Source organism: Triturus cristatus, chromosome 5_1 (assembly GCF_964204655.1).
Source record: "Triturus cristatus chromosome 5_1, aTriCri1.1, whole genome shotgun sequence".
Lineage (NCBI taxonomy): Eukaryota > Metazoa > Chordata > Amphibia > Caudata > Salamandridae > Triturus > Triturus cristatus.
Window position 1 is genome coordinate 191,909,967 of NC_140587.1, and position 72,089 is coordinate 191,982,055.

Below are 72,089 nucleotides of genomic sequence, written 5' to 3' on the forward strand. Positions count from 1 at the left end.
GACTGCACAAACAAGTCAACAACAACCAATACTGTGCAAAGTAAGTAGTAAACAAAGTGTGGCTTTAGCACAAAGATCTATATACTCAAAAACAATATAACTCTTACCAACGATAGCTACACTCACCAGCAACTACTCTACAGAGACACAGCAAAAAGCAACGATATCCCACTAGAAAGAAAAAACAAAAACAATTACTCATAAGACAACAAAGTACACATCAAGCACTAATGCAAAAAGATTTTGACACTCAAAACACAGAAGCCAAACATACTGCTATTACTACACCATTTGCAAAAAAAAACATTCATGTAGGGAAATTAAATTAATTTAGAGTAAATAGTACAAAATAAATTCGCTTACCAAGCACATGCAACTATACAAGCTGCAAAACCAGTAGTAAGAAAACCGCAACCTGGAACAGTCTAAACTGCAAAAGCCTTGAACCAGAATAAAATAGAGAAATAAAAAAATTACTATCACGTTTCACAAACAATATGACAATTAAAATTATAACACACAATGTCGCTACCCAAATGGTCATTCGGCCAGATGGGCCTTCAAATAGGGCTGAGGAAAATGGGGATTAGGTGAGGTTTTCCACCAAGCCACTCTATCTCCCAGGTGGGACAGAAGACAGACAGATATTTGTCGCCCCTTGGTAAAAAAAAATAGATCCCTGGTGCCTAGTAGGATTTTCTGCTTTACCCTCCCACCTAGGGCAGAAAAACCTAAACAATGGGGCAGATCTGTCGGGGGCAGAAAATACACAAACATATTTTAACCCCCTTGGAAGCGACCCTTGGCCAAGGGATCACTTCCATCCAAATTTAAATGCCCCCAAATGGAAACCCTGGTGGCTAGTGGCGTTTTCTGCCCCCCTGGGGGCAAAACAGCTGAAAAAACAGACAGATTTGCCCCTAGGGGGGTAGGAAAACATTAGAAAACACATGCCCCCTTTAGGAAGCGACCCTTGCCCAAGGGGTCGCTTCCATCAAAAATAATGGCCCCCAAATTAATCCCTGGTGCCTAGTGGCATTTTCTGCCACCCCTGGGGGCAAAACAGCCGAAACAATGGGGCGATTGGCCCCCAGGGGCGGCAGAAAACCATTCCTAATAAAATGCCCCCTCTAGGAAGCAATCCTTGCCCAAGGGTTCACTTCCATACAAAATAATTTCCCCCAATGTAGTCCCTGGTGCCTAGTGGCATTTTCTGCCCCCCGTGGGCAAAACGGCTGAAAAAATGGGCCGATTTGCTCCCGGGGGGGGGCCGAAAAACATTGGAATATTGATGGGCCTCTAGGAAGTGACCCTTGCCCAAGGGATCGCTTCCATAAAAAACATTTGCCCCCAAAGTAGGCCCTGGTGCCTAGTGGCATTTTCTACCCCCCCCCCCCGGGGGCAAAACGGACGAAAAAACAGGCCGATTTGCCCCCAGGAGGGGCAGAAAAACATTCCAATAAGTTTTTGTTCTTTTTTACATTTCAACAAGACCTTTATTGTCTGTTTTCCAAGTTGACACAGCAAAGTGCCTCCATCCCAGCGGGCCAGCACTGCATCTCGTATGAAGTCATATCAGAGGGGGTAGGGGAAGAATCACAGCAAGCTGCCTACATCCCATCGGGCTGGCCGCGTAAGGAGGTCATGCAAGACAGTCAGTCAACTCTTCAGGTCTCTAGTAAAAATCAATAATACAATACTAAAGGAAAACCCCAAGGGAGAAAAAAAGAAAAAACCCTGTGAAAAAGGCCACAGATCCCATACCACTGATCATCATCTGAATCAGCTATCCCTGCCACAGTTCTTTCCATGTACTCCCGTCTCCTCCCCTCGCCGCTCTCATGCTCACAGTTGGCACAGCACCCGCCTAACCGTCCCCTCCAAACAATCAGAAGTCTACCGCTTCTCAGTGTCCCTCCCTTCCCGGTCTCCCACCCTCTCTGGCAGCTGGGCTAGGTTGGGGTCTTCAATGTCAGTACAGTTCAGGAGATAAGTTTGCAGAGGGGTCCAGATGTCCCGTGGGCGAGTTGTAGGTGGCATAAATTCAGCATAAGTATGAAGTTGATATTGGAAAAGTATGAGATCATTCATCCACTCCTTAAATTTTGGAGCCCGCCCTCGCCCCCAACGGCATGCAATCCGTCTTTTTGCTAATAGAAGGCCAATGAAGTGTTTTTTCGAATCTTAACCGGCAATTTCTCAGTGCACCCCAAGAGTGCCACCAGGGGGGTATCCGGCACGTGCGCCCCAGTCATCTCATCCAATGCGCTAAGTACCACCCCCCAGTAGCGCCAGATCAATGGGCAATCCCAAGCCAAGTGTCCAAACCCTGCACCCTTTGCTCCACATCGGTCACAGCGGTCATTATCACGCAGTCGGAGACGATGCAATCGGGCAGGTGAATAGTTGGTGTAAATATCTATAATGTATAAGTCGCAGTCTGCTGTTAGCCGAAATGTCGCCAGTCCGCCGACTAGTGGAACTGCAGCTTGATTCAATGCTTTTGCATTTGACTCGTGAGGGCCACCTAGTAACGACGGGTTGAACTGTAGCTCTTTGTAGAATTATTTTGATATTGGATACTATAATATTCACTGCCCACTGCTAATTTCATCCCATAATGCTTTGCAGGGCCTTTGGTTGGGATTGTATTTTTGTCCATAATAACTGTGCTTGGGGTGGTCCTAAGAGGATGGGACCACCACTGAATCGTTCAGCATGATATGCTCTTTGCGTTCAAGGCATCTGCTTGCTTGCGCAGAGTAGGGTCTTGATCCTTACCGGACAGGAGGTGATGCGTAGGTTCTCGTGCTGCAGCCCAGTTGCGATGTGGCAAGATGGCGCCTCGATGCCATACGACAATCCGGTGTGATGCGATAAGATGGCGCCCTTGATGCGATGACGTTGAGACGATGCGACAAGCCCCGGCAGCCTTGTGGCGACTCTGTACTCTGGAGCCGCAACAGGCCCCTCACGGTGGCGACGCGCTTCTCCGGTGATGCGACAGCAGACAGCTGCGACGAAGGCGCGCTTCTGGGAGATGCAGCGGCAGCACGCTTCTCCAGCGATGCGGTGACTACAGCTGCGGTGGCGACACGCTTCTTCTCGTTGCGTCGCGCTTCCAGCTCCCAGCGACACGCAGGCTTCTGCAGATAGAATACCCAGCAAGGAAATTCAGAGGGGAGCTGGGGGTGAAATCTGTTGTCCCTGAGACTTCAACAGGAGGCAAGCACAAGTTCAAGCCCTTGGAGAAATATTCTGCAAGATGATGAAGTACACACAAAGTTCCTTCTCCTCTCCTTGGCACTGAAGACACCACTGTAGGCCAACCCACCAACACAGAACACTGGCAGGGGGGCAGTCCACTCCTACAGCTTCCTTTGGTTCTTCTCCTTGGCAGAGGTTTCTTGTTGTTGTTCCAGAAGTGATCTAAAGTCTTGGGGTTTGGGTCCCCATATTTATACTACTTTTCTCTTTGTTCTCTGAAGGCAGAGAGGCCTTTGCCTAGTCCAAACCAGTTCTGGTCAGTCTTGGAGCACTTGGTTTACCTGACTCCTTCTTTCCTTTCAGAGTGCAGGGCAGAGACATCAGACACACCTCAGGAGGTGGAGCCAGCATTGTGGAGGGAAGGCACAGCCCTATTTAGGTCCCAGGTGCAACTCCTCCCACCCATCTACATGCAGATCTTCCTATTCAGCCCTGTACTGATTCACCCTCTCCCTTGGAATCCCCAGCCCCTGTCACTCACAGAACCAGACACACAATACACAACCTAGCAGAGGCAGGCTTGGACAGTTAAGCAAGAAAATACCTACTTCCTAAAAGTGGTATTTTCAAACACAGAATGTTAAAACCAACTTTACTAAAAGATGTATTTTATCATTCTGAGTTCAGGCATACTAAATTCAAATTTCCACCATGTTCCCTGAGTCAGTTAGGATTATAAAATGTAATAATCAAACAGCCCATTCTGGCCTATGGAGAACAGGTAGCCTTGCAATAGTGAAAACCGAAAATGGCTGTAGTTCGTTATGAGGGCATGCCACACTCAGCAGGGCATGTCCTACCCTATTCTTACAATGCAACCTGCCCTTGGGCCTACCATGGGGTGACTTATATGAAGATAAGGGAAGGTTTAGGGACTGGCAAGTGGGTATACTTGGCCAGTCAGCATAGCAGTACCAGACTGCAGATAGGCTCTGCAATGGCAGACCTAAGCCACACTTTACAAGCTGCTTCTGTGGGTGGCACAACCAGTGCTGCAAGCCCACCAACAGCATTTGATTTAAAAGCCCTGGGCACACATGGTGCACTGTACTAGGGTCTGACAGGTAAATCAAATAACCCAATCATGGAGTCACTAATCAATAGGGGTGGGCGGAATTTGCGTAATCGCGTTATGCAAGTCTCCACGAAACGGTAAAAAATCTCTGCGAACGCGCAGAAATTCCGCGAACACGCGGAATTGCTTGTTCACGATGCTTTTTTCCTGTTCACAATCGCTGTTTGCGTGCTCGGGGAGAAATATCTCGCGAAAACGCATTTTGAGAACACGAACAAGCAAAAAATTTCGCCAAGTCGCAGAAAGCAGAATTTTGGACAATTTCGCGTTCTCCGCGGAACGCGAAATTACCCAAATTCCGCGAATTCCGCGAGCGGAACGGAATTTACTGCCCACGCCTACTAATCAATACATCAATTTAACATAGGGAGCACTTGCACTGTGCACTGAATAGCGGTGACACAGTGCCCAAAGCATCTAAACCAGCAAAACATATCAAAAACAGAGGTGGCAATCAGAAAAAATGAAAGGGAGACTCACGCTGATGGTACCAGGTCTAACAGTCACCAAGACTGATTCTCATTCCATCACCTGGGCTGATGAGCTGATTGATTGGTTATGAGCTGTCCAGTTCCTGAGTACCATTGATCTTACTTCTGGGTACTGGCAAATTGCACTAACTGAAGGAGCCAAGGAGAAGGGCAGCCTTTGCCACTCCAGAGGACCACTACCAATTCCAGGGTGATGCCCTTTGGATTAAAGAATGCCCCTGGCACCTTCCAGAGGCTGGTGAACCAGGTTTTGGCTGGTGTGGGGGGCTTCAGGGCTGGTTACTTGGATGACATAGCTGTCTCCAGTAGCATCTGGAAGGACCATCCTTTTAACCTGAAGGAAGTGCTTCAGTCCCTGCAGAGGCATGCCTGACTATATAGGCCAGTAAGTGCCAGATAGGGCAAGGGTCTGTGCTGTACTTAGGACACCTGGTGGGCAGGGGGAAGGTGCAGCCCCTCAAGGCCAAGATAGAGACTATAATGGCCTGGCAGCCTCCCAAAACCGAAACCGAGCCTTCTTAGGCCTCACCGGGTGCTACAGGTGGTTTGTCAAGTGATATGGCACCATTGTTGACAGAGCTGACTTTTAAAAAGCAGCCAGAAATGTGATGTGGACAGATGCATGCCAAACAACATTTGACTCCCTAAAGCAGGCCATGTGCACAGAGCCAGTGCTCAAGGCCCCTGACTTTTCCTGGGAATTTATTTTACAAACAGATGCCTCAAAACATGGCATAGGGGCAGCTGTATCACAGCTAAACAATAAGGGCCTAGACCAACTTGTAGCTTTTATATCTAGGAGGTTACTTTCCAGAGAACAGAAGTGGAGTGCTATTCAAAGAGAAGCCTTTGCTGTGGTCTAAACACTGAAGAAGTTGAGACCATACCTGTTTGGGACTCGCTGCCGGATTCAGACAGACCACATGCCCCTCAGGTGGGTAATGCAAATGAGAGATCGGAACCATCACATCTCCCTTGGCGCTGATGCAATGCCGCTGCTTCACAGACTGCGGACCTCGCATAGCCAACTGTGTGGTGCATCGGCCCCAGTTTCTGACACATCTCTGACTTTGCCCAGCCTGAAGCCTTTAATCCATTGGTTTGACAACGAAGCATCACTTCATTGCTTCTCGCATCGTAACTCCATAGATAACATATCTGAGGTACTTTGCAGCAGGCCAAGGCTGGCACCGTATTCGACCCGGGCCCCATCATGGTCAGCCTGAATTTTTGTATTTACCCAGGTCTAGCGTGTCCAGATAGCCCCGGTTGGAGCTTTACATTTTTAAGCACTACGTTTCCATTTATTCTTTCAATATTCATAACTCTGGTTATACTTATTGGATTTCTGTCATTTTGGTCTTATTTTGTTCATAAAAATAGAGCATATGTGTGTATCTTGGTATGGAGTCTTTTAGTGGTGTTTTCACTGTGTTACTATGTAGAAAAGTAGGATCTGCTTCTTATGGTTACCCTCACTTTTTGCTGGATGTAATGTTGTTTTTGACTAGTTTGACTGGTATCCTGCTAATCAGGACCCCAGTCTATCTGCTTTCTCACTAAACAGTTATGCTATGTACTTAGGTACATTCCAGATTGGATTCTGGGGTACCCTTGGCAGTCCCTTATAAATGGTACACATGTACCCAGGGCATAGGTACCCCAGAGGGGAAACATCGTTTAGAACGCATGCGATACATCGCATGCCATTACAACACAAGTTGTTGCAACAACGCGTTGTTACATCGCATGTCATTACAACACAAGTTGTTACAACGACTTGCTGTAGGGGGCAGAAGGTGTTGGATTTGTTGGATTTTCCATCTAACACCTTCCCTACTGTTGCACACACTGGAGTTGAAATAGTAAATTATAATATTCCAAACTCAAGCTCCCCTACAGCAAATCGTTGTAACAAGTGCTATTCGCCCCAGCGGTCTCAGCATCTATTATGCAACCCTGAGAGACCATTTAAAATGGACCTACAGTCCTGCCATTGCAGCCTGTGTAAGTCGGTGCATGCACCACTTACTTAAGATATTGGTTTCCTATCTCTAAGGGTCACTGCACTTAAAACCTATAAGTCACCCCTATAGCAGGTCTTTAGAATCCTGAGGGCAGGGTTCTTTGTTCTAAGTGAGAGGGTGCCCCTGCATGAGCTGGTTACCCCTGCAGCCTACGGATTCCATTCTTCCGGTTGTAAGTTAAGCAGCCATATACTATATATAGAGGGGCATTAAGAGACCGCGCGAGGACCATCTTGAAAACATCTGCAACCAACCCTATCGTGTTTGGCATCAAACATGTTGGAATCCAGGAACCGATGTAGGAGGTATGATTCCACCCACCAGGAAGGCGCTTTGTGGTACCCTCGGTATTCCCGGTACCAGCCTTCTAGCTCCGGACAGACACATTTCTGCCCTCTTGCTGCTGAGCCAAGCTCAAGCAGGGAAAGAACAATAGGCATACTGTCACAGGGAAGTGTGACCACCTCCCAGACAGGATTTAGTCTATTAGGGTTGGGTGGATGCCCTTGCCAGCGCCTGAAAACCCAAAGGAGGGGCACATTTGGTGTCCCTGTGCATTGTCCAGGTCAAACCAGTCATGGGAGCCATTGCCTCCCGCTCTGGCGAGAAACTGGACAAAGGACATGGGAGTAACCTCCCCCCTGTCCAGACCCTCCAGGGGAGGGACTCCTGAATCGTTTCAACCCTCTCCCGTGGGTACTTAAGGTCTTACCTGGCTGTAGGACCTTAGATTCATTGTGTACAAGATTCAGAACTGAAACCGCTGCACTTCGACTGTCTGGGCACTTTGGACTTCGCTGGACTTCATTTGGGCCTGACTTCATCTCCCTCTCAGTCTGCTGCATCGTCTGTGCCTGTGCACAATACAGGATCTTTGTGGGACCTGTGGAGCATCCAAGACACCTGAAGATAATCTCCCCTGGAGGGAAGGAGACACTCCCCTGCATTCGCAGGCACTGCAAAACTGCTGACCGGTCTGTTGATCCTGAGCTCCTCCGGACTCCGAAAGGCTCAGCAACACAGTGGGTGGGTTTCTATGTCCCTCGAAGACGAGCTGCCCTCTCACCGATTTTGAGGTCAGATTCCCATGTGGGGGCTGCAATACCCGAACCCCTGTGCACCGCATACTTTTGCAAGAGTGCATGTGCTTGGTGGCAATCCTGTGACAAGTGCATGGGGCTCCAAGTAGCTCCAACCTCTGAGAACTTTTCCTACAAAGATCTTCAACCACCTTCCACCATGTGCTCCGTGGCCGGTTGTTTTGTGAAACTACCCGAGGTCCTCTCGCGACTCCTGGCCTCCGGCCTGTGGGTCCTATTGAGGGTCATCTTTAATTTCCTTGGACTACCCTGATTGCCCTGACTCCCCTGTTTGTGGTGAGTCTCCTGGACCTTGCTGGACCAAACCGTACACTTGCTTGACTTCCTGCGTGGGTTGCTTTTGCCAAGGATTGTTGGTGCTACCGCCGGACAGCGACACCTCAGCACTCGACATCCTTCATGGGACAGCTCGCATCCGGCTCCTGCTCATCCTCAGCATCGCCTGGTCCCCGCTGCTCCAGAGTCATGATCATCGTCAACTATCCTGAAGCACCTAACATCGGTGGTCATTCATCTACCGAACCCCTGGTCACTCTCTAGTGACCCAGACTCTGTCCCCTCTGCTTTCAGGTACTCCTCGAGAAGAATCCACATTTGGATTCCAACGTACACTTTATCGTCTTTCAGCAGCGACTCTTCTTCAAAGTCCTCCATTTGGTTTGACAGCTGTTTCCGACGCCACTTCACACCTATGCACCCGGCAACTCTGGGTTAGGTAACTTGGGTACTTTGGTATCCACGGGTAGGGTGGCTCTCCAATCCTCTGTCTCCCATGGGGTTTCCTTTAAGTCCACTGGGAAGGCTTCCTAATCTTTAAAAATCCAACTGCGACTTGCACATAGACTTGTATGGAGCATGCAGTCGTGTACTCACACTGCACAAGCTCTCCGTGGGATCCCTATCTACTCACCTTGGGTGGTTTCTTGGGGTCCCAGCAATTCTACGCCCTCTCTACATTTATATTGACTCAATTCGTGGTTCTTATACCACTTTTTTAGTATATGGTTTGGCCCCCCTGCACCCACCCGGGGCCCACTGTGCATTACTGCTATGTATTGTGAATTCTTTGCTATAGTATTGTGCACTTTGTGTATTTCTCCATATGGGAGATATTGGAATGTACTAGAGAGTATTATATGTTAAATACATATTTTTATAAATACCTTGTGGTGTTCTCTTTCATTTAATCTATACTATAAGATTGCATTCTGGTAAAACAAGCTGCTTTACACTCCTTCAAGACTAAGCCTGAAGGCTGCTCTCCACAGCTACCACTTGGATAGCTTTCTAAGGTTGTCTGAGACCTCTTAAATCACCATAAGGGTTGTCTGGACTGGTGCAAGGTACCCACTTACATTAGTGCTACGCAAACAAATGATGGATGGAATGCTGAATAAATCATACATTTACCCCCAGTCACGAGATCTGGGTTAGCTTGGCAGTTGGGTGTGGACTGTTGCACAGGGTCAAGACTGATTTGCATATGGCTGGGTTTAAACTGGGGTGGCATGGTAAGCAAAAGAAAGATGGATTTAACCCAGATCTCTTGACTGGGGTGAATGTATTATTTGTTCAGCAATCCGTCCATCATTTGTTTTCCGTAGCACTTTTCACCCTAAGTGGGATGGGTATGCCCAGACATGGGTCCCTTGCTCACTGTGCCACTGGATTCAAGCTAGCCTGGCTGATGAAGGGTAATACACAGAAACCGGTCCCAGGATGCTTGTTTGCGGTCCAGGGAGGACCTGGCTTGGCAGTTTGGTCTAGACTGTTCCCATGAGGCACAGGGTCAAGATTGATTTGCATATGGCTGGGTCTAAACTGGGGTGGCATGGTGAGCAAAAGAACAATGGATTTAACCTAGATCTCTTGACTGGGGGTGAATGTATGATTTATTCAGCATTCCGTCCATCATTTGTTTGCGTAGAACTTTTCACCCTAAATGGGAATAAATCATACATTTACCCCTAGTCAAGAGATCTGGGTTAAATCCATCGTTCTTTGCTCACCATGCCACCCCAGTTTAGACCCAGCCATATGCAAATCAGTCTTGACCCTGTGCCTCATGGGAACAGTCCAGACCGAACTGCCAATCCAGATCCTCCCTGGACCGGAAATAAGCATCCTAGGACCAGTTTCTGGGTATTACCCTTCATCAGGCAAGCTAGCTTGAATCCAGTGGCACAGTGAGCAAGGGATCCACGTCTGGGCATACCCATCCCACTTAGGGTAAAAGGTGCTATGCAAACAAATGATGGACAGAATGCTGTCCATCATTTGGGCATACCCATCAAATGGGTATGCCCAGACATGGGTCCCTTGCTCACTGTGCAACTGGATTCAATCTAGCCTGGCTGATGAAGGGTAATACCCAGAATCCGGTCCCAGGATGCTTTTTGCCGGTCTAGGGAGGACCTGGCTTGGCAGTTCGATCTGGACAGATTTGCACAGGGTCAATACTGATTTGCATATGGCTGGGTCTAAACTGGGGTGGCATGGTGAGCAAAAGAACGATGGATTTAGCCCAGATCTCTTGACTGGGGGTGAATGTATGATTTTTACAGCATTCTGTCCATCATTTGTTTGCATAGCACCTTTTACCCTAAGTGGGATGGGTATGCCCAGACGTGGATCCCTTGCTCACTGTGCCACTGGATTCAAGCTAGCTTGCCTGATGAAGGGTAATACCCAGAAACTGGTCCTAGGATGCTTATTTCCGGTCCAGGGAGGATCTGGATTGGCAGTTCGGTCTGGACTGTTCCCATGAGGCACAGGGTCAAGACTGATTGCATATGGCTGGGTCTAAACTGGGGTGGCATGGTGAGCAAAGAACGATGGATTTAACCCAGATCTCTTGACTAGGGGTAAATGTATGATTTATTCAGCATTCCGTCCATCATTTGTTTGCGTAGCACTTACATTAGTGGACATCATATAGCAGGCCAGCCTCTCACATACTATTTGCAGTACTTCACAAATACTTTACACATTTGCCTCTTATGGTAAGACTGCCTGCTCCGTGCCAAACTACAAAAAGGGTGAGCACAGGTTAATTTACGGTGTGTATCTGACTCACCCTGACTAGGATTGTGGTTTCTGCTTGGACAGGGTGCATACCTCTGCGAATTTCTAACACTTGGTATAGCTTAATGTCAGTTCCCCAATGTCAACTTTCCCTGACTATGTCATCCCTGAGAATTCTAGATTTGTCAGTCACTGACGTCTCTATCTTTCCTTGCGCTGACTCCCATGCTGCCATATTTACAAATTGTTTTCCATTTGTGGGTACAAATTGCAGTAGAATCGGGTCTCTGTATCAGGATGTGGAAAATTAAGCCTGCAGATTGGCCGATTGTTTTTGCCATACCTACATTGACCCAATATGTAAGGAATTTGGTTAGAAGTTCTGGTACAAAAACTGCGCACATTTGGGCCATCTGATACACCGGCTCCAACAGGTATAGATATACTTTTGTGGGGGAAGACTGGAGGGTGCATAAGACAGTGAAATGAAAACAACCAAACATAGCAGAATCAAGACCACTTAGCGTCAATTTGTGAAAATCAACCATAAACTTCCAGGGTACTTTAGGTACCTACAGCACAAAAGGTCATCACACCATGTGCTCCTTGCTTGGCTATGTGGTGCAAGTTGCATTGGTGTTCCTCTCTTGTTACATTTCGTACCTGGTCTCCTCTGTAACTTGCATCTTTGTTTTGTCCTCCCTACTCGCCTCCTTTGTACTAGTTCCTAGTCCACCACACTTTTACTATTGTTTGAGGGCATGGCTCCTTTCTGCATTGCATTAATTTTGCAGTTGCTGTCGGCCTTTCATGGTTTTGTGGATACTGGAAAGGCTCCTGGTATTTTTGGTGTTCGTCAGCTGACTGCATTCCAACTGTCTTATTAATGTTACTTCAAAATTATGGTACTTTATTAATCTGTTGTACCTCATTCAGTAGGGAGACTTGCATTCCCCTGAAATGAAGTTCTACACTGCATGAGAGAGACACCTGTGATTATAGCAGTTCCAAAGATCATTGATTTCCTCTCTCCTCAAAATCCCATTTTCCCAAAGTTCCTTCCCCAGTAACAATTCGGGGGCATATTTATTAATATTTCATGCAACGCGGATCAGCGATGGAGCTTGCTGCTCTGCGTTGTGTGAAAGGGAGAGAGCAGAAATACTCCACATTTCAAAAGATATGGAGCATTTCTGCTCTTATAGTTCGTTGGAACACTTTGTGCTGCCTAGCGGCAATGGCGGCACCCGTGCACCATAGTGCGAGCGTGCCTGTGTTACGGACGTGATTGTTTTTGTGCCAGAAGGAGCACCTTTTGTTGTAAATTGCAACTTCGATGTGATTAAGCATTTACTAAAGACATGAATTCTCCTGGCTTACACATGTCTCTTTTTGTTATGTTGACTGAAGTCTGGACTCCATTTTGTATTGTCATGCTTCCACGTGTTCCCCACGAGAAGAGTCCAACCTCTGTGTTAGTTGCTCTTGTAATCTGCCTAGTAACAGTCTATAAATAGCTCCTTTGTCTATCTGGCACATGCCCAGACTTGACCACATCTGTTATCAGTTAGCCTTGCTTGACCATGTTTTCGCGGGCTCAAGGAGTGCGTTAGCTCCGCCCACATATTGATTCAGTATCGAAAATGACCATAAATGGTAATGTTCTTCGTCTTCATGTTGTATCCACCCACTTATGAGCCCCTCTACTGTGTATAAAAGGGGACCATGTACGTAAGTTCTTTGTGCTACTCTATGCAATACTGAAGAGTGTTGTGTGGATTGTAGGACCACCCTTAAGGGTTAATAAATGCTGTCTTTGTACTTTGCAGTTTCCGTGCCAACTTCCTTATAGATTCCATTACAGGAGAGCGAACCCTTGTGTCCTGCGGGCCTAGCTGGGGCCTGTATTCATCAATTGGCGCCCGTCACGTGGGGCTCATCGGCGACTCGGATGCTCGAAGGACTGGTCGCGACGAAGGTGAGGAATTGGGCCGGGGACGTGATCACTGCCAGCGGCGTCTTAGCCCTGGCATCCCGAGGTTTTCTTCCTTCCCTTCCGAGCTGACCGTCTGGGTGGCGCCGGTCCTCGACTGAGACCTCTTCTGTCGGTCTTGCCGTGAAAGCCGTTTGGGCGATTGTGGAACTTGGCAGTTGGAATCTGGACTCTTGATTGGTAAGAACCGGTGTACGGTACTTGCTCCGAGTTTTTGAAGCCTGATCTGGCTATTTGAGTTTGATTTGTGATGACTAGTCATATTTTGAATTTGTCTTTGTGAATATATGCGTTGCAACACATATAGGCAGGTAATGTGGAGAGATTTCTCCGGAGCTGTGTAACTTTGAACGGCGCAACGATTAAGTGCCATTTTTCTATAATATTGCATATTTTGCATTATTTCTGAGCATGCCTGCTTTCAGCGCACTCCGTAAGTGGTGTGGCTGTTTTGGGAACCGGTTGAACCTCGAGGAATCTGCTCCAGCTCCCCCAGAGGGGACTCCTAATAGGGATATGTATGTGAAGCATGGTCTTTCTTCCATAATGTACAGCACAGTATGGAGGAAATATACAAAAAAAGATCCTGAGTTGCGATGGCCTTTGTATGGATCGTTTGATATACGTAAGATTGAGTATGTGGAACAGTGTATGTGTAAGCGGCGTGCTCGTCAGGATATGTTTGAGTGTGTGCGGTTGTGGGTGAAGGAGGTACGTGAGCGAGAGAAACGCGAGAAAGCGCTGTTTGATAAAGAACAACGGAAGAATGATCATGTGCGAGCACAGGAAGCGAAGCGACGGGAGGACAGAGAGCAGACGGACAGGCAAGAGAAGGAGCGTAGGCTACAAGTTTCGGGTCAATACGTTGTTCGGCAGCCACTTTATCCTGTCCTTAATAATCCTGATGATGATTTTTATTTACTAGATCGCTCTCCGCCCCCTTATGTCGGCGCATCTGCTCCAAGGCCGCAAGATTCTGGCCCGGGTCCGGGTAAGGTAGATACGCGGTCCATGTTATCGGCCGAACAAATGGCTGCGCTTCGGCAAATTTCCTTCCGTGCACTTAACGGCAAGATATCCATAGAGGACTTGTTTCATACTTGGGGGTGTGGCAGGAGAGAGATAAATTGTATTTTCTGGGTCATTTCGCGGAGGAAGTGATTGATGCTTTCCGGAAACGTTCTGGTGTTTTTGAGCCCGACGAAGTATCATCGGATGCTAAAGCATTGCGTAATGGTGTTTTCTCTTTTTCTAAGGCTCCAGATATGGCTCGGCGGCTGTTCGCCTTGCGGGACGAGGTGCTGGTCTTTAAAGAGAAAGCGCGCCAGCGAGCAGGGGAGGAGAAGCAGTCGGATTCGTGCACAACAGAGGGCCACTCATCCTCCTCCCAGTCAGATAAGGATGACATAGTGCATGTTAAACCAATGCGAGAGGCGGCGCCTTTGTATGTTCCTCCTAAAGGAGCGGGGACTAGCTCGGACATTACCTCCGCCGATGCTAAGGGATATTTTGTGTATAATTGGGTTTACACTCCGTGGCATAGGGCTGATGTCATGGCATTAAAGAATGCGCTGCCCGACCCCCGCAAGAATCCAGCGGCCTTCTATGAAGAAGTTGAGGGGGCCTTGAATTCTTGCGTTATGACTTTAGCAGATATAGATTTGTTCTTTGGGCTTATTCTACCACCAGATATGTGGCGATCTGTGCGAAAGGTAGATGATGTTGTCACTTTTAAGGCTCGATGGTCTGAACTGGAGGATGAGGATAGGGAGAGGAAGCCCGCGCAGAAACCGCCCCAGAATATTTTAGATCTCCCTGCTGCTATTGTGGCTAAGTTGAAGACAATTATCCCCCCTAAAAAGATTGACTGGAATATGTTAGCTGCATGTAAACAGAAAGTTGACGAGTCAGTTGCGGACTTCTTTACGCGCTTTGAGGAGACGTTTCATGATTTTAGTGGACAGTCGCTTACCGACGATACGGGACGCCACCTTTTTGCGGATAAATATGTGGCTAATCTGCTGCCGGCAGTTGCGGCCCGTCTAATAGCGAGTGAGAGTTCTTGGTCCTCCGCTACACCGACGGCCCTCCTGACTATCGCCCAGTATTATGAGCGTCAGGAGCAAGAAGCAAAGGGCCAGGAGGAAAAGAAATCGAAAGATTTGAAAACAAAGGTGATGTTGGCACAAGTCTATGGCCCGCCTCGACGGGGTAGTAATAGAGGTAGGGGAGGATTTTATGGTCCTCCCTCGGGCCGATCTGATCTGAATAGGAATCAATGTGCGTATTGTAAGCAATCGGGGCACTGGGCCAGAGAATGCCCAGCGTTGCATGCTTCACGGCAGGGGCACGGTCAGGGACACACTCAGAGTGGCCCCAGAGGTAGAGGGGGTTTCTCGAATTTTAGAGGGAATTCTAATGATCACGCTCGTTTTGACCTTGCTGGGCAGCAACGAGATAGGTCTAATGTTTTCGATCGACAAAACCAGTATCAAGTGTCGGGGATTGACCGTTCTGGGTATCATGATTCTCAGCATGCATAGGAATGCGTTGGATGGGGGTTGGAATCAGTTGAGGTGCCAGTTGATCAGAGGGGTCCTTACGTATCAGCTGAGGTTTTGGGCTCCACTGATCAGTTTCTAGTGGACACAGGAGCGACTCGTAGTGCGCTGTCTAAACAATTGGTTCCGAGGGCTCCCCCATCTGGCTTAATGGTTACATCGGTAGGGTTTGATGGAACACTCTCCCGAAGCCCTCTTTCGCAGCCCCTTGCATTTCGGGTTAATTCCTTTTCTGCACCCTGTCCGTTTTTGTTAGCTCCGAGCACGCCGGATAATATTATGGGCCTTGATATGCTGAAGCACTTCAGAGCTACGATCCGGTGTTCCCCTGCTGGAGTGCGGGTGATATTGAATGACAATTATCCCCTGTCTGAACGGATGTGTGTGGCTACAGAAGATGCTGTGTTAGCTGCCCTCCCCCGTGCTCTGTGGGCCACTTCGGATACTGATGTGGGACAGATGGTGATTCCGCCTGTTCACATTAGTGTCCAGGAGGGGGCGGTGTTACCACGCCTTCCACAGTATCGTATTTCGCAGGAGGGGGAAGAGGCTCTTATACAGATTGTGCAGGATTTGATTAAGGTGGGAGTGGTGGAAGAAGTTCCCTATAATGTTTGTAATAGCCCGATTCTACCCATTCTGAAAAAGGATACGGATGCCAAAGTCTATCGGTTTATCATTGATTTGAGAGAAGTAAACAAGATCGTGATACCTCAGTACCCAGTGGTTTCAGATATCACGACGTTGCTTACTTTGGTCCCGCCTACGGCGACCACGTTTTCAGTTATTGATTTGAAAAATGCCTTCTTTTCAATTCCCATTCATCCCGATAGTCGATACCTTTTTGGTTTCACTCTAAATAATAGGTCTTACCGATTTTGTAGAATCCCTCAGGGCTATACGGAAAGCCCAAGCATCTACAGTCAAGCTTTGAAAAGACAATTGGACTCCTTTGTTCTGCCCGAGGGTGTCGCCCTCATTCAATATGTCGATGACATCTTGCTGGCGGCCGACACTCCGGAGTTGTGTGAAACAAGTACGTTGTCTTTGCTTTCCTTTTTGGCATCCCACAATCACAAAGTCTCTCGGAAAAAGTTGCAATTCTGTAGACCAAAGGTGACTTATCTGGGTCACCTTTTGTCTAAGGAGGGACGTGCACTCACACCAGATCGTGTCCACGTGATTCTGGACACACCGACGCCGTCCACGCAGAAGGACGTGCGCGCGTTTTTGGGTCTTGTTTCTTTTTGTAGGCAGTGGATATTAAGGTTTTCGTACATAGCCAAGCCATTGTTAGCTCTTTTGACAAAAGATACACCTATCCCGCTTCCTTGGACGAATGAGTGTGACACTGCCTTTCAGAAACTGCGACAGGCCCTCTGTTCAGCACCAGTATTAGGAACACCCGATTATACCAAGCCTTTTTCGTTGTATGTGCATGAGAAAGATGGATGTGCATTGTCAGTTTTAGTGCAGATGCACGGCGATAAGCAGCGCCCATGTGCATATTTTTCGGCTGTACTTGATCCTGTCGCCCGAGCATTACCCGGGTGTTTTCGCTCGGTGGCGGCGACAGCTGTGTCAATACGCCAAAGCGAGGGAATTGTGTTATCTCATAAGCTGTTGGTATTAGTCCCCCATGCTGTTGATGCCCTGCTTAATCAAACAAAGACGCAGCATTTGACCAGTGCCCGTTTAACGGGATATGAGTTGACGCTTTTGGCTCCTCATATTACGTTGAAAAGGTGCGTAACGTTAAACCCGGCAACATTGTTGCCATACCCCGAAACCCAGCCTGAGGCGCGGAAAGCGCATGATTGTATTCTCGTCACTGAGGAACAAACAAAGGGTCGTATTGATCTCCAGGATACGCCCTTTCCAGATGTAGATGGAGAACTGTGGGTGGATGGATCCTGTCTGAAGCTACCAGATGGTACGACTTCAGCAGCATATGCAATTACCACATTACAAACGATAGTGGAGACAGCACGCATACCACAGAAATCAGCTCAAGCAGCGGAACTGATAGCATTAACACGAGCATGTGAGCTCAGTACAGGACTATGTGTGAATGTTTATACAGATAGCCGCTATGCCTTCGGAGTAGCGCATGACTTCGGCCTACTCTGGAAGGAGAGAGGGTTTTTAACGTCACATGGAGTACAGATAATGCATGGAGAGTTAGTTCATAATCTTTTAACTGCATTGACATACCCAAAGAAAATTGCCATCGTTAAGTGTAGCGCCCATAGGAAAGTGGTTGATAAAGTTGGAGAAGGGAATGCGTTAGCGGATCGAGTAGCACGGGAGACTGCGATGCAGCCCGGTACTACTGCCATGTATGTAGTGAAGTCACAGGTGGAGAGATGGCATGATGCGAAGGAGGAAGTGCGAGAAATGCAAAGGACCGCTTCTGACAAAGAGCGGGAACAATGGGCTAGCGAGGGAGAATTGGATGATGAGGGTTGCTGGAGAAATAAACAGATGGATAGATGGAAATTACCCACGGCCTTTGTACAACCTATGGTTCAGATGGCACATGGGCTAGCACATGTTGGAGCTTCCGCAATTGTGAAATTGCTGACCCAAGTCTGGGAGCATCCAGAGATTGCTAGCATAGCAAAGAGGGTGGTGCAGACCTGTATGATCTGCCTGAGGTATAACCCAGGAAAGGGTACTCGAACTCCAGCAGGAGGATTTGTGACACCCACTGCACCCTTTGAGGTTCTGCAGATGGATTATATCCAGCTGGAGCGCTGTAATAATCTGAAGTATGTTCTAGTAGTGGTCTGCGCTTTCAGCAAATGGGTTGAAGCGTACCCTACGAAAGACAATACTGCAATGACTACTGCGAAGTTGCTGCTGAAAGAGTTCTTCCCTCGCTATGGCGTTTGTAGACTTCTGTGGAGTGATAACGGGCCCCACTTTATAGCGGACGTTATAAAGTATGTTTTGAAGGGTCTAGGCATCACCCAGAAGTTCCATGCAGTATTCCACCCTCAGTCTGCAGGCTTAGTTGAGAAGTATAATGGCACACTGAAGCTTAAGATCGCCAAAATTCAAGCTTCGACGTCCTTGACTTGGCCAGACGCTCTGCCACTGGCGTTATTGTCAATTAGATCAGTACCGCACTCTCGAACTGGCCTTACGCCATACGAGATCGTTTTTGGACGCCCAATGAATATTTGGGGTCCACCAAGACCTAAGGCTGTGTATGATGTACCTTGTGTAATGATGAGCGATTATCTGGCACAGTTAACGGATAACTTGGTTTCCATTCATCAACAGGTCCGGGAGGCGCTCCCTGATCGGTCCACCGGCGAAGGACATAGTCTCCGGCCTGGAGACTATGTCATGCTGAAAATCTTCGACAGGACGAATAGCCTGGAGCCGAGATGGGTGGGCCCTGAGCAAGTCTTGCTGGCAACAAGGACGGCTGTGCGAGTTTCCAACAGAAAGAATTGGATCCATTCCCTGCACTGCCGCAAAGTACCGCCCGGATTGGTGGAGCCCGCTGTACTGACCGATCAGCGAGAGATTCTGACCACAGAGACAGGCCGTGCTGCGGAGCCAAACGACACTGAGGAGCTCTTTCCGGACCACGCGACTTCTGGAGGAAGGCGATATCATCTACGACCAAGGAAGTGAGTTTTCCGGTACCGGGACATACTGTCAGAACGGCCCTTGGGTTAGTGAAACGGAGAGCCGATGAGGCAAGGGGGGGGGATCAGCCCTGCATTAGTGTAGCGACACCCGTCTTGGCCCGCTGGTGAAGAAATCAACCGCTGCCCAAGGGGAAGAGTTCTGACAGACTTTTAGTTTCAGGAAGATATTGGGTTTTACTTTTGCTTTGATATGGAAAAAAAGAAAATCCTTTGCGCATTAGGGTTCATGTTGACAGTAGCCCTTGTTGGGATAACCACATGGTTCGTGGAGGATGTAACTCCCGCTCGGAAGATTCTTGTGTTGACAACTCCGGCGCCTGCGGAGCACTACTTTTATACATTACCGTATCAAGAGTTGAAGCATCGACAATCTTACTTGAATAACACTTTCATCCAGATGCTGCATCATACCCACGTTGCTACCAATGCTACGAACTGTTGGATATGTGGTATGATGCCAGCTCATCAGAAGAAGGGAGGAACGCCATTCATACCTCTTCCTTTCTCTCATAATGGCTCTTGTAGAGCATGGTACACTTTGCTTTTTGCCACTCGGAAACCCACAGTGGGACGATTACTCTTCAGACTCAATAAAGAATGTCATCAGGATAAAGATGGATATCCGCAAGCGAATGGGACAATTTGGGAATGGGAAGAGTATCGACCAGACAATGAATCGATTCCATATGTTTTTACGAACACCAGAGACACTGTGGGAAAAGATAAATTTGTGATTCAAGTGGCACAAGCTCAAGCGGACCTGTGTGTCCAAAGTGTGGGTTATATTCCCGTCGGTGTTAGCGATTGTATTACCATATTAAACATCGATGGATTGAATAACAGTACTTTCTTAGCATCCCATAATACGTATTTTGTGTGTGGAACTAAAGGTTATTACCGTTTACCAGCCGGTTGGTCTGGAGTATGCTATGTATCATTTTTGTTACCTCCTGTATTTCTGGCACCTGCATCCTATCATAAGGATTTAAAGTTGTTAAATAATGTGACTGTAAATAGGTATAAACGTACTTTATCAATTGATGATGTGGACCAAACTGACACCAGTCTGCAGCAGTATATCGATTTTAATTTAGGATTGTTTTTCTTCGTTGGAGCTGCCCTAAATAGTAGGAAAATTCGAAGATTAACACGAGTGGTAGAGGCTGTGACGAACCAAACCGCTGCTGCTCTTGGGAATCTTACGGAAGAATTACAGATTACCAGAATTGTTGCATTGCAGAATCGTATGGTGTTAGATGTTATGTTAGCTGATCGAGGTGGAGCTTGTAAAATTATCGGAAGTAGTTGCTGTGTGTTTATTCCTGACCACACACCTTCAGTCTACAATGCAATTAACAGGTTGCATAAAATTGCAGCTGAAATCCATACAGAAAACGGCACTTGGTCCTTTTCTGGATGGTTTTGGGCATTGATCACCGCCTGGGGATGGAAGGTTCTAACTGGTCTCTGCATTATTATAGCAGTTCTGTTCTCTTGCTGTATCTGTATTCAATGTGGTCCTTTGCTTTGTTCCGTATGTGTATCATTTTGTATCCCCGATAAGAAAGCTATTGCTGATGTTGCCCACCAAAAACGTTTAGCTAAAGAAGTTGAAGAAATGATGACAATTGACATATATGATGATTATCCTAACAAACCGGATGTCTTCAGTAAATGCTGAAAGGGTCGTCTGTTGTAAATTGCAACTTCGATGTGATTAAGCATTTACTAAAGACATGAATTCTCCTGGCTTACACATGTCTCTTTTTGTTATGTTGACTGAAGTCTGGACTCCATTTTGTATTGTCATGCTTCCACGTGTTCCCCACGAGAAGAGTCCAACCTCTGTGTTAGTTGCTCTTGTAATCTGCCTAGTAACAGTCTATAAATAGCTCCTTTGTCTATCTGGCACATGCCCAGACTTGACCACATCTGTTATCAGTTAGCCTTGCTTGACCATGTTTTCGCGGGCTCAAGGAGTGCGTTAGCTCCGCCCACATATTGATTCAGTATCGAAAATGACCATAAATGGTAATGTTCTTCGTCTTCATGTTGTATCCACCCACTTATGAGCCCCTCTACTGTGTATAAAAGGGGACCATGTACGTAAGTTCTTTGTGCTACTCTATGCAATACTGAAGAGTGTTGTGTGGATTGTAGGACCACCCTTAAGGGTTAATAAATGCTGTCTTTGTACTTTGCAGTTTCCGTGCCAACTTCCTTATAGATTCCATTACAGGAGAGCGAACCCTTGTGTCCTGCGGGCCTAGCTGGGGCCTGTATTCATCACTTTGTCCACAAAAACAATCCTTTGTGGCTTAGTCCTCTTTCTGTGTGTGCTGTAGGATGCAGCATGCATGAAAAGAGGAAGTAGCAAGTAGAAATAATGTTGTTACGCCTCTGTCAGGTAAGCACACTATTTTGGCACAACCCCAGGTTCATAAGTGTTTATAAATCTCAGTTTGCATAAAAAACATGGGTGGATGCATGGGAACGCCAATTCCCCACCCATGTAACGCCTACCCGATGCAAAACCATGCAAGACAGCGGTATGGGTCACCTTGGGTTACCATGCATTTAATAATCAAGCAAAGTGGCTTTGCGTGGCTCAGTAAATACCAAAAACGATTTTGCGCTGTGCTGCGCCACAAAAGTTAGGTAACCACAAAGTAAAATCATAACATATTTAGGGGCATATCAGTAAGCTGGCAATAAAACATTATCGCCGCTTTAGCATCCGTTTTCGGACGAAAAGCGGTGATAATTTTATCGCTTAATCAGCAAGGTCACGCTAACGCGTGATTCCTTGCTTTAGCTCCCTTTCCCATAACGCCCACCTTTGCATCTCTAATGAGATGCAAAGTGGGTGTTCTATCCCAAAATAACTGGAGAAATGTCGCTAACCGACATTTCTCCAATTATCAAGGGAATCGCTAACAGGCATAGCGATAAGAAAAGTAGTGCTAACCACAGTTAACGGTACTTTCCTTACGCCTGCTTTCACCCTGATTTAGCCATTATATCCAATGTAAGGTGGATATAATGGCAAAAAGTATCAGCAAGCTAACTGCAAAATGTGTGAGATTATCGCTGGATTTCCAGCGATAATCTCACTTTTGGCTGTTAGCGCGAGGAATTTTATCGCTTTTGAGATAAGCGTTGCTGATAGCACGCTATCTCAGCGATACAATTCCATGGTAGCCGGCGATAATTAACCTAGCGCTAAGTGCGCTTAGCGATAATTATCGCCGGCCCTTGCTGATATGCCCCTTGGGTCTTAATCTCCTGCTGGGCGGGTGAGATTACTCATCTAGTGCACTTCTTGGCATCTCGGTACAAGTAAAATAGCAAAAATATGAGGCATGCTGTAGTCTGGATACACTTTAGTTTGATACACATTAGTTAATCACATTAATGTGAATATGAGTCTTAAAACAGGCAGCATTAAGTCTCTCCGCTCTTAAATCTCAAATCTCTCTCTCTTGACTCTCATTAAAGATGGCTGCCTGAAACTTCTTTCTGGAACCAGGCAGTTCTTTTCTCACATAAACAATTCCCAGAGTACTGCGTTGACTGACGTGCTTCACTTCAACGGCTTCACACCTTGCCTTTTCCAAATCCTTTTATAAATTAAGAAGGGGACTGTTGACAGAAAATCATTTTTTTTAAATTTAGCTTTTTTCCCAATAATTTTTTTTTCGAAGAAACCTGCATTCATTCCATTCCGGCTTTGTCATCCTTCACGCACCGGTGGCCATGAATTTTCGATCTCAACACTTCAACACTCGAGTGAAGCCTTATATTTGCCGACAGGCTGTGATTCCTTAAAGTATAATAAACACATACAGATATGGTAATTTTGGAACTTACTGTTCTGTAACTGCGGTGTTCCAGGCTCAAAAGATAGAAAATAAATAGAGTGAACTGGAAAGAGGCACAGGGTCCGGCACCCTAGGTAAACAGTGCTGACAGGCATGACAGCGCACCTTTAGCTAGCAAAGGTTGGAAAGGTGGAGATGATTGTTTGAGAAATGAGAGGTCAGAGGGTAGATTTAAAAAAGTATAAGTTTATAAACTAAAAAGTGGTCTGGAAATAAAGAAATTGCAGCTCATAATAATTTATCTGAAAGTAAATGGTTTTGAATTGAAAGCACACCTTGACCTGCAATGCTCATGTTTAGAAGTCTCTCTTACTGCATTTATCACTATGAAAATGAGTGTAAATTATGTTCTGTGACTAGAGGATGACTTTGACAACACAGCGATGGACACAATGCTCAGCTGTGTGAAAAGTAGATCATATGGGTGAGAGATATGTATGGGTAAAGAGAAGAAATATGAAAATCCCTTTCTGACTGAATTCACAAACAAAAATTTAAAAAATGCCTTCTAGGTGTACTTGGCTCCCTTTATTCCTGTCCTCTGATGGGTAGTGTTAAAAAGAAAGGGAAATATTTTACTCTGAAATTAGGTCAACATGTTTCAGCCCACATAATGACCACTACAGGCATTAAAGCGGGCTTTCTTCAAGGCCAATCAAAAACTAAATTTCTCTATGTACCAAGGGTGCCACAATGGCCTAAACATGTAAAGAAAAATAATACCTGACCCTTAAGTCTTCTAAGATGCTAGTGTTGTCTTGTTATTGTGTTTTCAATACATGGAGAAGTTGCTGAGTAAAGGAAGAATTTTAATTATTTTATGATTCATCAAATTCTACAATATGTAATTGTACACTACACCCAGAAATGTGAGGTAGTGCTACATATATGTGTATTAATACTTGATACAAATGAAAACGCCACATTAGCCCCACTCAGAACATGCATCACACAGTGAAGGAAGTCCCTGACCGAACCGAATAGGGCACAGTACAACGCAAACTTTCATTACGCATGCCTTTACAATGCAGTTTTTACATCGCAACATCCATTACAACGCATGCCATCAGAATGTATTTTTAGAAACTACACTTACAACGCATTCCATTACAACGCATCCCATTACAACGCATAATAATTTTAGGGCAACAGTAGTGTAAGTGTTGGATAGTGTAGGGGTAAAAATTACTATTTCCACTCCAGTGAGTGCAACAGTAGGGTAGGTGTTGAATAGTGTAGGGGTAAACATTACTATTCCCACTCCAGTGAGTGCAACAGTTGGGTAAGTGTTGGATAGTGTAGGGGTAAACATTTCTATTCCCACTCCAATGAGTGCAACAGTAGGGTGAGTGTTGGATAGTGTATGGGAAAAAATTACTATTTCCCTTTACCTACCTTATAATGCATTGTAATGGCATGCGTTGTAGTGGCATGTGTTGTAATGGCATGCGTTGTAGTTACATGCTTTGTAATGGCTGCGTTATAATGGCATGCAATGTAAAGGATGTTGCGTTGTAAAGGTAGTGCGTTGTAATGACTGCGTTGTAGTGGTTGTTTCCTGACCAAACTATATTCATGACCTTACACACAATGAGTCCACTGCGTAATTATTGCTCATTGGGTAATAACGATCTAGAGGCCAGCTGGAGTAATGAATAGTGAATGAGATAAAAACTATACAATGAAAAACATTTGCTGTAGTTGCTCTAGATGTTTTCTACACCTTCTAGCTCGTAAACGTGGGAAACTGTCTTAGGAACTACCACACGGGCCTATCAATAGCAGCTATTATATCAATAAAAAAATTGATTTTCGGCAAACTGTGTTTCTATAGAACCCCCTAATAATGCAAGAATGCTCAAACTAGTGAAAAAAGGAAATCAAAATTGCTGTCTGTCAATCATTTTGTCATTAAAATGAATGCCAAATAATATAAGGTTAGAATGGACTGGAAACAGTCAACCCTTCCTTAAAAGATCAGAGTATAAACACTTCTCTAATTTTGAGGGTAATGGGCCAACTCGTGTGTGGTCAGAAGGGGATCATCTTACAAAGAAGATAGTTATGTTTATTCACTCTTCCGTCTGTTGTCAGTTCCCTTCTGAATAGGTCTCAGGAAATGCACAAAAAATGTGTAAGAAATACAATTTTTTATTTTTATTTTTTTTATTAAATTTAAAATCAGAGCTATCATAAAGATATTATCACATCTTTTACATTCAATTGACAACAAGAAAAAACAAAAAAAACATCCAGTTCATATTCCTTCTATGATTAAACATATCTACCCGATCCCTGAACGCCCCTTTTTTTCCATCCATGTTATAAGAGGTTCCCATATACTCTCGCCTTTCCTCCTGGCCCTTACCCCTTTACACTTATACAAAGCAATTTCCTGGTGGCCGAGATATAATAACCTATAAAGCCATTGGGAATATGTAGGTGGCTCACTATCCTTCCAGACTGTGGCAATCAGTAAGCGTGCTATCACCATTGTTAAAAACACAAAATCCCTCTCCCTCAAACTTAAATTTAGTCGAGCATCAAAACCTAGAAGCATCACTGTTGGGGTAATTTTTATCTCTTTATTTAGTACCTGAAACCAGAATTTTTCGATACCCTCTTTTAACAGGTTCAGCTTTTCACATGAAAAAAACATGTGTATGCTACCCGCCGGGCCCACCTGACATCTTGGGCATTTATCGTTTTGCCTCTTCCCCCACCCAAATAATTTAGCCGGCGTATAATAAAGATCATATACAGTTTTATATTGCTGGGCTTTGAGGTTGGCTGCCATAAGTACTTTGTTCCCAATCTCTAATGCCATATCTATATCTATTTCCCGACCCTCAAGCTTACAAGCCCATTTAGATTCTATTTTGCCTATATCATCTGGTGTTTTTGCTATTAGTTCCTGATAAAAATCCTTAATCTTACTGTCTGGGTTTTTCATCATTTTCAGTATAGGGACTGGTTCCATATTGATAAGGCCTATAGAAAGCCCTCTAATTCAATTTTGAATTTGTAAATATTTAAAACAGGAGTTTTTATGTATACCAATTTTTTGAACTATTTCTAGGAAAGATTTCCTTCCCTTTTTGAATATAAATCTGCCAATAGTATAACCCCCACCTGTTCCCATTTCTTAGCCATTCCATCATACAGTGCTAATGTAAAAAAATCAGAATGCCAGAGTGAAGTGTATTTGTTATACCTGCAAATTCGACAGTTTTTTCCCACTTTTTTCCAAATCTGTTTTCCGTTGCAGCAATCCCATGGCATCATTGCCCACAGCCAATTGGTATATAGTGGGTATTTGAGATCGCTCCCCCTCATCCAGAAAATGAAATAGTGTTCCAAGTTGTTGCAGGGCCGTAGCCCAGTAATACAACTGAACACTAGGGGCTCCCCACCCTCCCCGGTCTCTAGGTAGCGTCAGGTATTTATAGGCTTGACGTACCTTTCGATACCCCCAGACAAATTTAGAAAACATTGTCTCAATTCTGTGTATTTTAGTAGCAGTAAGCCCCAATGGTATTGCCCGAAAAAGATACAACCTTTTTAGGAAAAATCTTCATCTTAATTACATTTATTCGACCAATGATTGTAAGATGTAAAATATTTATGCGTCTAAGGTCGTTATTTATTATTTGTAATACTGGGTCAATAATAATCGCCCAGAGTTCCTTAATATCTGCTGTAATTTTGACCCCTAAATACATTACTGTCCTAACTACATGGGAATCTTGAAAGACGCACTTCGAGGAACAAATAATTTGCGTTTTAGTTTTGTTTAAAAGATATCCAGATTTCTCCCCAAATTCGGCTGCCATACTTTCAATTTCTTTAATAGCAGTTCGAGATTCAGCTGTAATGATCGCAATGTCGTCTGCATATGCTAAAATGTTTGTCTCATAGTCATGAATTCTAACTGGTTTGATCAACTGATTATGTAAAATACGAATAATAAAAGGATCTAAATAATATGCAAATAGAATAGGAGAGCATGAGCAGCCTTGATGGGTACCCCTAGCTATCTCTATCCTCCTAGAAGTATAACCCATAATTTGAATCTGGGCATGTGGTTTAAAATACATTGCCTGGAGAGCCTTTATAATTCCTGGATAGAATCCTCTATCTACCAGACTCCTCCATAAATACCGCCAGGCCACTCGATCAAAAGCCTTCTCCGCATCCAGGAGGACCACAGCCATTTCTACCTCATCCACCTCTGCGAAATCCAGAATTGAGATAACCCGCATTGTAAGTTCTGTGGTCCCCCTGCCAGGAACAAAGCCATGTTGCCATGGTGATATAAGAGCAACCATGGTCTTTTGTAATCGAGTGGCCATTATTTTGTAACACTTTTTTGCATCGGCATTCATAAGGGATATTGGTCGATAGTATGATGGTACTTCTGGAGATGTATCTTTTTTATGCAAGACAACCACTTCCGTATCCTGCCACGAGACGGGTTGAATACTAACAAATAAATCTTGCATAATAGGAAGTAATTGTGGCACTAATAATCTATAAATCTCTAAAGGAATTTTATCAGGGCCTGTAGCTTTTCCCAATGAAAGGGATGCCAGTGCCGCCTGCACTTCTTCCGTAGTTATCTCCCTTTCTAATTCTATGGTGGCCTCAGGATCTAATCTTGATGGGAGAGGGTATTCAATTCATCTGCCCTTTCATCATATTCAGGATTTTCCTCTGAGCGATAAAGCTTGTATAAAATTCCTCAAATACCCCAATAATTTCTTGTGGTCCAGATACTACCTGGTTATTTCTGTCCCTCATTTTTGCTATGTTATTTCTAGCAGCTTTCTGCCTTGTTCTGAATGCTAAGAGTCCCCCATATTCATACAGCTCCCCACGATAAGCTTGGAACATCTGGGCGACTTTATTCTGAAAGTATGCATTTATTTCTGACTTAGCGATGGCTAATTTTGTCATTTGTTCAGCTATTAAGCACTCCGAATCCCCCTTGTTTATGTTATTAACTGGATGTGTTCTGCCTCTAATTTAGATAACTTGTTAATTAATTGATCGGTTTGCATTTTACGCTGTTTCTGGGTACGAGCTACATAGCCTATTACCTGGCCTCTCAGGGCAGCTTTAAAAGTATCCCAAACTATCTCGCGGGATGCACTGTACCTGTTGCAATCGAAAAATTCCTGTGCCCACTGGTTAATATAAATACAGAATTCCTCCTCTAAAAGCAGTTTCCTGTCAAAAGACCATAAAGCCCTTTGTCTTCCTTTCATGACCCCCCTTAGCTCTAGTATCAAGGGGTTGTGATCAGAATATAATTGGGGTAGTTTTATGATGCCTGAGCTACCTATCAATAAATGAGAGACAAGGAAATAGTCCTGCCTTACAAATTTCCTGTGCGTATGGGAGAAATATGTAAAGCCGGGGTCTTCTTGATGTTTTTCGGCCCAGACATCACAGAGATCATGAGTATCTTTGAATGCTCTGATTGCCCTATATACATTCGGTTTCCTTCCTACATACTTTTGTTTCTGGATATCACTCACATCCTGGTGTACATTGAAATCACCACATACTATCAGCCATTGAGACCAATTAGCTAATTCCATTTCTAATGTATTCCAAATACCATCATCATCTAAGTTAGAGCATAGAATTCACCACTGTTAGACCACTGGGCAGTTCTACTATCGCCCAGCGCCCCCACTTATCCGCGGCTGATCGTACTACCGACCCATCCCATTGTCTAAGATATATCGCTACCCCTCTAATAATAGTATCCTGAAAAGAACATGCCACTAACCAAAGCCCCTAATCTCTAAGAGGCTCCTGTTTTGCCATGGAATATGCGTTTCTTGTAAACATATTAAGTCTGGATTCAATGTTCTGAGTATCTCAGAAACCTTTTCCTGATTTTTTCTGTCATTTAAGCCACCCACATTAGACCAATAGATCCTAAATGTATCCATACTTTATACTGTTAGTTCCTTTATATGACCATTGCTGCTTTTGCACCCCAATTTTGTAGTTTCCAATAGAAATAGATATCTCTAATTTTTGTTTTTTATCTTGCTTATCTTTACCCTCATCCCTCCCCCCTTCTTGCCACCCCCCCTTCCCTTGTCCCCCTCTACCCCTAACACTAAGTCCACCTTCACCCAATCCTGTGCCCCCTAACCCTGACTAACCTCACCCCTCTCCCCCACCCATTTCCCTCTACATGGGCAAAAGAGCTTATGGCCCTTACGATGGAGAGAGACTTGTGCCTAAGTGTCTCCGCTTCTTCTATCTTCAACGGGTATTGGCATCCAAAGTGTGCGTCCATATGTTATTGCTGTTGCATAATGACATATAATATAGTCTCAAGCCGATATCGTCCGACAATACAACCATCCGGAGTCCGGAGTCCAGCAGTTTGTCCATTCAATTTTTTTCCCCCCCCCCCTTTTTTTTTTTTTTTTTAAGTGGTTCCGGTAAAATCTAGATATTCTTTGGCTTGGATTTCTGATGTAAAAAATCTTGTTTGACCTTTGCTGACAATTTTTAATGTGGCAGGATTAAGTAGAAACGCCTGTGCTCCCTTATTCTGAAGCGGGGTTATGAGTTGTCGTAGCAACCACCTCTTCTCCACCATATAGTGGCAATAATCAGGCCTTACAAAGAACTGAAAACCCTTACCATGCCGCTTCTTGTCTGGTCGGGTCAGATCATATAAGGCCTGACACACTAGAAAGTTATTTAAGGAGATCAAGATGGCCCTCGACTTAGTCTCTGTTTGGGATCTCTTGGCTGACGACAATCTAAATGGGAACCTATGAGCCCTTTGAATTTCGTTAGACCAGTTTCACATTGTAAGTTCAGGGAAGGCTTCGGTAAAACGATCAATAACAAATTTACGCACGTCTGACCCTTCAGAGCCTTCCGGAATACCTAGCACTCTAAGGTTATTGCGGCGTAGGCGATTCTCCAAGTCCACGATTTTCATCTGAGTGTCATCTTTCTTAGAGGTCATAGCATTAAGGGTGGTTTTCTGTGCTATTACCTCATCCTCTAAGATTGATATTCTCGCCTCTGCCTCATTCATTCTGTCCGTAAATTCATTGCAAGTTTTACAATTTTTCAGACTGTGTTCCGGAGTTTCCGGCAAGCGGTGTGGGTCGTAAGGTTTTCAGTTTGGGTTTCAAACCTATGGTCGACGATGGATTGGTAAATTGCAGCCAACGATATTTCTCCCATCTGTTCCACCACCTGCCCGCCTACCGGACCACCATTATCCAGAGCTAGATCTGTTGATTCTGTAGCTGGGGGTCGAGACTCAGGAGTCAGGGAGATCTCCCACATTGAACTTTTAGCTGTCCCCGAATGGGGTACCTTTGCTGTATTTATCAATCCGCTTTGTAGCATAGTGGTATCCAAATTTACCTCTTCCATGTTTGAAGTAGTCGATTCGTTTCATAAGCTGATTGCAGACCCTTCCAAAGACCTAGAACTTGGTCCCCCATCTTTCTCGTCCTGCCCATCTTGATCCTCTTCTGATAGATCCGAGGATTCTGAAAGAGAGTAGTATTTTTCACCCGAATCGCCCTCTTTGAGGAGTTTTGGTGTACTGCTTTTTAAATCATGGTCCAAAACGGAATCCTGCATGGGTGTATCTTGAAAACATTGTAAGTCTCCAGCTGCGATGTCAGACCTTACTGCTATTATATCCTGTGGCAACTCGGAGGCAGCCTGACCTAAGGTTGATGTGGATCCCTTTTCCTTATTAGAATGTGTTTTAATCAATACAGTATCAGTGCTGTCAATCCCAGCCGGAATCTCAGCACCCGCCATTTTCTCTTTAATATCTTCATTGTCCTTTTTAGCATTTATAAACATTTGAGGGATTTTTTTCCTAGTCAGCTTGTGCTCACCGTCCTCATATCACCGACGGCGCCATCCAGAGCGGCCTTAGCGTTAACACCTAGTTTAGATAGAGATTCCAATCTACTTCCAGCCATAGGTTCCATCACACCACGTCTTTTGCCACCACACATTGATTTTGGAGGCATAGTGCCTGCTTCGTGCCTCAGTCTATGGTCCTTAGCTGAGGTATAGCTTGCCTCCCTGTAGTGCAGAGCCCTTTATATATTCTCAAAACTGTAGTTAAAAGAATGTCAGCGTATTTTTTTTTCTCCCCTTTTAGGATCAACACATTAGTCCAGTACCAGCGTTTCATCCAAATTACATATTCTCTGGTGAAACAGGCAATCCATGCCCTTACCGGCAAGTTTTATCCTTCCCCTCGGTATAGCGCTCGTATAGATCACACTGCCGTCCTTACATCGTTTTCACCGCCGCCTCGGCAACCAGCCAGCAACCAGGCTGCCAGAGTCCCTCTTTCCCTCCTTCCCGGTCAATTACAAGCTGTTCCAAGGAGCGAGCAGCTGAAACACTGCCCCTAGCATGCTCCGATCCGATCTCCAGCTCCAGCCCGATCCGAGCAGTAGCCCGCCGCCTCCGCCTCCTCTTCCTCGCAGGCAGGCGATGTGCGAGCGAGCAGGAAACAATGTTGCCTTTACTTTGATATCGCCGCGGTTAGATTTTCCTCGTAAGCTTTCCCGCCGTGATTGCCGCCACCTTGGTAATTTGCAGCAGCCTTCCTACAGCGAAGAAGGGGAGCTCAGTGAGGAGCTCATCTCTTGCACGGCTGACTAGCAGCCGCCATCTTTAGAAATACAATTTTTAAAGGAAGTGCAGGAGACGGAAAGCTGAGACCTGGAAGAAGAAATGGCACACATGTAAGATGCTGGGGGTTAGAGAGAGAAATAATTTGAGTTGTTGTTAATAAGTCCATTTATGTATTGGCAGGACAATACCTGCAATGTATCAGAACTATAATGTGTGAGGAACAGGTACTAGAGAAAGCTTTAAACAACCCATAGGGCAGGGTGCACTGTATTTAAAGTTTGACATGTACTTTTGTGTTTTACATGTCCTGGTAGTGAAAAATGCACACATTTGTTTTTCACAACTGTGCAGCCTACCTCTCTCATAGGATAACATTGGGTTACCTTATTACATTTAATAAGTGATAACCTTTGTTTGGGAGCTGGCAGAAATAGCTTGTTTGGTGTCTAAGGAATGGCAATTTGAAATCATCTACAATGGTCAGATGTTAAGTCATAACTCTGAAAATGCCACTTTTGAAAAGTTGGCATTTTCTTATCCTAAACCTTTGGTGCCTGCAACCTGTTCCTTGATCACATCACTAGCTGTGGTTGGCAGTTGGCCTTTGTGTTTTCCTCCCAGATAGCCACACAACAAAAGTACTGAGTGTTGGCAGGATGGGCCAACCTGACCTGATAGGAGAGCCAGAGCTGTCACCTGCCCCACTTGCACTTCATACTTCTTCAGCACACACTCAAAGCACTTCACAACAGTCTTTTGTGACTCCAAACACAGTGGAGCCAGGTCAGGGAGACAGGAAATTCCAGAACCAGTTGTGGAGGGGATGCCTGGAAGTTTCTCTCTCTTCAAAGCTAGCACCAGGTATAAATATTGGACCCTCAAACCAACCCTTCAGTACACTCCTTGACCTGTGAATAATGTAGAATGACTGACCTGCTGCCAGAGGACTACCCTGCTGCTAAGGCCTTCCCTGCTGTCTAAGAAGAAGACTGGACCTGATCCTTTCATCCCAGGTTGAATGGCTTCAAAGGTCAGCTGACTGATCTCCTGTTTTGAGCTACAAAGGTTTCCTCTCCTTGGCGTGGTGAGCAGCATGCCGATACTCCGACATAATGACAGAGATCCCTCTGCCCCTTGAGCCCCATGCCAAGGACAGCTGAGATGTGACACCTGATGATTGTGGGTTCTACCAGTGAATCCATCACCCCTGAACATTCAAAGGGATCACTGGTTTTGTATTTTGTATATTTGAATTTTTTTTTTTTTTTAGAACTTTACTAGCAGTAGCAATCTTAGGTCCTGAAGAAAGCTGCAACACCTTCGGGGTCATTGGCTGAAACATGTCAACCTTTTTGACACATGAACAGGTTTAATATTTCCCTCTGTGCCTCACTGTTTTTAATCATAGCCCAGGTTCTCCTGAATAAAGGCACGCAGGGAACCCTGTAGTTAGTTTTCATCACTTAGCTCCATATTGCACCACATTCCCGACCATGGCAGCTTTTTCACTGGGTATTTAGTATATACCTCCATTTAGTACAAAAACATCCCTGAGTTCCTCCATCTCAGTAAGGGGGTTGTATCCTGTATCATGACTCAGCATCATGATGCAAGGAGGTTCTCCAATGATGAAGCATGCCACCTCTGTCGGGTAAGGGAAACCGTCCTTTAAAAGGATGCCTTCTAGGCAGGTGTATTTACTCCAGCTAGGCTTACATTATATAAAGCCAAGGGTTCATTTTGTGTTTGGATATGTGAATCAGGGGAGTAAACTCTTGCTGATCTTTAAATCTCCTCTAGCCCTCCTTTTTGTGAATCACCTGCTCCTTTCATCCCAGGCTGAGAGACTCCAAAGGTCAGCTGACTGATCTCCTGTTCTGAGCTACAGAGGCATCCCTATAGCTGCCCATCTCACCTGCTGCACTGGAGCTGCCTGGACATGCACCTGGATCTGCCTGAGCCCTGCTGGTCTCTGCTGGAGTGAGTTCCTGAACCCCAAGTAGTACTTCCCTATATCTTGGGCCATTGTCTAGCATCAGAGAGAGCTTCCCCTGGCCTAATTGAAGGTTCCACCAAATCTGGCGGGAAGCAACACAAAGCACTGCAAAGCTTCACAGCACAGCTGCCAGTTTCATCGGAACTAATGCAGAGCAATGCAAAGCCCTGCAAAGCAATGCAGAGCAATGCAAAGCCTCAACGCACATCTGTCCGCCTCACCATAATCAAAGCAGAGCAACACAAAGACTGGCAGCACAGCCAACTGAACACAGTGTGATGTAAAGCCCCACAAAGCAATGCCACACAGCCTCATTGTAAGCGATCCCAGCCTTCGGGAAGCCTCACAAAGAAATGTCATGCAGACCACTCAACAAGGGCCGAAGGTACAATTCTCAGCAGGCCAAACTTGGTCCTGTGCCCAGCCTGCGCTCCATCGTGCTCACCCTAAACTTGTGATCTTTTTTCAGGACCAGTGTGACCTGACACCCTTAGTTGATTCTTCACGCCTTTAGGCCCTTCTTTTTAACTAAACCTTTAAAATTCAATATTACTAATTCTACTGATTGGATTTTTGTCGATTTGGTCTCAAATGATTTATGAAAACATAACTATTTTTCACATTTGATTTGGGATTTTCCTTGTGTTGTTTTTTCACTTTATTCCTGTTGTTGTGCTGCAGAAATACTTTACACATTGCCTCTCAAGTTAAGCTGTGAAGCCAAGCTACCAGAGGGTTAAGCAAAGGTTAATTTAATTACTTTTGTGGTTCACCCTGACAGGGATTGTGGCAGTTGCTTGAGAAGGGCTCACACCCCCCATCAACCATCAACCCAGTTTCTCACAGGCAAGTTGGTTCTCCAGGCTGGAACTGAGGTCGGACCATTGTGCAGCCTGACAGACTCTCTTCATGTCTGCCAGAAGATGGGGTGGCGGGATGAGATTTTCATCTAATTAATAGTTTTCATGACACCTGGTGTTACCAGCGGCCGGTCCTTAATAGTGGAGGGGCCCGCCACCCCTTCCTTTGGTAGACATGAAGAGAGTCTGTCAGGCTGCGCAATGGTCAGCCTGAGACAGTCTCTTCATGTTCAGGTTAGGCAGGCAGGCACTATACATGCACCAAATGTTCGGGCGCTTGGCAACCTGAATTGAACTTTGCCAAGCTGAAGATGTCTCAGCACTGTGGCCATGACCTCCACAGCCCGGAAAAGTACTTGGGGGTCTTCCCCCTCATGATTCGGGGGGTTTGTCACTGTTTGCCTTGGACATGGGCACTTCAGCTTTAAGCCCCAACGTGCCTAGGGCTGAGTATCAATCAGTGACATCTCTTCAGAGAGTGGGGTGGGGTCAACTGTCTCATTGACACCATCTCACTCTGTGACGAGTATGGGAGTGCTGCCTTCTCTCATTTGCTGACCTGAGGTCAGGCATTGAAAGGAGGCTGCAAATCCAATACTCCAGTACAGAAAATAAGGTTATTAGTTGTGTGGCCTGCACAAGTACTAGGTCCACATTGATCCTTACTGAGAACCAAGCACCCCATCGTAGTGCTTTAGTCTGTAGGGGTAGCAAAGCGCAACAGTCCTAGGCCTACTCAGTGGAGGTGGTGTGGGCTAGCCATTCACTGGCACACAATATTAACGCTCAATATATGTTTGTCAAGTCGGTCCATTTTCTTTAGAAAAAGGAGCAGTGCATTTATTACTAACACAGTAATTTACAAATATATACATTGGCAGATGGAAAATACCACAGATGATATTACCTAATCACCTTTGACCCCCTAAAGGGGTCATACAAACATGTAAGGTAAGTCTACTGACTTGGTCAAACGTTCAAGAGCAGCAACGCTCGTTAGAGATATCATTTTGTTCTGTAAATGTAATCATCAATAACAATAATCAGGTGTTAATGCACTTATGAATGTCAATAAAACATATGCACTGTGATCAATGAGCACTGTCAGCATTTTGTCAATGAAGCATTTCAAAATCAGCAAAATGTGTCTGTGTGCTTTTTGCAGAGTTTTAACTCATGAGATGAAAACATAAAAACAGCCCGACAGCACATTTTGACTACATAGTCCTGCAACCATAGACTCAGCCCCTAGAGGGCACTTCAGTACATGTACCTTTTTTGTATACTTTCAGGCCACAATAATTGTAACCATACAATCAGCCACTAGAGGATGCAGCACTCTAAGCTGTAGCGCAGAAGTTCCTGCCTTAGGAGTGCTTGGACACACTGATAAAATCCTGGAGGGGTCATGGAATCTTGACTCCCATAGACATAGCCTCAGTAATGCTTACAGATTCTTAAAGAGGGAGCTGCTGCAACCCATGCAGCCCCCCACGCTTCCTTCTTGATGTTGGTGGTGCCACAACCACCCTGGGGCCACCACAAGAGAAATATATATAGATTGTAGAGCCCCACAGGGCATTATGGGGTACTCCTCCAGGAGCAGTGAATAGCTTATGAACAGCTCTCCCACTGTGCAAGGAAAGCTGCTGGATCGTTTGTGCCACAAGGCTTTTCCTCTGGTTGCATCTTTGTTTTGGAGTGCCCTGTCCCACTCAGGCACCCCCGTGACTCTCAAGAGTTGAGGGCAGCCGAGGGAGCCCATCCCTTGATTCTCTGCCAGCTTCAAAAACGCTGGGCGCACATCCATGTGCGCATCAGGAGCCGATAACTTCACTGTCTCTACTTCTCCTGTGGGCAGGATCTCTGTTAGGGTGGCGGCCACCCGCTCCCCCCAGACACAGGCATTAAGACGTTAACTGCCCACCCCCGTCATGGGCACTAGGAGCTGGGCAGGCCCACTGCTTCTGAGGGGAGTGTGACAGCGCTCCCTCCATCCTTCTCTACTTCAGGGGACTGGATATGAGGTCCTGGTCTGCTTTTCAATAAAAGCAGCCCATTGAATGGGATCCGTGGGCCTGTGGGGAGCCCGAAGTGGGGGTCCAATGCACACCCCCTCTCTGAACCACTAACCACTATATAAATCCTGTGCCGTTCCCCCGCCCTGGCCCACCCTGGGGTTAGATTAAGAAAAGACGGTGGAGCCCCATGCGCTTCATTGCAGATAAGGTCAAAGGTCACACAACTTTATAATGCCATAACCCAGAACCTGTTGGGTCGTTTTTGATGAATAGGACACGTTACAATGCAAACTTTTACAACGCATGCCCTTACAACACTGTTTTTACTTCGCAACATCCATTACAAAGCATGATTTTACAACGCACACCATCACAACGCATTTTTAGAAACTACACTTACAACGCATTCCATTACAGCGCATCCCATTACAATGCATACCATTACAACGCATAATACTTTTAGGGCAACAGTAAGTGTTGGATAGTGTAGGGGTAAAAATTACAATTCCCACTCCAGTGAGTGCAACAGTAGGGTAAGTGTTGGATAGTGTAGGGGTAAAAATTACTATTCCCACTCCAGTGAGTGCAACAGTAGGGAAAGTGTTGGATAGTGTATGGGTAAACATTACTATTCCCACTCCAGTGAGTGCAACAGTAGGGTAAGTGTTGGATAGTGTAGGGGTAAAAAAGAATATTTCCACTCCAGTGAGTGCAAAAGTAGGGTAAGTGTTGGATAGTGTAGGGGTAAACATTACTATTCCCACTCCAGTGAGTGCAACAGTAGGGTAAGTTTTTGATAGTGTAGGGGTAAAGATTACTATTTCCCATTACTTACTGTTAGATTTGGGGGTCTCTAGTTGGCAGAGGTAGGTACCTTTGACCAAATAGAGGCCCTTGCGTCTAATCAGGGTAAAGGGGTACACTCCTAAAATAACCCCTGCTCACCCCCTTGGTAGCTTGGCACGAGCAGACAGGCTTATCTCAGAGGCAGTGTGTAAAGCATTTGTGAACACATACAGTAATACAGTAACAACACTACAGATGGACACCACACAGGTTGTATTATAAAAATAAGTACCTTTATATAGACTTAACACAAGACCATAAACGACAAAAATCCACAATACTGTACTTTAAAAATGGTAGAAATAGTTTATTTCTCTTTAGATGGTAAATGTGACACTAAGGCGCCGATCACGATCCTGTAAAAACCGGGTACGAACCGTCGGACGGAGCATATTCTCCGTCCGACGCGTACCCGGTCGTCAAAATCTACCAACATGGAATTACGATTCGCACGGAAACACCATTTCCGTACGAATCGTAAAAAACCCTGACCGAACAAAATAAACATACAAATGCGATCCGGGAAAGCGCCGACCTGACGTCGGGACGCTCGCAGCCTGCCATTCACGAACCAGGAATTACGATTCGCACCGACGTCATCCCGCACGGTGAATATTTTCCGGCTGCCAAAAACTGCCGGGAAATCAGGACGACGCGAACAAGGAGTACCAGTACGCGACGGACAGACAGGACGACGCGAACAAGGAGTACCCGTACGCGACGGACAGACATGGACCCGAACCTACGTGTCATCCCGGCCCTCATAGCAGTCGACCTCCTCTACAGGTTACGACGCAGACGCCGCAGAAGGTCAGAACAACTAAGGGAGGGGGAAAAGGGGGGGAAAGGGCGGGGCGGCAGGACCAGGGGCAGGCCACAAAACCCCCACCATAGTCACACAGCACACATGCCCTGGACATACCTGACTCCCAGGCCCTGGTCACTACGAGGGGGTGGGGCCGTGTCCAGCCAAGCCAGCGACCGCCACAACGGAAGTCCTTGACGACGCGAACCTGCAACACAACCAGACAGGTACGTCCCGTACCCACGCCTTAAGAGCGTGGGTACGAGTCGTACCACGCCCACACCTACGTCACCCCAACAATGGCGGGACGGCTCGTACCCACGTGGCAAAGGCCTGGGGATGGCCCGCACAAGCATCACATAGCGTGGGGACGGATATGTACGGACCATACCCCCACCCCGTATGCATGGAGCAGACCCCCAACCCCAACAGTGCAAGTACGACACGTACCCCCACCCGCGGACGTATGGAGCGTACCCTCACCCCAACAGTGTAAGTACGCCCCGTACCCCCACCCGCGGACGTATGGAGCGTACCCCCACCCCAACAGTGTAAGTACGACCCGTGGCCTCACCCGCGGACGTATGGAGCGTACCCCCACCCCAACAGTGTAAGTACGACCCGTGGCCTCACCCGCGGACGAATGGAGCGTACCCCCACCCCAACAGTGTAAGTACGACCCGTACCCCCACCCGCGGACGTATGGAGCGTACCCCCACCCCAACAGTGTAAGTACGACCCGTGGCCTCACCCGCGGATGAATGGAGCGTACCCCCACCCCAACAGTGTAAGGACGACACGTACCCTCACCTCGAAGGCATGGAGCGTACCCCCCACCCCAACAGTGTAAGTACGCCCCTTTCCCCCACCCGCAGATGTATGGAGCGTACCCCCACCCCAACAGTGTAAGTACGACCCGTGGCCTCACCCGCGGACGTATGGAGCGCACCCCCACCCCAACAGTGTAAGTACGACCCGTGGCCTAACCCCGCGGACGAATGGAGCGTACCCCCACCCCAACAGTGTAAGTACGACCCGTGGCCTCACCCGCGGACCAATGGAGCGTACCCCCACCCCAACAGTGTAAGTACGACCCGTACCCCCACCAGCGGACGTATGGAGCGTACCCCCACCCCAACAGTGTAAGTACGACCCGTGGCCTCACCCGCGGACGAATGGAGCGTACCCCCACCCCAACAGTGTAAGTACGACACGTACCTTCACCTCGAAGGCATGGAGCGTACCCCCCACCCCAACAGTGTAAGTACGACACGTACCCTCACCTCGAAGGCATGGAGCGTACCCCCCACCCCAACAGTGTAAGTACGACCCGTACCCCCACCCGCGGACGTATGGAGCGTACCCCCACCCCAACAGTGTAAGTATGACCCGTGGCCTCACCCGCGGACGAATGGAGCGTACCCCCACCCCAACAGTGTAAGTACGACACGTACCCCCACCTCGAATGCATGGAGCGTACCCCCCACCCCAACAGTGTAAGTACGACCCGTACCCCCACCCGCGGACGTATGGAGCGTACCCCCACCCCAACAGTGTAAGTATGACCCGTACCCTCACCTCGAAGGCATGGAGCGTACCCCCCACCCCAACAGTGTAAGTACGACACGTACCCCCACCTCGAATGCATGGAGCGTACCCACATCCGTGTATGTAATGAGCGTACATATTGTGAAATAGGAGAGGTGTGTGCAGAGTCCTCCCAGCAGTGCCCAGAGACAGGAGGGGTGTGTGCAGAGTCCTCCCAGCAGTGCCCAGAGACAGGAGGGGTGTGTGCAGAGTCCTCCCAGCAGTGCCCAGACACAGGAGGGGTGGGTGCCTATCACTCCCAGCAGTGCCCAGAGACAGGAGGGGTGTGTGCAGAGTCCTCCCAGCAGTGCCCAGACACAGGAGGGGTGGGTGCAGAGTCCTCCCAGCAGTGCCCAGAGACAGGAGGGGTGGGTGCCTATCACTCCCAGCAGTGCCCTGAGACAGGAGGGGTGTGTGCAGAGTCCTCCCAGCAGTGCCCAGACACAGGAGGGGTGGGTGCCTATCACTCCCAGCAGTGCCCAGAGACAGGAGGGGTGGGTGCCTTTCACTCCCAGCAGTGCCCTGAGACAGGAGGGGTGTGTGCAGAGTCCTCCCAGCAGTGCCCAGAGACAGGAGGGGTGGGTGCCTATCACTCCCAGCAGTGCCCAGAGACAGGAGGGGTGTGTGCAGAGTCCTCCCAGCAGTGCCCAGACACAGGTGGGGTGTGTGCAGAGTCCTCCCAGCAGTGCCCAGACACAGGAGGGGTGGGTGCAGAGTCCTCCCAGCAGTGCCCAGAGACAGGAGGGGTGGGTGCCCATCACTCCCAGCAGTGCCCTGAGACAGGAGGGGTGTGTGCAGAGTCCTCCCAGCAGTGCCCAGACACAGGAGGGGTGGGTGCCTATCACTCCCAGCAGTGCCCAGAGACAGGAGGGGTGTGTGCAGAGTCCTCCCAGCAGTGCCCAGACACAGGAGGGGTGTGTGCAGAGTCCTCCAAGCAGTGCCCAGACACAGGAGGGGTGGGTGCCTATCACTCCCAGCAGTGCCCAGAGACAGGAGGGGTGTGTGCAGAGTCCTCCCAGCAGTGCCCAGAGACAGGAGGGGTGTGTGCCTATCACTCCCAGCAGTGCCCAGAGTCAGGAGGGGTGTGTGCAGAGTCCTCCCAGCAGTGCCCAGACACAGGAGGGGTGGGTGCCTATCACTCCCAGCAGTGCCCAGAGACAGGAGGGGTGTGTGCAGAGTCCTCCCAGCAGTGCCCAGAGACAGGAGGGGTGTGTGCAGAGTCCTCCCAGCAGTGCCCAGACACAGGAGGGGTGGGTGCCTATCACTCCCAGCAGTGCCCAGAGACAGGAGGGGTGTGTGCAGAGTCCTCCCAGCAGTGCCCAGACACAGGAGGGGTGTGTGCAGAGTCCTCCCAGCAGTGACCAGACACAGGAGGGGTGGGTGCCTATCACTCCCAGCAGTGCCCAGAGACAGGAGGGGTGTGTGCAGAGTCCTCCCAGCAGTGCCCAGAGACAGGAGGGGTGTGTGCAGAGTCCTCCCAGCAGTGCCCAGACACAGGAGGGGTGGGTGCAGAGTCCTCCCAGCAGTGCCCAGAGACAGGAGGGGTGGGTGCCCATCACTCCCAGCAGTGCCCATGGAACGCAAAGGGTGGAGTAGCCACAGATACCATGCCCACAAATGTCAGTCAGGCGCACAAAGACCCTGCAGTACATGTACCACATGTGTGCGAGGCTGGGAGTTTACGCATGCATAGGGCCAAAAAGAAAACATGTCCACATGAAGTCATGTCAATAGTCCACATACACAAGTACAATGACTACCAAGGATGCCACGAATGATGCAGGTGGAGAATGGCTCAGCATGCATGTGCAAAGGTGAAGGACTACATTCACACACCCAGCTAATGTACACACAGCTCTGCGCTAAAGTCAGGGGACACCCTGCAGGGAAGAAGTCAAGGTACACAGAGGAAGGAATACACCTTGGGACAATTGCAACATGCAGCAACTGCTTACATGAATGGAGAAAGGTAGCTAACACCGTGTGATGGCACACAGATCCCAGGGTCCCCCCTATGAGCAGCACACTACTACATTTCCCACACACCCAACACATGACCAACACCCACAACCATGTAGCAGCCCCACCAACAGCAATGCCAGCAAAGCAGGAGTGTTCCAAGGGCAAAAAATAAATAGCTTTATTCAGCATGAGCAAAAAACTAGTATGAAGTAAGTCCAATATTAACAAAGCCCATAGGGCAGTCCAGGAGTCCCAGCTGGATGGGGGACACAGTGGGATGCGTGTCCCCTAGCTTGCCTGCACAGTTACAAGCCGTTGTCTTCCACAGGGGTCAGGGCATCATGTTGGGGGGAAGGAACAGGCACCGCAGGGACAGGAGGGCGAAGGGTAGGCGAAGTGGGTGCAGGGATGGAGGACTCCACCACAGGGGGTGGGGCAGGGCCAAAGGTGGATTCTAGGAGGGCGCTGCACACCTCGGCAAGGTCCTCAAGGGACTCCCCTGCACCCGAAGGAACCACAGGCCCCAAGGAGGGGGGGGGGTCAGAGGGATGGGTCGCAGCGCCACTGGGGGAGGGTGTGGACGGGGGGGGGACTCAAGCACCCTGACCGTGGACTTCCTTGACCGCTTGCGGGGTGGTGTCACTGTGGGGCTCAGGGACAGAGCGGCCATGAAGGAGTCTTTGGGGGAGATGTGGCCAGGAGAGCTGAGGGGAGGGGATTTGGAGGGAGTGGATTGGGTGGAATGCGGACTCCCACTCTGGCTGCGTGTCACACGTTTGCCCCCCGACCCTGTGGGTGTGCCTACTTCACCCTGTGTGTGCGTGTCAGGAGGTGTGCGGCGGACCTTCCCTGCTGGTGTGGTGCCTGTGTCTGTTGTGGTGGGTGCATGCTTATGTCTGGGTGTATGTGGGACAGGCATGGGAGTGGGAAGTGTGGAAGGAGCAGGGGTAGGGGGTGGGACGTAGCGCTGCAGGAGACCCACTGCTGCAGTCAGTGTGGAGTCTATGGACCTCAGCAAGTTGCGTTGGTCAGCCTGCGATGAATGAATGCCCTCCAAGTATGCCTCCATGTTGTTGAGGACCTGGCTGTGGGCATGGAGGACATTAAGGATCGCAGTCTGACCAATCTGCAACTGCCGCTGGATGTCCACAGACTCAGCATTGGCGGCAGCAGTGGAGACAGGGGCAGGGGGTGCGGTGCCTGGCAGGAAGGAGACATGTGGTGACCTGGCACGTTGGGAAGGGACACGAGCACGTGGGAGGCGGCTGATGCCAATGGAGGGGGGGCGGTGCCAGATGTAGGGCTGCTGTCAGATGGTGGTGCAGCCACCGCCCACTCGGAGAGATCATCTTCGGACCCGTCAGCTTCATACTCTGTTGTGCCAGTCGACAGGTCCCCGGGTTCACTCTCCTCCGCCTCAGTCCCACTCGAAGTGCCAGCCCCGATGTCACCGCTGGCACTGGTGCTCGGTCCCTCCGCGCCGTCTGTGTCCATGTCTCCCTCCGTGTCCCCCGACGATGCTGTGGGCAGGGTGAAGAGACAGAAATTAATCATACACCTGTATACATATGTCACATGAGTCAAATCTACTTAGGTTACAGTGCATAGCCTGAAACAAAGGAAGAGTTACAACTACAAAACAAGGTACATATGTAGGCCCTGCAAGACACAGTTGTGTGACCCACCATGCCATGGAAAAACTATGGAGAGCATGACACAATAGAAAATGAGATGACATGGAATTTTGACTGAGGAGCAAGGCCCTGGGGACAATACAGCACTGCATCTGCACCACACAGCGTGGCAGGAAATTGGGATGAGCAGGGACCATATCCAGGAACTAGAGGCACATGCAGCATGGGTAATACTGATAACATGCCCACCCTGACTGGCACACTGCACCTTGAGTGTATGTCCAGACAAACATCACACACTGGCCAGTCCGAGCAAGGAGATTACAGGTCTTGACATGTAGGCCATGGCCGCACCACCCACCCCCTACATGAGACAAATCTGTGGAGACACAGGAAGCACTTACATCTCTTAGTCTGGGTGAAATACACATGGGATGCAACAATTCAAGATTGCACACCAAATACCCAAGGTGCGCCTGTCCAAATAATCATGTACAAATGGGCATCATCAGATGATTGCTACAAGACACACAGGCAATGGCCACCGTGAGTATGTACTTGGAAAATCAGGTCAGGCTGGACAGTGGACACTTGTAATACATCTCACGTCAATAAACATGGTGCCAGGTGACAATGGCACAGAGCACAACCTATGCTGTAGACACAGAGATTGTCGACATTCTCGGATTACACACATGATACCTAGGAAAATATGCCCCTGCGGACAGTAGTGGCCACACAACTCCATGCTCCTGAATGGGAATGACTGCAACACACGCTAACATCCCTGCACTATGCGTAACGCACACTCATGCACATCATGTCACAGGCCACCACATGGGACATGCCTGCTGGAAGGCCTGCCACTCGAGAGATTAACTCCCATGTCTGGACTCAGCATTAGTGCCAACTGACATGGAACCCACAAGTCCAGAACTGGACAGGGCACAGGCAAGGTCACAAAACCTGTTACACACCACCCCCACACATGATGCTGCAGGCATTGTACACTTGTAGAAGGTGTCAGGCTACATAACCTTGTGATGGAGTGACTACACACAGACCAGGGAACACATTGCAAGGAGGGGAAGGGAGGCAGGAGAGCACTGCAATACTGTGGGGAACAGGATCTGCACAGCACCATAAACCCTGGAAGTGTATCCATGGAACAGTGCACTTGCAAATGCTGGTGAAACACAACAAACACACACATGTACCTACCCCCTTCCGGCTGCTGCATCTCCTGTAGACGCCTGTCCAAGTCTGGAAAGACCACCGCCAGCACACGTTTCTGGATGTGGGAGAGACGGCGGCGCCCGCGGTTCTTGTGGCTCTCAGGTGAGTCCCCCAGCAGGACCCGTGCGATCCTCCGCGTCCAGCACCGGATATCCTGCCAGCGTTTCCTCACCTGGGACAGGTGCCGCTTCCGACCATCCGCACTCCTCACGGCGCTGACGGTGTCCAGCCATATCTGCTCCTTGGCAGAGGCGTCTACCTGTGAGGATGAACAAGTGACACTACATCAATACACCTGGCACATGTCACAGGGACACAGATTAGAACACATTTGCTGTTTACAACAAGGCATAGTGTGCATCCAACGCATTGCACCTTTGTCATAGGGACATGATCCTCTGGGGTAAGGCCAAAAGCAGTACGTGCCATTGAAAGGACACAGGTGGAATGAGGGCAACTACACAATCAATGAGCCAGGCTCACACTGTGCATCACATCCACCCCTCCTGTCTCAGGGCACTGCTGGGAGGACTCTGCACCCACCCCTCCTGTCTCAGGGCACTGCTGGGAGTGATAGGAACCCACCCCTCCTGTCTCAGGGCACTGCTGGGAGGGCTCTGCACCCACCCCTCCTGTCTCAGGGCACTGCTGGGAGTGATAGGAACCCACCCCTCCTGTCTCAGGGCACTGCTGGGAGGACTCTGCACCCACCCCTCCTGTCTCAGGGCACTGCTGGGAGTGATAGGAACCCACCCCTCCTGTCTCAGGGCACTGCTGGGAGTGATAGGAACCCACCCCTCCTGTCTCAGGGCACTGCTGGGAGGGCTCTGCACCCACCCCTCCTGTCTCAGGGCACTGCTGGGAGTGATAGGAACCCACCCCTCCTGTCTCAGGGCACTGCTGGGAGTGATAGGAACCCACCCCTCCTGTCTCAGGGCACTGCTGGGAGGACTCTGCACCCACCCCTCCTGTCTCAGGGCACTGCTGGGAGTGAGAGGAACCCACCCCTCCTGTCTCAGGGCACTGCTGGGAGTGATAGGAACCCACCCCTCCTGTCTCTGGGCACAGCTGGGAGTGATAGGAACCCACCTCTCCTGTCTCAGGGCACTGCTGGGAGTGATAGGAACCCACCCCTCCTGTCTCAGGGCACTGCTGGGAGACATCAGGCATTCCCCCCCCCCCTGGGACCCCCCCTACAGTACAAAGCATGTGTGTCACACCTGGACACAATGGCAGAAGTCACAGTCACAAAAAAGGGACACAGTCTGTGCCAGTGGACACTGAACTCACCTGATAACCTGGTCGCCCATACAGCATGGGGTACCGTGGGAGGATCACATCCACCAAAGCCATGTTCTCCTCCAGGGTGAATGGCTGTGACCTCTCCACAGCCCTTGACATGGTTCCAGGGAATCAGTAGCAGCAGCTGGGTCGTGTAATACAGAGATGTGCAGGCAAGTGCTCCCTCATGGGACCTGGCTGCCTTATATCTGCCTTGCTGGCCCATCTCATGCACAGGAGTACAGAGTGATTGGTCACTCACATTTGCATCCTATGTTTCCTCCAATCCCTTCAAACCTAGCAGTCTGTGGGTTCTCAATCTGTTTTTTTCTCCTGCATGATGTCAGCCCCACAAACACATTGCAACAAAGTAGATTCATTCCAACTAACTTCTGCTGTGCACCTTCCTGAACAAATTCAAAATTTGAACTTGGTCTCCATGACAACCAGCATGCATGTAGGCCTTAATACTTGTCCCTCATGTGTCCCCTATGTAATTTGGAGATTCACACACAGGTACGGTGCGTTCCGGGGCCCTAGGGCACCCCAAATGCATAGCAACGGCCCGTACACGCGTGCCTACGTTCACTATCACTATGGGTGTCCTCTCGTATGCGTACTCGTAGTGGTACGGGCCGTACACACGCCTGTACGCTCCCTGTCACTATGGGTGTCCTCGCGTATGCGTACTCGTAGTGGTACGGGCCGTACACACGCCTGTACGATCCCTGTCACTATGGGTGTCCTCGCGTATGCGTACTCGTAGTGGTACGAGCCGTACACACGCCTGTACGCTCCCTATCACTATGGGTGTCCTCGCGTATGCGTACTCGTAGTGGTACGGGCCGTACACACGCCTGTACGCTCACTATCACTACGTGTACGCATACGCGAGGACACCCATAGTGATAGGGAGAGTACAGGCGTGTGTACGGCCCGTACCACTACGTGTACGCATACGAGAGGACACCCATAGTGATAGGGAGAGTACAGGCGTGTGTACGGCCCGTACCACTACGAGTACGCATACGCGAGGACACCCATAGTGATAGGGAGCATACAGGCGTGTGTACGGCCCGTACCACTACGAGTACGCTTACGCGAGGACACCCATAGTGATAGGGAGCGTACAGGCGTGTGTACGGCCCGTACCACTACGTGTACGCATACGCGAGGACACCCATAGTGATAGGGAGAGTACAGGCGTGTGTACGGCCCGTACCACTACGAGTACGCATACGCGAGGACACCCATAGTGATAGGGAGCGTACAGGCGTGTGTACGGCCCGTACCACTATGGGTGTTCTTGCGTATGCGTACTCGTAGTGGTACGGACCGTACACATGCCTGTACGCTCGCCATCACGATGGGTACACATACGGCAGCACTCCCATAGTGATATGGGAACGTACACAGGCCCTCTTAGCAGCAGTACGGCGGTTTTCACACATCACAGTGGTGACAGGCAGCACACAGGAAGGAATAGGGCGGACATACTTGTCCATGGATGGACATACTTGTCCATGAATGGACATCAAGGCATTGTCTGTGCATTACTACATGTGTGGGGCACAGGTGTGACAGGCTGTGATGTGGCACATTACTCCTGAGTCGAGAAGGCACCAGATGTATGATGAGATGTGTACAGATGTAATGTGTGACGGTGCAATGTGTGCCAGGCATGCCCTTGACTCCTTGGACATGTGTGCATGTCGTACTGCACACTTGGGATGACCGACACTGGCATGGCACGGACACCAACACACGGAAGTGTCCCCTGATGCCCGGTACAGGGGTTAGCACACCTGACTTGTCACTACCCACGGTGCACGATGTGACTATGTCATGTATGTGTGGGGGCTTCCCATTTGGTTGATGTTGGAGCACCCTCAAAAGCTGCAGCTGTTGCAGCAACCAACATGTGTCTGTGTGTAGATTGACATTGCACACTGTTCCGCACACCATGCCACATGTGGTTTCGGATGTGAGGTGCGCATGTATGCATGCGACACGGAGTAGCGTGACAAGGACATGTCTGCATCCTCTCAATGAATGTGTGGTGAGTCATGACATGTGCACCTTCATGGCAAGGTGTGTGGGCTGTCCTAGTGTAATGTCATGTGACCTGTGGCTCTAGTGTTCCGCTACCAGTCTCTGCAATCGGCCTCCTACTTCTGCTGATGTGTGGGTGTATGTCACTCCTGTCTTGCGTCTGGCTGTTCACTTGCACTGGGACACAGCTAATCCCATGGCATGGCATGGGGAGGTTCTCAATCTCCGTGTGTAGCTGGGTCTTGGTAGGAGTGTCACCAGGCAGCCATACGTGTCCAGGGCATGTGGCACATACCTCACTCCGTATGTAGCATATGTGTATAGACAGATTAACATGTGCTCAGTACAAATGATTTGTTGTTGTGGTGCACTCACTCTTCCTTGTCACTTCCAAATTACTGCAGAGCGCCGCCTCTTCCCCGAGCAATGCCGGTCTTGGTTGCCATGCGGGAGAATGATCGGATCCGGTGCTACCGCTTCCCACGACGGTTGATTCTGGAGTTGACGGCGAGACTGGCACCACACCTGCAACCGCTACACAGGTATCCTACGGCACTGACACCCAAGCTGAAGGTAATGGCAGCCCTACATTTTCTAGCCACGGGTACCTTTCAAAATACCATAGCTCATGTTGGTGGCATGTCCCAGAGCATGTTCTGCCATGTGCTGCATGATTTCTTAGAGGCCATGTTGATTCACCTGGATGACTTCATCAAGTTCCCAACCCCTGAACAGTTGACTGGGGTCAAGCGTGGATTCTATGCCCTGGGAGGGATGCCCCATGTCATTGGGTCCATAGATGGGACACATGTAGCTTTGGTACCACCACACGCACGGGAGGTAGCGTACCGCAATCGGAAGCACTACCACTTCATCAATGCCCTTGTGGTGTGTCTGTCCAACATGGTGATTTCACATGTCTGTGCTCGTTTTCCAGGATCACCACACAATGCCTACATCATGAGGCGTAGCAGGATGCCTGAAATGATGATGCAGCTGCGCAACGAACGAGCATGTGTTGTTGGTGGGTACAGTCTGTCTGTCCTGTATTTTGCATAGCCTACCAGCACGACCGCTTGACCAGTTCTAACGATGTCCATGTGCTTCCCATGTAGGGGACGCTGGCTATCCCAACATGCCATGGCTGCTCACACCTCTCCGCAACCCCATCACGCCGGCCCAGCTCCGCTACAACACCGCCCATGGCCGGACAAGGCGAGTGATAGAGAGGACGTTTGGCCTGCTGAAGAGCCGATTTCGGTGCCTCCACAAGACCGGCGGCGCGCTCCCATATGCCCCTGCGAAGGTCTGCAAAATCTTCATGGTCTGCTGCATGCTGCACAACATGGCAGTTGAGAAAGCTGTGCCACTCATCCTGGATCAACATGACGAGGACCATCCACCCGTGGAGGACGAAGGGCTTGGCAATGGGGCTAGTGATGTGGAGGATGTGGAGCCGCAAGAGGACATCCGGACTCGGCTCATACGCGACTTCTTTGCTTAGTGGTGAGTACCAGTGTCTGAGTGTGCACACATTGCTCCACGTGTGGCATGTGTTGTGATGTGTGTCTCCACCTGCATGTATGGCACGTGAGTCAGATGTGTATGTGGGTGTGTCACTGGAGTGATGGTGGCAGTGATGGTTGTATTTCCCCAGTCATAATTGTGACCTAGCATGTTGTCATCCATACATGTGTCGAGTACATGCACATGCAAGTGGCTGTGCTTTTTGTGGCTGACTTCTTGTGTGTCTCTCATCCCCAGGTACTTGCGCATGCCGTCCGCTGGTTGCATTGTTGTGGCACTGCTATTCCTCATGGACACGTCATCGTGTGCTGACTCAGCGTTACACGCACAGACAAGTTTGGAAGTCTCCTTAGGGTAAGGGATGCATCAGGGGTGTATTGGGTGTGGCAGTTGTTCACGATGTATGCACACTGCCCCTGTCGATGTTTGGTTCCTCTGCAGCCATGTAGCATCACCATGGGACACGACATGCAGCTGTGTACACCTGAATAGATGGTCTGACTGGTTGACAGTCATCAGTGATGGGATAGTGGATTGTGATGATGGCATCAATGTGTGTAACACTGCCCTCGGACACATACGGTTTGCATTGGCTTGACATGGTGTGGGACTTCTACATCAGCGGATCAATGGTGTATGGCAGTCTCTCCGTGAGCAGCTGTGGGTGTTTAGCTGTTGGCCGACAATTGTGTGCCAGTTCCATGGCTATCACGCATTTGTGCTGCAGAAGGGGGGTGCCAGTGTTGGACCCACATGTTACTCCACATGAGGTGGTCATGTGTACTTCAAGTTGCCTCTGCAATCCCGAATACATGACTAATAAAGGTGTCCCTATGCCTCCAAGGTGCCTCTTCTCAGTCAATGCTGGTGTGTTGCCACGGTGCATCCAGCATGTCTGGCAGGGTTTCCCCTGATAGTGGCTATGTGTCTATGTGTCGAGTAGCAAGATGCAAGCTGTGTGTGTGGGCTGAGACTGTGTATTATGCATGATGTCCATGACTGTGTGGGTATTGTGACATGTGTCATCCCCATGCATCCAACGTTGGCCAGGCCCACATTCTCTGCATCCACCGGACTCAAGCTTGCAGGACATGGTTCTGCCACCTGTCTACACATACCTGGGTGCCCCCCAGGACACTGGACTGGATCCCTGACCTCTGCGCATGACTGTTGCTGTACTCAATGTGTCTGTCAGCACGGTTGTGCGGCCACCCCCTCAGCTGGTTGGGCCCATCACGGGTGTGTATGGTGCTCCATGTCTGTCTTGCCTAAAACACTGTGGCCCATGTCTCCTGTGCCAGACTCAGGCCCCAGGGTGTGGATGGTTGAAGTCAAAAGAGAACTCAGGCATGTGTAGACTTTACAAGACACATGTAAGGTAATAATGCAACCAGCAGGCATCTTCTCTTAATGGTGTGAATTTTTATTTTTGTGGGGGGGGTGGGGGGGGTATGACGTGAGGGGCTTTCCGGGAGTTTGGAATCCAAAGTTCAGTAGGGGAGTTGGTATCCTTGCCATTGGAAATCCTCAGAGTCCATGCCACAGTCTTTGTCCACATTGGTCAGACAGTGACCAGCAAGGCCATGTGGCAGAGAATGTCTCGTGATGCTGTGATGCTGTTGCTCCAGTGGGCCAGGTGCCAGGCCAGGTGTCCTGGGAGATGGTGATGTAGCGCCGACCCTCACGGTCCTTTCCGTGGACGACCCGGCCTCCTGCGGGGACCCTCAGAAGCAGGCCGTGACGATGTTTGGGATGCTCCATCGGATGTTTCCTCCTCCTCCTGATCCCTCCCTGTGGGTGGTGATGTTCTACGCCTTCTGGCACAGGGAGGGTTGCTCATGTTGTCGGCCATCCGACGGAGTGTATCGTGAATCCCCTGGAACACCGTCACTTGCTCAGCCTGTCTGTCCTCCATCCTCCGTTGGTGTTGCAGTAGACAGGCATGTTGCTGGGCCTGCTGGGTCTTGATCCCCTCGAGGATGGACACAACCTGGGCCATGCCCGTGGTGTCCTGCCGGTATGAGTCCAGGATGTTACGGACATGGGAATATACCGGTTCCCCAGCCAACTGGTCAGGCTGGCGCCTCCGCCGTCCTCCACTCCCACCACCCCTGCCCACTTGCACCTGGCCTGCCCTTTTGGGCACATCGGGTCTCCGGGACCCCTGAGGGGTGGCATTGGCGTTGTCGCCTGCCTCCTCCTGGGTGCCCGGGACACCGTGTCCCTCCTGGCCAGCCTGGCTGCTTTGTGGTGGTGGGGCAGGGATCCTGGGTGTCTCCTGGGATGGGGCAGGAGTGGGGGTGGTGGTTGGCCCCGTTGTACCTGACGCAGGTGCTGCAGGTGGTTGGACACCAGAGGTGCCAGGTTGGTCGGGGTCGTCCACAGAGTGGTGTGAGTCGTCGCTGCCGGTGGGATCGGGCTCCCGCAGATCCGGGTCCTGTGAGTCTTCCCCCCCAGTGTTGGGGGGTGAACCACGACGTTGACCTGTGTGTGAGAGAGACAATGTTAATTTTGGTCCATGCAACATCCATGTTTCATCAGTTTCAACGTTGGCACATTTCCTCTTGCAATTAGGATCTGTCTTACATTCCACTCACAGTGCACTTGTGCATGGGTGTGTCCCTTGGGCACCACTTTGGCCCCTTTAACTATGTGTGGCACAGTCTTACTTGCTGCGTCAAGTGTGACTGCAGTCAGCAGTGGAGTGGGCAGGTGTGGCGAGCCATGCATTGGTGCCTTCCGTGTAGCACTGTACATATGCACATGGAGTGGATCCACACACTTATATAATGCAGGTAGCTGTCGTTGTGCTCGTGAACAGGTTGTGACATGGCCCTGTGTTTTGCCATGGGGAAGAGGGGGGGTTCTGGCACTGGCCACCCTTGGCTACATGCAGTCTATCTGCTGACGAGCAGACATTCCCACACACCACACGGCTGATTTGCTCTCCCTGTGTCTCCCTCCCTCTCTGTCCCCCTCTCCCTCCCTCCGTGTGTCAGCCTCCTCCCTCTGTCCGTGTCCCTGTGTCTCCCTCCCTCTCTGTCCCCCTCTCCCTCCCTCCGTGTGTCAGCCTCCTCCCTCTGTCCGTGTCCCTGTGTCTCCCTCCCTCTCTGTCCCCCTCTCCCTCCCTCCGTGTGTCAGCCTCCTCCCTCTGTCCGTCTCCCTGTGTCTCCCTCCCTCTCTGTCCCCCTCTCCCTCCCTCCGTGTGTCAGCCTCCTCCCTCTGTCCGTCTCCCTGTGTCTCCCTCCCTCTCTGTCCCCCTCTCCCTCCCTCTGTGTCCCCCTCTCCCTCCCTCTGTGTGTCACCCTCTGTCACCTCAGCCCAGCTTCCTGGGCACACACTGTTAGCAGATCTTTGAATGGCCCTTGGCTTGTTGATGTGAGTTTGTTTCTGATCTCCAGGCACCCATTGGGTGTAGTGTCTGTCTCTGCGCGGCTGCTGTGGTGGTGTGTGCTGCCACTCTTTCACAATGTTGGCTGTTCATTAGCTGCTGTCATGTGCAAAACAGTGCCTTCACCCCCATGTGTTGATGCAAGGCGTCCGCCATTTGCTGGCGAGTCTTTCCTGTGTGGGGACACAGTGTTTGTATGGCTGTGACCTAGGCCATATGGGCACAGGGCATTGTTGTCTGCTTCTGAGTTGCACTATGTGAATTTTGGGGCCTACCCTCCCGCCATCCGGGTTACCGTGTCATGTGTTGGTGTCTTCTGTGGCCTGTGACTTGACATTGTCCAGCTGGGTGCATGGGGCATGGTGGCGCCAGTGGCATGTGCGTGTTCATGGAGTGTGGTTGAGTCATGCGATAGCTTGGGGTGGTTGCGTGCCTGTTAGTGATTTTGGTTGTGGATGACGTTCCCCCCATGTGAGGTGCGTTGTTTGTGTACTCACCCGGGTCTCGGAGTCCTCCTAATCCTTCGACTGCCTCCACCGGCTGTATGGCCATCACCCTCTCCTCCCAGGGCTGGTAGTGTACGGGTCTGCGGGAGGGCCCTCCTCCAGTGGCGTTGGCCTGGTTGTGTTCCTCCAGCATCTTGGCTCGGACCCTCCTCCGCAGATCGTACCACCTGGCTTGGCATTCATGCCTGGTCCTTCTGGTGTCCGCAACAGCATTCACAGCATCGACGATGGTCTGCCACGTGGCTGTTTTTGCTGCAATGCTGGTCTGTCTGACCAATGTTCCAAAGAGCTGTGGCTCGACTCTGAGGATTTCATCGACAAGGACCTCCAACTCTCGGTTACTGAACTTTGGATTCTTGTTAGTGGGCATGGTGAGGGGTGTGGGTGTGGATGGTGGGGGGTGTGTGTGGATGGTTGTGGGTGTGTGGGTGTGGTTGTGCAGGTGTGTGTGTGTGTGAATGTGATGAGGGGGTGTTTGTGAAGGTGGTTGTGTGAAGGTGTGCAAGTGTAAGGTGTGGTGAAGCTTGTAGTATGGTGCTGTAGGTTGTATGTGGTGTCTGGCAGCAGTGAGTCTGTTGCAAAGGCTCATGGTTTGTGTGTGTGGGCCCTTTTTATTGGTCCATTGGTGGGTGTGGCTGTGTTTGAAGTTTGGGTGGGTGTGTTATAAGGAGTGGTGGTGTTTTGGGCCTCTGTTTGTTTTTGGCAGTTGCAGGTCAGTGAATGTGTTTTTTTAGTGTTTGTTGGACATGTTTTGTGGCTTTGTGCCATTCGAATGGTGTATTCTTGTGTTGTTTTGTTTTGTCCTGGTTGTGTACGTGCGTTTTTAGCGTGTGTACGGTGTGTACATGGGCCATTTGGTTGTACGGTGCTGTCCTTGTGTGTGGCTTGGTACGACTCGTACATGCGGTTGTGATGTTGGGGCCTGGGGTGCGCTCCGTACTTAGGAGGTTGTGGTGGGGGTGCGACTCTGACGTACACGGGTGTACATACAGGGGGGTATGACACGTACAGGGGTGTACATACATGGGGGTAGGACACGTACAGGGGTGGGGGTACGACTCGAACGTACAAGGGTGTACATGCACGGTAGTACGACACGTACAGGGGTGGGGGTACGACTCGAACGTACAGGGGTGTACATATACGGGGGTAGGATACGTACAGGGGTGGGGGTACGACTCGAACGTACAGGGGTGTACATACACGGGGGTAGGACACGTACAGGGGTGGGGTATGACTCTAACGTACAGGGGTGTACATACACGGGGGTACGACATGTACAGGGGTGGGGGTACGACTCGAACGTACAGGGGTGTACATGCACGGTCGTACGACACGTACAGGGGTGGGGGTACGACTCGAACGTACAGGGGTGTACATACACGGGGGTACGACACGTACAGGGGTAGGGGTACGACTCGAACGTACAGGGGTGTACATACACGGGGGTAGGACACGTACAGGGGTGGGGGTACGACTCTAACGTACAGGGGTGTACATACACGGGGGTACGACACGTACACGGGTGGGGGTATGACTCTAACGTACAGGGGTGTACATACACGGGGGTAGGACACGTACAGGGGTGGGGGTACGACTCTAACGTACAGGGGTGTACATACACGGGGGTACGACACGTACAGGGGTGGGGGTACGACTCGAACGTACTGGGGTGTACATACACGGGGGTAGGACACGTACAGGGGTGGGGGTACGCCCCGAACGTACAGGGGTGTACATACACGGGGGTACGACACGTACAGGGGTGGGGGTACGGCTCGAACGTACAGGGGTGTACATGCACGGTAGTACGACACGTACAGGGGTGGGGGTACGACTCGAACGTACAGGGGTGTACATACACGGGGGTACGACACGTACAGGGGTGGGGGTACGACTCGAACGTATTGGGGTGTACATACACGGGGGTAGGACACGTACAGGGGTGGGGGTACGACTCGAACGTACAGGGGTGTACATACACGGGGGTAGGACACGTACAGGGGTGTACATACACGGGGGTAGGACATGTACAGGGGTGGGGGTACGACTCAAACGTACAGGGGTGTACATACACGGGGGTAGGACACGTACAGGGGTGGGGGTACGACTTGAACGTACTGGGGTGTACATACACGGGGGTAGGACACGTACAGGGGTGGGGGTACGACTCAAACGTACAGGGGTGTCCATGCAAGGTAGTACGACACGTACAGGGGTGGGGGTACGACTCGAACGTACAGGGGTGTACATACACGGGGGTACGACATGTACAGGGGTGGGGGTACGACTCGAACGTACTGGGGTGTACATACACGGGGTAGGACACGTACAGGGGTGGGGGTACGACTCGAACGTACAGGGGTGTACATACACGGGTGGGGGTTCGACACGTACGCGGGTGTACATACAGGGGGGTGTGTGTACATTAACGGGGAGTGCGACTCGAACGTATGGGTGCTGGGGGGAGTGTTGGGCGCGTATGCGGGGACATGTCTCCATGGTTGCAATGGGAGTTCGGTGCGGACGGTGTTTTTACCATACGGTTGTGAGATCGGACGCACGAGTTGGATCGTGATTCCTCGGTCGGACTTCACTTTTCACATTTGTACGGTAAATCGTACGAGGACGTGTCGGACACATTTTCCGACCCGAGGACGTGTGGGGAATAACTCCCAATGCGATTCGTATGGACTTTTTACCATGCGAATCGTGATTGGCAGTTTGTACGGCACTTGTACGATTCGTACGGTAAAAAGACCGGATACGAGTAGTACGGGGAATTTTTTTAACGGATCGTAATTGGCACCTTAGCGTTCAATGTACCTTTGGATGCATAACATGATACAAACAAAAGAGTTGCAGGGAAGGTGATGCGTCGGTTCCTTACACGCAAGAACGGTGATGCGTCGGTTCCTTGCTTCGAGAGAGGTGATGCGTTGGTTCCCTACTGCTGCGTAGGGGACAGTGATGTGTCGGTTCTTCACCGCATGGGGAGGTGATGTGTCGGTTTCTTACTGCGCTTCTGTGTCGATGTGACTATCAATGCCGCGATGCGATGACGACCCGGTGCAATGAACAAAACTGGCGTCTTCTTGATATTGTGACAACGAAGGAGTGATGCATGCATGCCCAACGGCCGTACGGCGACTCGGTGAATCTTCTTGAGCCACGACAGACCCTGCGACACGCATCCCTGGTGATGCAACTGCATCTGCTGCGATGGCGACACTCTTCTCCAGTGATGCAGGGCGCTTTGGTGATGCGACAGTGACAGCGGCAACGGCGGCACGCTTCCTCAGTGATGTGATGACAGCTGCTGCGGCAGCGACACACTTCAGGTAACCACTGCAGGCCAATCCTCAAACAGCACACAGCATAGGGATTGTCTCCTCCTGGAGTCTCTCTCTCTGGTTCCTTTCCTCAGCAAAGGTTCTTGTTGTTTCCCAGAAGTGATCTAAAGTCTTGGGGTCTGGGCCCCAGTATTTATACTCATATTCTCTTTGTTCTCTGAAGGAAGAGAGGCCTTTGCCTAGTCCGAACCAGTTCTGGTCAGTCTTGGAGCACTTTGTTAACAGGACTCCTTCTTTCCTTTGACAGTGTGGGCCAGGGACATCAGACGCGACACAGGAGGTGGAGCCAGCATTGTGGAAGGCAGGCACAGCCCTATTCAGGTCCCAGGTGCAACTCATCCCACACTCTACATGCAGATCTCTCTAGTCAGCCTTGTGCCGACTCACCCTGTCTCCTGGAATCCCCCAGCCCCTGTCACTCAAACTCCAGACAAGGAATACACAACCTAGCAGAGGCAGGCTTGGATAGTTAGGCAAGAAAATACCTACTTTCTAAAAGTGGTATTTTCAAACACAGAATGATAAAACCAACTTCACTAAAAGATGCATTTTTTCATTCTGAGTTCAGGCATACTAAACTCGAATTTCTACCATGTTCCCTGGGTCAGTTAGGATTATTAGAGGTTATAATCAAACTGCCCATTCTGGCCTATGGGGAACAGGTAACCTTGCAATAGTGAAAAACTAAAATGGCTGTAATTCACTCTTAGGACATGCCACACACATCAGAGCATTTCCTACCTTTTACTCACAATGCACCCTGCCCTTGGGCCTACCTTAGGGGTGTCTGATATGAAGAGAAGGGAAGGTTTAGGGACTGGCAAGTGGATGCACTTGGCCAGTCAACATGGCAGTACCAGACTGCACATAGGCTCTGCAATGGCAGGCCTGAGACACACTTTACAATCTGCTGCTGTGGGTGGCACAACCAGTGCTGCAAGCCCACCAGCAGCATTTGATTTACAAGCCCTGGGCACACACAGTGCACTGTACTAGGGTCTGACAAGTAAATAAATAAGCCAATCATGGAGTCACTAATCCATACATCAATTTAACATAGGGAGCACTTGCACTGTGCATTGAATAGCAGTGGCACAGTGCCCAAAGCATCTAAACCAACAAAACATATCAAAAACAGAGGAGTTAATCAGAAAGAATGGAAGAGAGGCTCACGCCGATGGTACCAGGTCTAACAGTCACCAAGACTGATTCTCATTCCATCACCTGGGCTGATGAGCTGATTGATTGGTTGAGAGCTGCCCAGTTCCTGAGTACCATTGATCTTGCTTCTGGGTACTGGCAGATTGCACTAACTGAAGGGGCCAAGGAGAAGGACAGCCTTTGCCACTCCAGAGGGCCACTACCAATTCCAGAGTGATGCCCTTTGGATTAAAGAATGCCCCTGGCACCTTCCAGAGGCTGGTGAACCAGGTTTTGGCTGGTGTGGGGGGCTTCAGGGCTGGTTACTTGGATGACATAGCTGTCTCCAGTAGCAGCTGGAAGGACCGTCCTTTTAACCTGAAGGAAGTGCTTCAGTCCCTGCAGAGGCAGGCCTGACTATATAGGCCAGTAAGTGCCAGATAGGACAGGGGTCTGTGCTGTACTTAGGACACCTGGTGGGCAGGGGGAAGGTGCAGCCCCTCAATGCCAAGATAGAGACTATTATGGCCTGGCAGCCTCTCAAAACCGAAACTAAGGTTAGAGCCTTCTTAGGCCTCACCGGGTACTACAGGGGGCTTGTCAAGTGATATGGCACCATTGTTGCCCCCTTTACAGAGCTGACTTTTAAAAAGCAGCCAGAAATGTGATGTGGACAGATGCATGCCAAACAACATTTGACTCCCTAAAGCAGGCCATGTGCACAGAGCCAGTGCTCAAGGCCCCTGACTTTTCCTGGGAATTTATTGTACAAACAGATGCCTCAAAACATGGCACAGGGGCAGCTGTATCACTGCTATACAATAAGGGCCTAGACCAACTTGTAGCTTTTATATCTAGGAGGTTACTTTCCAGGGAACAGAAGTGGAGTGCTATTCAAAGAGAAGCCTTTGCTGTGGTCTAAACACTGAAGAAGTTGAGACCATACCTGTTTGGGACTCGCTGCCGGATTCAGACAGACCACATGCCCCTCAGGTGGGTAATGCAAAAGAGGGATCGGAACCATCACATCTCCCTTGACGCTGATGCAATGCCGCTGCTTCACAGACTGCGGACCTCGCATAGCCAACTGTGTGGTGCATCGGCTCCAGTTTCTGACACATCTCTAACTTTGCCCAGCCTGAAGCCTTTAATCCATTGGTTTGACAACGAACCATCACTTCATTGCTTCTCACATCGTAACTCCATAGATAACACATCTGGGGTACTTTGCAGCGGGCCAAGGCTGGTCACTGTATCCGACCCGGGCCCCATCATGGTCAGCCTGAACTTTTGGATTTACCCAGGTCTAGCGTGACCAGATAGCCCCGATTGGAGCTTTAAATTTTTAAGCACTACATTTCCATTTATTCTTTCAATATTCATAACTCTGGTTATACTTATTGGATTTCTGTCATTTTGGTCTTATTTTGTTCATAAAAATAGAGCATATGTGTCTATCTTGGTATGTAGTCTTTTAGTGGTGTTTTCACTGTGTTACTATGTAGGAAAGTAGGATCTGCTTCTTATGGTTACCCTCACCTTTTGCTGGATGTAATGTTGTTTTTGACTAGCTTGACTGGTATCCTGCTAATAAGGACCCCAGTCTATCTGCTTTCTCACTAAACAGTTATGCTATGTACTTAGGTACATTCCAGATTGGATTCTGGGGTACTCTTGTCAGTCCCTTATAAATGGTACACATGTACCCAGGTCATAGGTACTCCAGAGGGGAAACATTGTTTAGAACGCATGCGATACATTGCATGCCATTACAACACAAGTTGTTACAACAACGCGTTGTTACATCGCATTGTGGGACTGATTAGCAGTGGCACAGTGCCCAAAGCATCTAAAACCGGCAAAACCATATGAGGCAACAGCAAAAAAATGAAAGGGAGACCCACGCCAATGGTGCCAGGTCTAACACTTACCTTATAATGTGTTGTAATGACATGCGTTGTAGTGGCATGCGTTGTAATGGTATGCGTTGTAGTGACATGCGTTGTAATGACTGCGTTGTAATGGCATGCGATGTAAAGTATGTTGCGTTGTAATGACTGCATTGTAAAGGTAGTGCTTTGTAATGACTGCGTTGTAATGGCTGTTTCCCGATTTTGATGATCTTGGGTTCATTTTACGCCTGGTGGAGAGCTCTAGACACCAGGGGCAGTTGCAGCAGACCTCCTGGCCTCCAAAATGGTGCAGTCCTCAGGGAGCTGGTTCTCTTGACTACCTGCACTAGCCTTCCTCCTGATCTTGGTTTCTGGGCATAAAATCCAGGGCTTTCCCCCAATTGGCCCTTGGGGAGACCCACTGGTCCTGGGGTCACCTGGGCAGAGTACGTAGTCTTTTCTGGGCATCAGGGGGTTCCTCCTTCCAGCTCTCCATGGCATCCCAGGGTACAGCAGCGAAGCACAAAGAAACCACCAGGCAACAGAGATTCACCTCCTCTTACAATACTTTTTAAAGGGGAGAGGAAGGTTCCAGAAGCCAGGTACCCCTGGCCTATACTAGGGTGCCACCTCACCTCCCCACCCCTGTCCCAACCCTCCTGCACAGGACTATTCAAAGTGACGTCATCCAGGAGTCTTAAACAACAGCGTTCCCTGTTAGGGTCCGTCCCCTTCAAGTCAGCAGATGCCCCTACAAACAGGGGTTATTAAAATAATTCAACTTCTGATTCAATTCGAGCATGATATTTTCATCATGCCAAGGCAGTAATCATTCTTAATCCATCTTTTCGCAAATCATATTCATTCAACAAATAATACTTTTATCAAAGTTAATTTTCTCCATGACAACTTTGATATAGTTATCCCATCCCAATGCATTTCGAGCCGTGGCCCTTCGTCAGGGGTTATTAATTATTTCTGACCTTGTGGCATGAACCTCGTCCAAGTGTTTCCCAAGTACTCTAACAGGGAACGCTGTTGTTTAATGTTGCTACATACACTCTTGGATCAGAGAGTGAGACCCTTTACAGCACGCGACAAATTGAGTACGGAAGACAATACTTTGGAAGATTAGTGTGTGTTGCTATTTATTCATATATATACATTGAGATGGTCATCCAGGAGTCACCAGTAGCATCTTGTCCAGGGGCCTCAGCTTCGCCCCTTGCTGACGTCATTGCCAGGGCCTTTCTCACTTGATTTTCAAAGGGGAGCCCCTTCTGTGTTAGTTCCAGAGGTCTGGGCTCCCTTCTTTGTTCAGTGGGCTTGGGCAGGCTCATCCCTCTCCAGCTTCTGTTTTCCAGTGAGGGATGGATAATTTCTTTAAAGGAACGTGCAGTGCTGTGGCTAACATCTTGTGTGTGGGGAATCTAAAGAAGAACACAAGAAAGTTGTCAAGATGGTTTGCTAATGTTTAACTGATGTTGGAGTATTATTGAGGAAAGATACAGACATGTTAATGCAGTAAAATCACATTACTCTTTGACTGCAACAGTAGACAACCTTCTGTCCCAGTCCCTGCCCAAGCTTGATCTTCAATGAAGGAGCAAGAAAATACTTGCTCCTTCCTGTCAGGGCAACTTTTTCCCTTTCCCTTTCCCTTCGCTTTGCCCAATTCCCCTCCCTCCACCCCTGCCTAGCACCAGCCCTGCAGCTCACTTTCACCATCTGCTAATAGCAGGTGCTTAATGTATTCTTTAATTTCACCACAACAGGGAAAATGATACAGAATTCTGCCTGGTAGAAACGCAGGGCCGGGTTTAGTGCTGGATTGCGCCCTGTGCGACAATATCGTTTGGCGCTACCTGCCCATGACCTCCTCCTCAGATTCCCTCACTACCACCGGGCAAAACTGATCCTCATCTCTCCATAGTCCCTCTCTCACATAAATTTAATTTGTTTTAAAGTGCTGGTAAAGGCTGGCTTTATTAATCCACTCAGCTATCCACATAAAATACAGATCTGTTCTTTGCATCAGGCAAAATAACCCTCTGTGCTACATTATGGCGAGTCAAAACTGCCACTAGACAAAACTCTGAGCTCTCCCTCTGGCAGAAACATTAATCACCAGAGTCGTCTTAACATTTTTATTGCTGCCTGAATGCTGGATGCATAAGGAGCTCTGCAGCAGGTGCCTTTAAATTGTAAGTTATTCCTAAACACAGCGCCTCCCCCTCCCTGTGATTAGCGCCCAGTGCGGCCGCACCGGTGGCACTGCCCTAAAGCCGGCCCTGTACAACTGCCCAGTTTTTCCAGATTCCTGGGTGATTAAGTCATCATTTCAAGGTACTGGAGGGGTGTTATAGCATGTTCATTTCATGTGCGCAGTTTGCAAACCACCAGTACCGGTCCACTCATATTAAGGTTCTTAGTTGCTCATTTGTTTTGCAAGGAATGAAGGGCCGTGGCATTCAAATGTGCACATAATGCATACAGGGCTTTTATGGCACTATGCAGTTCCCCCATAGGTGGCTGCTCTTGGTGCCTCTGTCACTTTCCCCAGCTCCCTGAGGTTAATTGCAGGAGGGAAGGGGAGACTTCAAGTGAAAGAGAAAGGGAGTGGAAGGTAGAGAGAAAGGGAGAAGAGAGGGAGACGAGAGAGAGAGGAGAGAAGGAGAAAGAGAGAGAGAGAGAATGGATGGATGGGAAGAGAGAGATTCCGCGAGGAAATGGAGGGAGCGGGCTGGGTTGAGCATTGTTGCCAGGGCTTTATTTGTTCTCCAGTACAACCTCTGATGCATATGACATTACAGAGCTCTGTTCAGGCTCCCAGAAACTAGTGACTGGAGATTGTTGGTCACTGTAGCAAAGCAATTTCTCCATTGCAATCTGAAATTATAGAACAGAATTAGCAACATCTATAGCAAAAGTACAAATTGCATGTAGCTTTTGCACGGTGAGGTTGCACTCACGAAGCTATTGGATATGAAACATTATTTAATTAATTGTTTTGCTTTCTCGATCCTGACATGATCAAAAATCCAGATCATATCATTCTAACTTTCTAAGTTGTAATGTATTGCACAAACTATATACAACAGAGAGTGACAGGGCATGACATTTGTTACAGAAGTCCTAAATGTGGGTAGCAAGGGATTTACTTGTGATTACCCCACAGCCCTCGCAGTGCACATATAAGCTACACCTCTGATATTACGAAAGGTACAATAAAATCGTTTCAAACCCCACGTTAGTGACAGAGCTGTTCACCATGCGTGGGATTCCGCTAACAGCATGCTGTTCATAACACCACCTGTCAAGCAGGCGTGGGAAATCCGCTGCAGGTTTTGTGCAATGTAGGCCTCCTTGGGAGAGAGTGCAGCAAGAGAAGGGCCTCCCATGAAGTATGCCGTGATTTAATTACACCGGAACACGACATCCTGGGAGGATCCATAAGTGCCGCTTACATTCCTTGACACGTGTAATTGCACTACGACAGAATAAAAGAAAAGGCATTATGTTTTTCACAAATCTAGATGTTTGTTAGTGTCTAGGAAAAGGCAGTGCTTCTTTTTCTGCATGTAGGGCCACATCTATCAAAATTGTTGCATTCGCGAAATGGCCTTTCAAGATGTATGAAAGGCTTTGTAGTCACAATTTTAGGTAATCACAAAAATTGGGATTACCAAAAATTGCGACTACAAATAGGGAATCACAATTTGCGATCCCCTTAGCACATGTACCAAGCATTTTCTAAATACAAACTGCATTTAGGAAATGCTATTACCATCGACTCCAAGTTGATGGTAACCATGTGCAAATTATGGGGGGAAAAAATGAATTTTTCAAGGTGCCATGTAGCGCACAGATGCCCCTGGGTCATGTGTGCTCTTTACATGTGCACATTTTTTTGGGGTGCTTCAAGGGGGCCGTAGGCCCCCGGGTAGCCTTGGTAGTGCAATACTTAATCTGCAATTACCAATCAGGTAATCACAAATTAGGTAATGCAAAACCATTCCCCTCTATGGGCCTTTTGCCCATAGGAACGAATGAAGTATTGTTACCTAATAGCGATTGCCAAATTTTAGGAATCACTATTAGGTAATGATTATTTTCTAAGATCACTGACATAATATCGACGACAACAATATCGACCTACCAGAATATCGTGTCAAGAATATCGATGTCCAGAATATCGACATCCTATCTACAACATGGTAAGTACAAAAATATCAGAAAAAAATATTGTTTAAAATATCGAAATTAAATATATCGTTTTTTTATGTTAAAAAAAAATACTATTAACTTAAAAACAAATTATTTTAATTTATTTGTAAATGTAAAACATTATAAATATAAGATTTAATTAAAACAAATAAACACATATTTACAATTTAATATACATATATATATACTTTAAAATAATTATTAATTAATGTTTTAAATAATTATAACATATTAGAAATATATCAAATAATACAATAAAATTTATATACACAAACACCTGTAACATAAATATTATAAATAAGTAAAAATATATTATAATTTTAATATATAAAATATTAATTACATTTTAAATAAAAATTTAGTACAAAAGTAGGGAAACTGTTAGATAGCGGAGGGGTTAAAATTACTTTTCCCACTCCAGTAAGTGCAACAGTAGAGAAAGTGTTGGATAGCGGAGAGGTACAAATTACTATTCCCACTCCAGTAAGTGCAACAGTAGGGAACCTGTTGGATAGCGGGGTGGAAAAATTGCTATTCCCACTCCACTGAGTGCTACAGTATGGAAAGTGTTGGATAGCGGGAGGGTAAAAATTACTATTCCCACTACAGTGAATGCAACAGTAGGGAAAGTGTTGAATAGCGGAGGGGGGGGGGGGGGGAATTAATACTCCCACTCCAACAAGTGTAACTGTTGGGAAAGTGTTGGATAGCGGAGGGGTAAAAATTACTATTCCCACTCCAGTAAGTGTAACAGTAGGGAAAGTGTTGGATAGTGGAGGGGAATAATTTACTATTCCCACTCCAGCAACTGCAACAGTAGGGAAAATGTTGGATAGCGGAGGGGACTAATTTAGTATTCCCACTCCAGCAAAATAATTAACATTAATTAACAAATAATTAATTATTCAAAAATAATTTACCTCCCACCATATTACCCTATAAACGACACCACCAATATTGTAAAACATGTCAAAAGTAACCTAATTAATTGACAATTAATTAATTAACTAATAACAATTAACAAGCAAATTAAAATGTATGTTTATTTTATTTTAAGAGTTTTCTATAGCGCTAGCCAGACCCGAAGGTATCCGAGCGCTTTACAACATTGTCATACGTAGGGTAGACATTAACACTCTAGAATGTACAGAGATTTAAGAAGCATCAAACAATATCATTGCATAAAACAAAATGACACTTGTAGGATATGGTATCACATTGGTATGTACATTGACACATGTTGCTTCGTGTAATGTCGTTGTAGGTAGCACAATGAGTCTTGATGGGATGAGACTGGGGGAGAGGGGGAGAGGAGGTGGTCATGTGGCGAGTGAGGTAGATGTCTTGCTGTCACAGGTAACTATGTGCTACTGTGGGTAAGCTTCGGTGGTTTGGCTAAGGCTATCCATTTACGAGAGATCGGTTGATGCGGAGGTCTTTGAGCTGTCTTTTGAAATCTAGCTAAGAGGGGTTGGTTCTGATATGGACTGGTATGGAGTTCCATATTTCGGGTGCATTTCCTGTGAAGGATCGAGATGCGGTTTTTTGTTTGTGGGTTTTTGGAGGGATGAGAGTAGAGTGTTGGTACGCCTTAGGCTTCTTGTCTGACCGGCTTTCTGGAGTTTGGAGGCCAGGTAGGCAGGTTTCCCTGTGTGTAGCGCTTTGTGGGGGAGGCAGGCAGTTCTGAAGTTGGCACGCATTTCGATTGGGAGCCATTTTAGCTCTTTGAGTGCAGGCAAAATGTGTTCATATTTCTTAATTCCAGTGACCATTCTGGCTGCTGCATTTAGAGTTGATCTGAAGGGAGCTCGGTGTGATTTTGCTACTCCAGTGAGGGTTGCATTTCCGTAGTCCAGTCTAGACAACACCAGGGATTGAGTGTCTTGTTTGAGGTCGTTCTGAGGGTTGAAGGGTTTTATTTTGTTAAGTAGTTTAAGGTTGATGAAGGCGCTCTTTGCAGTGTTCTTGATGTGTTTGTCATGTCTAATTTAGGACTCAGGGTGATTCCCAGTGATTTTACAGAGTCAGCTAGTGTGGGGTTGTAGTTGAGAGCGTTAATAGCTTTTAGCCATTCTGTGATTTGGGGGTGCTTCTCCTTGTTGGAGATGAGGAGGATTTCCGTTTTGTCTTGGTTTAGTTTCAAGTGGTTGCGTGATAGCCATTGTTGGACTTCTCTTATAGTATTGTTCAGTCTCTGAATGTTTTCAATGGAGGAGGTTTCCAGATAGATCTCGGTGTCGTCTGCATAGAGGTGGAAGGGAATGTTGTTTCTTTTGAGTATGGCGGCAAGGGGTCCCATATAGATGTTGAATAGTTGTGGGGAGAGTACTGATCCATGGGGGACACCACTGTTGACGGGTGTTAGGTCTAATAGGAAGCTTTTGATTTTTATTCTTTGGGTGCGGTTCTGTAGGAAGGAGGTGAACCATTGTAGGACCACCTCTTCCGCTCCAGCCCTTTATTGCAGTGCCTTGGTGAGTAGTTTGTGGTCAACCATGGCGAAGGCTGCCGATAGGTCCAGAAGTATAAGTAAGCAGCATTGGCCTGTATCTAGAGATTTGTGCATATCATCTATTACAATTAGGATCGCTGTCTCTGTGCTGCAACCTTTTCTGAAGCCCGATCATTTTAATGACCTCTGTTTCAGTGATGGGGTTGAAAGATTTCCATACGTATGAGGGGTGCTTGGGCAGGATATCTTCTGTCCCTCTGAGTGATTTCCAGTCGGGAGGATTGCGGTGAATGTCCAAGGAGAGTTCTATCTTGGTTATTTTGTCATTGAAGAAGTTGGCAAAGTTATCGCACAGGACTTTGGAGGCCGCCACTGGTGTTGAAGAGGGCTTGGAGGTTTGTTGAACGATGAGATTGAAGAGTTCTTTGGGCCTGTTTTTCGCCGTGCCAAGGACATTGGAGAAGAAGGAGGCTTTTTCATTCTTTATGTGTTTTTTGTATTTTCCGCGTATTGATTTGAGTTTAGTTCTTAGGATTGTGGACGGGTTGTTTCGCCAGTCTTTCTGCTGCTCTTAGTTCTCTTCTTTCTGAGTTAATTTCTGTGTTGAACCACGATCTGGATGGTTTTGTCCTAATTAGTGTGGTGATCTCCCCTAATGGGTTGTGTGTTAAACCTATGTACGCTTGTCCCTCTGCAAGTTGTCTCTCAATTTCCTGAATATAATCGGTTTCTCGCATGATCACTATATTGCCACCTTTATCAGCTTCTTTTATAACGATATCTGTCTTCTTAGCAAGAGTTTTTAAGGCTTCATTTTCTCGTTTTGTGAGATTGAATTTGTGAGATTCAGTGCTTGGAACCAAAGAGTCTTCTAGTTTGTGCAAGTCACAGGTGACAGCTCTATAGAAAGCGTCCACCAAATTATCCGATGGTAAGGGTGGTATAAATGTAGATTTCTGTTTCAGACCACTGTCTAACCCAAGATTAGGATGGTGTGTTTCTGGTTCTTTTTAGTTTCAGGGGGGCTATTTGTTCCATAATGGAAGTCATTGTGGAGTTGTAGTGGGGGATGAGTTCATTTGTAGAGAGCTCCTCATTGTGTATGGGGAGGAGGGAGCTTACCCTTTCTTCTAGGTCTGCAAGGTAAATCTGCCTTAGATTTCTTGTCCAGCGAGGGGGGTCCTGCGTATTTGGTTGGCAGTGGATCGTTTGGTTGATGTGGAATAGAATGATATGGTGATCAGACCAGTCAACAGGCAGGGTGTGGACGATGGAGACTGTGTCTGCTTGAGCGATAATGGCATCCAGGATTGAGCCTCTGTTGTGGGTTCCCTTTATGCAGTGTTGGGTGAGGTTGTTATTGATTAGGAGATTGTTTAAGGTTTTGATTAGTGAGTTGTATTCCTCATTCCAGTGTAGATTGAGGTCGCCTAGAATTATAAATTGAGATAGCCAATCACTAATAAATTAGTTTACACAATTAACACTATAAAAGAACTTTAAATAAATATTATGGAAAAAAATAATAAAACTTTTATTAAAATTAAATTACTTCCCAGCCTACTCGCCTATCAATGCACAATGCACCCTTAAAAAAAGACACAATACACATAATTGTAAAAAATGAATTAATAATATCCAAATAATAAATAATAACTTGATAACCACACTTAACAATGTTAAATATTAAAAACATAAATATTAATTAATAAAAAACATAAATTAATTCATTATAATAAAATTACTCCTCAACACACTCCCCTATAAACCCACAACCCACTCCTACAAAATGAGACAACATATTTAATAATTAATTAATAATTATTAATACACAATTAATAAATCATTACTATTACATTAATTAACAATGAAAATTATTAAATAACTAAATAATAATTAATAAACATTATTAATTAATTAATAATAATTAAATTGCTTCCCACCCTATTCCCCTATAAACCCACAACCCACTACGGAACTAAAACACAAAATTTAATTAAAAAATATTTAATAACTTATTACCCTGTAAACCCACAACCCGCTGCGGAACTAAAACACAAAATGTTGTTAAAAAAAAATTAATAACATAAAAATGTAACATATATTTTAAAATAGAAAAGCAATAGTTACGCAAAAATATAGAACACATACATTTAAATTAAATACTAACATACATAATACTAACTAAAAAAACAATATTTTTAACATCGATATTTTAAAAAACAATATTACTTACCTTCATATTGATATTCTTGTTGACAATATTCTGACTGTCGATATTCTGACATGACGATATTTCAACATCAATATTCTGGTAGCTCGATAATTAAGAAACGCAAAAACAACAATTGATGGACAGAATGCAGAACAATGTCATACATTCACCCCAGTACAGAGATCTGGGCCTAAATCCATCGTTTTTTTGCTCACCATGCCATTCCAGTTTGAACCCAGCCATATGCAAATCAGTCTTGACCCTGTGCCCCATGGGAACAGTCCAGCCCGAACTGCCAAGCCAGGTCCTCCCTGGACTGGAAACAAGCATCCTAGGACCGGTTTCGGGCTTTCAGCCCTCGTCAGCCAGGATAGCCTGATTCCAGTGGCATGGAGAGCAATGGACTCACGTCTGAGCATACCCTTCCCACTCGGGGTGACAAATGCAAAAACAACAATTGATGGACAGAATGCAGAACAATGTCATACATTCACCCCAGTACAGAGATCTGGGCCTAAATCCATCGTTTTTTTGCTCACCATGCCATTCCAGTTTGAACCCAGCCATATGCAAATCAGTCTTGACCCTGTGCCCCATGGGAACAGTCCAGCCCGAACTGCCAAGCCAGGTCCTCCTGGACTGGAACCAAGCATCCTAGGACCGGTTTCGGGCTTTCAGCCCTCGTCAGCCAGGATAGCCTGATTCCAGTGGCATGGAGAGCAAGGGACTCACGTCTGAGCATACCCTTCCCACTCGGGGTGACAAATGCAAAAACAACAATTGATGGACAGAATGCAGAACAATGTCATACATTCACCCCAGTACAGAGATCTGGGCCTAAATCCATCGTTTTTTTGCTGACCATGCCATTCCAGTTTGAACCCAGCCATATGCAAATCAGTCTTGACCCTGTGCCCCATGGGAACAGTCCAGCCCGAACTGCCAAGCCAGGTCCTCCCTGGACTGGAAACAAGCATCCTAGGACCGGTTTCGGGCTTTCAGCCCTCGTCAGCCAGGATAGCCTGATTCCAGTGGCATGGAGAGCAAGGGACTCACGTCTGAGCATACCCTTCCCACTCGGGGTGACAAATGCAAAAACAACAATTGATGGACAGAATGCAGAACAATGTCATACATTCACCCCAGTACAGAGATCTGGGCCTAAATCCATCGTTTTTTTGCTCACCATGCCATTCCAGTTTGAACCCAGCCATATGCAAATCAGTCTTGACCCTGTGCCCCATGGGAACAGTCCAGCCCGAACTGCCAAGCCAGGTCCTCCCTGGACTGGAAACAAGCATCCTAGGACCGGTTTCGGGCTTTCAGCCCTCGTCAGCCAGGATAGCCTGATTCCAGTGGCATGGAGAGCAAGGGACTCACGTCTGAGCATACCCTTCCCACTCGGGGTGACAAATGCAAAAACAACAATTGATGGACAGAATGCAGAACAATGTCATACATTCACCCCAGTACAGAGATCTGGGCCTAAATCCATAGTTTTTTTGCTCACCATGCCATTCCAGTTTGAACCCAGCCATATGCAAATCAGTCTTGACCCTGTGCCCCATGGGAACAGTCCAGCCCGAACTGCCAAGCCAGGTCCTCCCTGGACTGGAAACAAGCATCCTAGGACCGGTTTCGGGCTTTCAGCCCTCGTCAGCCAGGATAGCCTGATTCCAGTGGCATGGAGAGCAAGGGACTCACGTCTGAGCATACCCTTCCCACTCGGGGTGACAAATGCAAAAACAACAATTGATGGACAGAATGCAGAACAATGTCATACATTCACCCCAGTACAGAGATCTGGGCCTAAATCCATCGTTTTTTTGCTCACCATGCCATTCCAGTTTGAACCCAGCCATATGCAAATCAGTCTTGACCCTGTGCCCCATGGGAACAGTCCAGCCCGAACTGCCAAGCCAGGTCCTCCCTGGACTGGAAACAAGCATCCTAGGACCGGTTTCGGGCTTTCAGCCCTCGTCAGCCAGGATAGCCTGATTCCAGTGGCATGGAGAGCAATGGACTCACGTCTGAGCATACCCTTCCCACTCGGGGTGACAAATGCAAAAACAACAATTGATGGACAGAATGCAGAACAATGTCATACATTCACCCCAGTACAGAGATCTGGGCCTAAATCCATCGTTTTTTTGCTCACCATGCCATTCCAGTTTGAACCCAGCCATATGCAAATCAGTCTTGACCCTGTGCCCCATGGGAACAGTCCAGCCCGAACTGCCAAGCCAGGTCCTCCCTGGACTGGAAACAAGCATCCTAGGACCGGTTTCGGGCTTTCAGCCCTCGTCAGCCAGGATAGCCTGATTCCAGTGGCATGGAGAGCAATGGACTCACGTCTGAGCATACCCTTCCCACTCGGGGTGACAAATGCAAAAACAACAATTGATGGACAGAATGCAGAACAATGTCATACATTCACCCCAGTACAGAGATCTGGGCCTAAATCCATCGTTTTTTTGCTCACCATGCCATTCCAGTTTGAACCCAGCCATATGCAAATCAGTCTTGACCCTGTGCCCCATGGGAACAGTCCAGCCCGAACTGCCAAGCCAGGTCCTCCTGGACTGGAACCAAGCATCCTAGGACCGGTTTCGGGCTTTCAGCCCTCGTCAGCCAGGATAGCCTGATTCCAGTGGCATGGAGAGCAAGGGACTCACGTCTGAGCATACCCTTCCCACTCGGGGTGACAAATGCAAAAACAACAATTGATGGACAGAATGCAGAACAATGTCATACATTCACCCCAGTACAGAGATCTGGGCCTAAATCCATCGTTTTTTTGCTGACCATGCCATTCCAGTTTGAACCCAGCCATATGCAAATCAGTCTTGACCCTGTGCCCCATGGGAACAGTCCAGCCCGAACTGCCAAGCCAGGTCCTCCCTGGACTGGAAACAAGCATCCTAGGACCGGTTTCGGGCTTTCAGCCCTCGTCAGCCAGGATAGCCTGATTCCAGTGGCATGGAGAGCAAGGGACTCACGTCTGAGCATACCCTTCCCACTCGGGGTGACAAATGCAAAAACAACAATTGATGGACAGAATGCAGAACAATGTCATACATTCACCCCAGTACAGAGATCTGGGCCTAAATCCATCGTTTTTTTGCTCACCATGCCATTCCAGTTTGAACCCAGCCATATGCAAATCAGTCTTGACCCTGTGCCCCATGGGAACAGTCCAGCCCGAACTGCCAAGCCAGGTCCTCCCTGGACTGGAAACAAGCATCCTAGGACCGGTTTCGGGCTTTCAGCCCTCGTCAGCCAGGATAGCCTGATTCCAGTGGCATGGAGAGCAAGGGACTCACGTCTGAGCATACCCTTCCCACTCGGGGTGACAAATGCA